Source organism: Humulus lupulus, chromosome 1 (assembly GCF_963169125.1).
Source record: "Humulus lupulus chromosome 1, drHumLupu1.1, whole genome shotgun sequence".
Taxonomy (NCBI): Eukaryota; Viridiplantae; Streptophyta; class Magnoliopsida; order Rosales; family Cannabaceae; genus Humulus; species Humulus lupulus.
The window spans coordinates 3,327,073-3,399,161 of record NC_084793.1 but is presented as its reverse complement, the minus strand read 5'-3'; the positions used below and the strand labels follow the sequence as shown (position 1 = coordinate 3,399,161).

At 31.2% G+C, this 72,089-nt stretch overlaps 5 protein-coding genes across 6 annotated transcripts; all 5 read right to left on the bottom strand.

The window, feature by feature from the left end:
* Positions 1 to 26,150: 26,150 nt before the first annotated feature.
* On the bottom strand, positions 26,151 to 28,899 carry LOC133782517 (U-box domain-containing protein 9). The gene is made up of 2 exons (XM_062221843.1): positions 28,330 to 28,899; positions 26,151 to 27,459 (listed from the first exon to the last, which is right to left on the bottom strand). The coding sequence occupies exons 1-2, from the start codon at positions 28,615 to 28,617 to the stop codon at positions 26,374 to 26,376; spliced, it is 1,374 nt and encodes a 457-aa protein (XP_062077827.1). The 5' UTR covers positions 28,618 to 28,899; the 3' UTR covers positions 26,151 to 26,373.
* Positions 28,900 to 37,900: 9,001 nt separating this feature from the next.
* On the bottom strand, positions 37,901 to 41,298 carry LOC133782507 (GEM-like protein 1). Its single transcript, XM_062221833.1, has 3 exons — positions 40,847 to 41,298; positions 39,132 to 39,385; positions 37,901 to 38,429 (listed from the first exon to the last, which is right to left on the bottom strand). The coding sequence occupies exons 1-3, from the start codon at positions 40,929 to 40,931 to the stop codon at positions 38,244 to 38,246; spliced, it is 525 nt and encodes a 174-aa protein (XP_062077817.1). The 5' UTR covers positions 40,932 to 41,298; the 3' UTR covers positions 37,901 to 38,243.
* A 2,891-nt stretch (positions 41,299 to 44,189) lies between these two features.
* LOC133782500 (GEM-like protein 2) lies at positions 44,190 to 47,329 on the bottom strand. The gene is made up of 4 exons (XM_062221822.1): positions 46,916 to 47,329; positions 46,708 to 46,809; positions 46,295 to 46,620; positions 44,190 to 45,089 (listed from the first exon to the last, which is right to left on the bottom strand). The coding sequence occupies exons 1-4, from the start codon at positions 46,992 to 46,994 to the stop codon at positions 44,904 to 44,906; spliced, it is 693 nt and encodes a 230-aa protein (XP_062077806.1). The 5' UTR covers positions 46,995 to 47,329; the 3' UTR covers positions 44,190 to 44,903.
* Positions 47,330 to 53,596: 6,267 nt separating this feature from the next.
* LOC133782487 (uncharacterized) lies at positions 53,597 to 55,094 on the bottom strand. 2 transcript variants are annotated; one of them, XM_062221805.1, is made up of 2 exons: positions 54,021 to 55,094; positions 53,597 to 53,878 (listed from the first exon to the last, which is right to left on the bottom strand). In XM_062221805.1, the coding sequence occupies exon 1, from the start codon at positions 54,951 to 54,953 to the stop codon at positions 54,024 to 54,026; it is 930 nt and encodes a 309-aa protein (XP_062077789.1). In that variant the 5' UTR covers positions 54,954 to 55,094; the 3' UTR covers positions 53,597 to 53,878; positions 54,021 to 54,023. The 2 variants fall into 2 exon arrangements, with proteins under 2 accessions (XP_062077789.1, XP_062077794.1); XM_062221810.1 differs by having other exon boundaries at positions 53,597 to 53,868.
* An 8,866-nt stretch (positions 55,095 to 63,960) lies between these two features.
* LOC133782476 (chlorophyll a-b binding protein 151, chloroplastic) lies at positions 63,961 to 65,207 on the bottom strand. Its single transcript, XM_062221796.1, has 2 exons — positions 64,969 to 65,207; positions 63,961 to 64,884 (listed from the first exon to the last, which is right to left on the bottom strand). Exons 1-2 carry the CDS (start codon positions 65,112 to 65,114, stop codon positions 64,233 to 64,235), a joined length of 798 nt encoding a protein of 265 aa, XP_062077780.1. The 5' UTR covers positions 65,115 to 65,207; the 3' UTR covers positions 63,961 to 64,232.
* Between the last annotated feature and the right edge of the window lie 6,882 nt (positions 65,208 to 72,089).

The window sequence follows — 72,089 nt, the reverse complement described above, 5'->3', positions numbered from 1 at the left end:
CACTAATTTCTCCGTAATGTATTACACTCGTGTTCTACTCGTACGATATTTTTCCCCATGATATCTCATGGGTAAATGCTTCTATTGGAGTTGAAACGGAGCGTTAAGTCCGCATTTGAAAATTTTTCATCTTTTCAATGGCAATTTTCGCAAGTTCTTCCCTTATATTTGTATATCTCTTACAATTTTGGCTGTATCACCTTCTACACACCTCGAAACTGCACGAAATTTTCCAAAGACAGAGGGCTACAACTTTTGTGCCCATTACTCAAGTAAATTCCTTATTATTCACTTCCAAAATATTGCTCGAATTCATATTATAGAAATCGATTTTTTTTAAAGTGGTACCCCTTTGGTAAATTGGCGATTTCACTAATTTCTCCGTAATGTATTACACTCTTGTTCTACTCATTCGATATTTTTCCCAATGAAATTTCATGGAAAAATGCTTCTAATTGAGTTGAAACGAAGCATTAAGTCCATGTTTGAAAAATTATCTACTTTTCGATGGCAATTTTCTCCCTCATATTCGTACATCTCTCAGTATTTTGGTCGTATCACCCTCAACACACATTGAAATTATACGTAATTTTATACATAGATTACTAAGACATAGGGCTTCAAATTTTGTGCCCATTACTCTAGTATATTCCTTAGCATTCACTTCCAAAATATTGCTCAAATTCATATTATAGAAATCGAATTTTGTTAAAGGGATACCCCTTTGGTAAATTGGAGAATTCACTAATTTCTCCGTAATGTATTACACTCGTGTTCTACTCGTTTGATATTTTTCCCCATGAAATCTCATGGGTAAATGCTACTTCTGGAGTTGAAATGGAGCGTTAAGTCCACATTTGAATAAATTACCACTTTTTTATGGTAATTTTCGCAAGTTCTTCCCTTATATTCGTACATCTCTCACTATTTTGGTCATATCACCCTCTACACACCTCCAAATGGCACGAAATTTTATACATAGATTCCTAAGTCATAGAGCTACAACTTTTGTGCCCATTACTCTCGTAGAATCTTTAGTATTTACTTTCAAAATATTGCTCAAATTCATATTATAGAAATAGAATTTTTATTAAAGGGGTACCCCTTTGGTAAAGTGGAGATTTCACTAATTTCTCCGTAATGTATTACACACTTGTTCTACTTGTTCGACATTTCTCACCATGACATCTCATGGAAAAATTCTTCTATTGGAATTGAAATGAAGTGTTAAGTACACATTTGAACAAAATTCTATTGTTTGATGGCAATTTTCGCAAGTTTCTCCCTTATATTCGTACATCTCTCAGTATTTTGGTCGTATTACCCTCTACAAACCTTGAAATTGCACAGAATTTTATACATAGATTACTAAGACATAGGGTTACAACTTTTGTGCCCATTACTCTAGTATATTCCTTATTATTCACTTCCAAAATATTGCTCAAATTCATATTATAGAAATCGAATTTTGTTAAAGGGGTACCCCTTTGGTAAATTGGAGATTTCACTAATTTCTCCGTAATGTATTACACTCGTGTTCTACTCGTTTGATACTTTTCCCCATGAAATCTCATGGGTAAATGCTTCTGTTGGAGTAGAAATGGAGCGTTAAGTCTACATTTGAACAAATTTCTACTTTTCGATGGTAATTTTCGGAAGTTCTTCCCTTATATTCGTATATCTCTCACTATTTTGGTCGTATCACCCTCTACACACCTCCAAATGGCACGAAATTTTATACATAGATTCCTAAGTCATAGAGCTACAACTTTTGTGCCCATTACTCTAGCAAAATATTTAGTATTCACTTTCAAAATATTGCTCGAATTCATATTATAGATATCGAATTTTTATGAAAGGGGTACCCCTTTGGTAAATTGGAGATTTCACTAATTTCTTCGTAATGTATTACACTCTTGTTCTACTCGTTCGATATTTATCACCATGACATGTCATGGGAAAATGCTTCTATAGGAATTGAAATGGAGTGTTAAGTCCACATTTGAAAAAAAAATTACTTTTCGATGGCAACTTTCACATGTTTTTCCCTTATATTCGTACATCTCTCACTATTTTTGTCGTATCACCCTCTACACACTTTGAAATTGCACGGAATTTTATACATAGATTCCTAAGACATAGGTCTACTACTTTCTTTCCCGTTAGACTAATAGAATCTTTAGTATTTACTTCCAAAATATTGCTCGAATTCATATTATAGATATTAAATTTTACTGAAAGGGGTACCCCTTTTGTAAATTGGAGATTTCACTAATTTCTCCGAAATTTATTACACTCATGTTCTACTCGTTTGAAATATTCCCCCATGAAATCTCATGGGTAAATGCTTCTATTGGAGTTGAAATGGAGCGTTAAGTCCACATTTGAACAAATTTCTACTTTTCGATGGCAATTTTCGCAAGTTCTCTCCTTATATTTGTACATCTCTCACTGTTTTGGTCGTATCACCATCTACACACCTCGAAATTGCACGACATTTAATACATAGATTCCAAAGACATAGGATTACAAATTTTGTGCCCATTACTCAGGTAGATTCCTTACTATTCACTTCCAAAATATTGCTCGAATTCATATTATAGAAATAAAAATTTTCTAAAAGGGGTACCCCTTCGGTAAATTGGAGATTTCACTAATTTCTCTGTAATGTATTACACTTGTGTTCTACTCATTCGATATTTTCCACCATGACATCTCATGGTTAAATGCTTCTATTGGAGTTGAAACGGTTCCTTAACTCCATATTTGAAAAAAAATTCCACAATTCGAAGGCAATTTTCACAAGTTTTCCCATTATATTTGTATATCTCTCAGTATTTTCGTCGTATCAACCTCTACAAACCTGAAAATTGCCCGAAATTTTATACACACGAGCCTATGACTTAGGGCTAAAACTTTCCTAGCCATTACCTTTGCAGATTCCCTAGTATTCCCTTTCAAAAGATTTCCTGAATTCATATTGTAGAAATAAAAAATTTCAGAAAGGGTTATCCCTTTGGTAAATTGGAGATTTCACGAATTTCTCCGTAATGTATTACACTTATGTTCTACTCATTCGATATTTTCCACCATGATATCTCACTGGTAAATGCTTCTATGGTAGTTGAAACAATGCCTTAACTCCACATTTGAAAAAAATTGCCACTTTTCAAAGGCAATTTTCGCAAGTTTTTCCCTTAAATTTGTATAACTCTCAGGATTTTGGTCGTATTAACCTCTACACACCACGAAATTGCTCGATATTTTATATATAGAAGCATAAGATAGAGGGCTACAACTTTCCTAGCCATTACCTTTGCAGATTCCCTAGTATTTACTTTCAAATTATTGCCTGAATTCAAATTCAAGAAATCGAATTGTTCTGAAAGGGGTACCCCTTTGGTAAATTGGCGATTTCACTACTTTCTCCTTAATGTTTTACACTCGTGTTCTAATCGATCGATATTATCCACCATGAAAACTCAAGGGTAAATTATTCTATTTGAGTTGATACGGAGCCTTAAGTTCACATTTGAAAAAAATTCACTTTTCGATGGCAATTTTCACAAGTTTTCCAACATATTTGTACATCTCTCAGTATTTTGGTCATATTAACCACTACACATTTCGAAAATTCACGAAATATTATTCTTTGAAGATTAAGACATAGGGCTACAACTTTCCTAGCCATTACCTTCGCAGATTCCCTAGTATTCTCATTCAAAAGATTTCCCGAATTTATATTGTAGAAATCAAATTTTTCTGAACGCGGTACCCCTTTGGTATGTTGGAGATTTCATTAATTTCTCCGTAATGTATTACACTTGTGTTCTACTCATTCGATATTTTCCACCATGACATCTCATTGTTAAATGCTTCTATTGGAGTTGAAACAGTGCCTTAAATCAACACTTGAAAAAAAAAAATCACCTTTCGAAAGCAATTTTCGCAAGTTTTTCCCTTATATTTTTATATCTCTCAGTATTTTCGTCGTATCAACCTCTACATACCTCAAAATTCCTCAAAATTTTATACATACTAGCCTATGACATAGGGCTACAACTTTTATAGCCATTACCTTCGCAGATTCCCTATTATTCTCTTTCACAAGATTTCCCGACTTCATATTGTAGAAATCGAATTTTTCTAAAAGGGGTACCACTTTGGTAAATTGGAGATTTCACTAATTTCTCCATAATGTATTTCACTTGTGTTCTACTCATTCGATATTTTCCAGCATGACATCTCATGGGTAAATTCTTCTATTGGAGTTGAAACGGTGCCTTAACTCCACATTTGAAAAAAAAATTCCACTTTTCGAAGGCAATTTTCCCAAGTTTTTCCATTATATTTGTATATCTCTCAGTATTTTGGTCATATCAACCTCTACACACCACGAAATTGCTCAATATTTTATATATAGAAGCCTAAGAAAAAGGGCTACAACTTTCCTAGCCATTACCTTCCCAGATTCCCTAGTATTCACTTTCAAATTATTGCCTGAATTCAAATTCAAGAAATCGAATTGTTCTGAAAGGGGTACCCCTTTGGTAAATTGGAGATTTCACTAATTTCTCCGTAATGTATTACACTCGTGTTCTAATCGATCGATATTATCCACCATGGCAACTCATGGGTAAATTCTTCTATTTGAGAAGAAACGGAGCCTTAAGTTCACATTTGAAAAAATTTCCACTTTTCGATGGCAATTTTCGCAAGTTTTCCAACATATTTGTACACCTCTCAGTATTTTGGTCGTATTAACCACGACACATTTCGAAATTGCACGAAATAATATACAGAGAAGACTAAGACATAGGGCTAAAAATTTCCTAACTATTACCTTCGCAGATTCCCTAGTATTCTCTTTCAAAAGATTTCTCGAATTCATATTGTAGAAATCGAATTTTTCTGAACACGGTACCCCTTCGGTATGTTGGAGATTTCATTAATTTCTCCGTAATGTATTACACTTGTGTTCTACTCATTCGATATTTTCCACCATGACATCTCATTGTTAAATGCTTCTATTGGAGTTGAAACGGTACCTTAAATCAACACTTGAAAAAAATTTCCAACTTTCGAAGGCAATTTTCGCAAGTTTTTCCCTTATATTTCTATATCTCTTAGTATTTTTGTCATATCAACCTCTACACACCTCAAAATGGCTCGAAATTTTATACATACTTGCCTATGACATAGGGCTACAACTTTCCTAGCCATTACCTTCGCAGATTCCCAAGTATTCTCTTGCAAAAGATTTCCTGAATTCATATTGTAGAAATCAAATTTTTCTTAAAGGGGTACCCCTTTGCTAAATTGGAGATTTCACGAATTTTTTCGGAATGTATTACACTTATTTTCTACTCATACGATATTTTCCACCATGATATATCATGGGTAAATGCTTCTATTGTAGTAGAAACGGTGTCTCAACTCCACATTTGAAAAAAATATCCACATTTCGAAGGCAATTTTTGCAAATTTTTCGCTTATATTTGTATGTCTCTCAGTATTTTGGTCGAATCAACATCTACACACCTCGAAATTGCTCGAAATATTATACATAGAAGCCTAAGACAAAGGGATACAACTTTCCTAGCCATTACCTTCGCAGATTCCCTAGTATTCTCTTTCAAAATATTTTCTGAATTCATATTGTAGAAATCGAATATTCTGAAAGGGGTATCTCTTTGGTAAATTGGAGATTTCACTAATTTCACCGTAATGTATTACACTTGTGTTATACTCATTTGATATTTTCCACCATGACATCTCATGGGTAAATGCTTCTATTTGAGTTGAAACGGAGCCTTAAGTCCACATTTGACAAAATTTCCTCATTGCAAAGGCAATTTTTGCAAGATTTTCCTAATATATTTGTATATCTCTCAGTATTTCGGTCGTATCAACCTCTACACACTTCGAAATTGCACGAAATATTATACATAGAAGCCTAAGACATAGGGCTACAACTTTTATAGCCATTACCTTCGCAGATTCCCTATTATTCTCTTTCACAAGATTTCCCGACTTCATATTGTAGAAATTGAATTTTTCTAAAAGGGGTACCACTTTGGTAAATTGGAGATTTCACTAATTTCTCCATAATGTATTACACTTGTGTTCTACTCATTCGATATTTTCCATCATGACATCTCATGGGTAAATTCTTCTATTGGAGTTGAAACGGTGCCTTAACTCCACATTTGAAAAAAAAATTCCACTTTTCGAAAGCAATTTTCCCAAGTTTTTCCCTTATATTTTTATATCTCTTAGTATTTTTGTCGTATCATCCTCTACACACCTCAAAATGGCTCAAAATTTTATACATACTAGCCTATGACATAGGGCTACAACTTTCCTAGCCATTACCTTCGCAGATTCCCAAGTATTCCCTTTCAAAAGATTTCCTGAATTCATATTGTAGAAATCAATTTTTTCTGAAAGGGGTACCCCTTTGGTAAATTGGAGATTTCACGAATTTTCTCGTAATGTATTACACTTATTTTCTACTCATTAGATATTTTCCACCATGATATCTCACGGGTAAAGGCTTCTATTGTAGTTGAAACGGTGCCTTAACTCCACATTTGAAAAAAAAATTCCACTTTTCGAAGGCAATTTTTGCAAATTTTTCCCTCATATTTGTATATCTCTGAGTATTTTGGTCGAATCAACATCTACACACCTCGAAATTGCTCGAAATATTATACATAGAAGCCTAAGACATAGGGCTACAACTTTCCTAGGCATTACCTTCGCAGATTCTCTAGTATTCTCTTTCAAAAATATTTTCTAAATTCATATTGTAGAAATCGAATATTCTGAAAGGGGTATCTCTTTGGTAAATTGGAGATTTTACTAATTTCTCCGTAATGTATTACACTCGTGTTATACTCATTCGATATTTTCTACCATGACATCTCATGGGTAAATGCTTCTATTTGAGTTGAAACGGAGCCTTCAGTCCACATTTGAAAATGTTTCCTCATTTCGAAGGCAATTTTCGCAAGTTTTTCCCATATATTTGTACATCTCTCAGTATTTTGGTCGTATCAACCTCTACACACTTCGAAATTGCACGAAATTATATACATAGAAGCCTAAGACATAGGGCTACAACTTTTATAGCCATTACCTTTTAAGATTCCCTATTCTCTTTCACAAGATTTCCCGACTTCATATTGTAGAGATCGAATTTTTTTGAAAGGGGTACCACTTTTGTAAATTGGAGATTTCTCTAATTTCTCCGTAATATATTACTCTTGTGTTCTTCTGATCCGATATTTTCCAGCATGACATCTCATGGGTAAATGCTTCTATTGGAGTTGAAATTTTTTTCCATTTTTCAAAGGCAATTTTCGCATGTTTTTCCCTTATATTTGTATATCTCTCAGTATTTTGGTCGTATCAACCTCTACACACCCTGAAATTGCTCGATATTTTATATAAAGAAGCCTAAGATAGAGGGCTACAACTTTCCTAGCCATTACCTTCGCAGATTCCCTAGTATTCACTTTCAAATTATTGCCAGAATTCTAATTCAAGAAATCGAAATGTTCTGAAAAGGGTACCCCTTTGGTAAATTGGAGATTTCACTAATTTCTCCATAATGTATTACACTTGTGTTCTAATCGATCGATATTATCCACCATGGAAATTCATGGGTAAATTCTTCATTTTGAGAAGAAACGGAGTCTTAAGTTCACATTTGAAAAAATTTCTACTTTTCGTTGGCAATTTTCGCAAGTTTTCCCACATATTTGTACATCTCTCAGTATTTTGGTCGTATTAACCACTACACATTTCGACATTGCATGAAATATAGTACATAGAAGACTAAGACATAGGGCTACAACTTTCCTAGCCATTACCTTTGCATATTCCTTAGTATTCTCTTTGAGAAGGTTTCCTGAATTCATATTGTAGAAATCGAATTTTCTGAAAGGGGTATCTTATTGGTAAATTGGAGATTTCACTAATTCCTCCGTAATGTATTACACTCGTGTTATACTCATTAGATATTTTCCACCATGACATCTCATGGGTAAATGCTTCTATTTGAGTTGAAACGGAGACTTAAGCCCACATTTGAAAAAATTTCCTCATTCCGAAGGCAATTTTCGAAAGTTTTTCCCATATATTTGTACAACTGTCAGTGTTTTGGTCGTATCAACCTCTACACACCTCGAAATTGCTCGAAATATTATACATAGAAGCCTAAGACATAGGGCTACAACTTTCCAACCCATTACCTTTGCAGATTCCCTAGTATTCTCTTTCAAAATATTTTCTGAATTCATATTGTAGAAATAGAATTTTCTGAAAACGGTATCTCTTAAGTAAATTGGAGTTTTCACTAATTTCTCTGTAATGTATTACACTCGTGTTATACTCATTTGATATTTTCCACCATGCATTCTCATGGGTAAATGCTTCTATTTGAGTTGAAACGAAGTCTTAAGTCCACATTTGATAAAATTTTCTCATTTCGAAGGCAATTTTTGCAACTTTTTCCCATATATTTGTACATCTCTCAGTATTTTGGTCGTATCAACCTCTACACACTTCGAAATTGCACAAAATTTTATACATAGAAGCCTAAGACATAGGGCTACCAATTTTATGGCCATTACCTTCGCAGATTCCCTATAATTCTCTTTCACAAGATTTCCCGACTTCATATTGTAGAGATCGAATTTTTCTGAAAGGGGTACCACTTTGGTAAATTGGAGATTTCACTAATTTCTTCGAAATGTATTACTCTTGTGTTCCACAGATTCGATATTTTCCAGCATGACATCTCAAGGGTAAATGCTTCTATTGGAGTTGAAACGGTGCCTTAACTCCACATTTGAAATTTGTTTCCCCTTTTCGAAGGCAATTTTCGCATGTTTTTCCCTTATATATGTATATCGCTCAGTATTTTGGTCGTATAAACCTCTACACACCACGAAATTGCTCGATATTTTATATAAAGAAGCCTAAGATAGAGGGCTACGACTTTCCTAGCCATTACCTTCACAGATTCCCTAGTATTCACTTTCAAATTATTTCCTGAATTAAAATTCAAGAAATCGAATTGTTCTGAAAGGGGTACCCCTTTGGTAAATTGGAGATTTCACTAATTTCTCCGTAATGTATTACACTCGTGTTCTAATCGATCGATATTATCCACCATGACAACTCATGGGTAAATTCTTCTATTTGAGAAGAAACGGAGCCTTAAGTTCACATTTGAAAGAATTTCCACTTTTCGTTGGCAATTTTCGCAAGTTTTCCCACATATTTGTACATCTCTCAGTATTTTGGTTGTATTAACCACTACACATTTCGAAATTGCACGAAATATTGTACATAGAAGACTAAGACATAGGGCTACAACTTTCCTAGCCATTACCTTCGCATATTCCCTAGTATTCTCTTTCAAAATATTTCCCGACTTCATATTGTAGAAATCGAATTTTTCAAAAAGGGGTACCACTTTGGTAAATTGAAGATTTCACTAATTTCTCCTTAATGTATTACACTTGTGTTCTACTCATTCGATATTTTCCAGGATGACATCTCATGGGTAAATGCTTCTATTGGAGTTGAAACGGTGCCTTAACTCCACATTTGAAAATTTTTTCCACTTTTCGAAGGCAATTTTCGCAAGTTTTTCCCTTATATTTGTATATCTCTCATTATTTTGGTCTTATCAACCTCTACACTCCACGAAATATCTCGATATTTTATACATAGAAGCCTAAGACATAGGGATACAACTTTCCTAGCCATTACCTTCGTATATTCCCAAGTATTCACTTTCAAATTATTGCCTGAATTGAAATTCAAGAAATCGAATTTTTCTGAAAGGGGTACCCCTTTGGTAAATTGGAGATTTCCCTAATTTCTCCATAATGTATTACAGTCATGTTCTAATCGATCGATATTATCCACCATGACAACTCATGGGTAAATTCTTCTATTGGAGTAGAAATGGAGCCATTAGTCGACATTTGAAAAAATTTCCACTTTTCGAAGGCAATTTTCGCATGTTTTTCCCTTATATTTGTACATCTCTCATAATTCTAGTCGTATGACCCTCCACACCTCAAAATTTTACGAAATTTTATACATAGAAGTCTAAGACATAGGGATACCACTTTCCTAGCCAATATCTTCGCAGATTCCCTAGTATTCACTATCAAATTATTGCCTGACTTCATATTGAAGAAATCGAATTTTAATGAAAGGGGTACCACTTTGGTAAATTAGAGATTTCACTAATTTCTCTATAATGTACTAAACTCGTGTTCTACTCGAACGATATTATCCACCATGACATCTCATGGGTAAATTCTTCTATTTGAGTAAAAACGGAGCCTTAAGTCCACATTTCAAAAAATTTCCACTTTTCGAAGGCCATTTTCACAAGTTTTTCCCTTATATTTGTACATCTCTCAGAATTTTTGTCGTATCACCCTCTACACACCTCAAAATTGCATGAAATTTTATACATATAAGCCTAAGACATAGTGCTACAACTTTTCTAGCCTTTACAATCGCAGATTCGCTAGTATTCTCTTTCAAATTATTGCGTGAATTCATATTGAAAAAATCGAATTTTTCTGAAAGGGGTACCCCTTTGGTTAATTGGAGATTTCACTAATTTCTCCGTAATGTATAATACTCATGTTCTACTCGTTCTATATTTTCCACCATGAAATCTGAAGGGTAAATGCTTCAATTGGAGTTGAAACGGAGCCTTCAGTCCACATTTGCGCAAGTTTTTCCTTTATATATGTACATCTCTCAGAATTGTGGTCGTATCACCCTCTACACACCTCGTAATTGAACTAAATTTTATACATAGAAGCTTAAGACATATGGCTACAAATTTTCTAGCCCATTACCTTCGTAGATTCCTTAGTATTATCTTTCAAAATATTTCCTGAATTCATATTGTAGAAATCGAATTTTCTGAAATGGGTACCCCTTTGGTTAATTGGAGATTTAACTAAATTCGTCGTAATGTATTACACTCATGTTCTACTCGTTCGATATTTTGCACCATGAAATAACATGGGTAAATGCTTCTATTGGAGTTGAAACGGTGCCTTAACTACACATTTGAAAAAAATTCTACTTTTCGAAGGCAATTTTCGCAAGTTTTTCCCTTATATGTGTACTTCTCTTAGTATTTTGCTCGTATCAACCTCTACACAACTCAAAATTGCACTAAAGTTTATCCATAGAAGCCTAATACATTGGGCTACAACTTTCCTATTCATTACCTTTGTAGATTCGCTAGTATTCACTTTCAAATTATTGCCCGCATTCATATTGAAGAAATCGAATTTTTCTGAAAGGGGTACCCCTTTGGTAAATTGGAGATTTCACCAATTTCTCCGTAATATATTACACTCGTGTTCTACTCGATCGATATTATCCACCATTACATCTCATGGGTAAATTCTTCTATTGGAGTAGAAACGGAGCCTTAAGTCCACATTTGAAAAAAAATTCCCCTTTTCGAAGGCAATTTTTGCAAGTTTTGGCCCTATCACCCTCTATACACCTTAAAATTGCACGAATTTTTATACATAGAATCCTAAGACATAGGGCTACAACTTTCCTAGCCATTACCTTTGCAGATTCCCTAGTATTGAATTTCAAATTATTGCTTGAATTCATATTGTAGAAATTAAATATTTCTGAAAGAGGTACCCCTCTGGTAAATTGGAGATTTCACTAATTTCTCCGTAATGTATTACACTCGTGTTCTACTCGATCGATATTATCCACCATGACATCTCATTGGTAAATTCTTCTATTGGAGTAGAAACGGAGCGTTAAGTCCACAGTTGAACAAATTTCCACTTTTAGAAGGCTATTTCGCAAGTTTTTCCCTTATATTTGTACATCTCTCAGAATTCTGGTCGTATGACCCTCTACACACCTCGAAATTTTACGAAATTTTATACAAAGAAGCCTAAAACATAGGGCTACAATTTTCCTAGCCATTTCCTTCGCAGATTCCCTAGTATTTCAAATTATTGCCTGAATTCATAATGAAGAAATCGAATTTTTCTGAAAGGCGTACCCCTTTGGTAAATTGGAGATTTCTCTAATTTCTCCGTAATGTATTACACTCGTGTTCTACTTAATCGATATTATCCACCATGACATCTCATGGGTAAATTCTTCTAATTGAGTAGAAACGGAGCCTTAAGTCCACATTTGGAAATATTTCAACTTTTCGAAGGCAATTTTCGCAAGTTTTTCCCTTATATTTGTGCATCTCTCAGAATTTTGGTCGTATCACCCTCTACACACCTCAAAATTGCCCAAAATATTATACATAGAAGCCTAATACATAGGGCTACAATGTTTCTAGCCATTACCTTCGTAGATTCCCTAGTATTATCTTTCAAAATATTTCCTGAATTCATATTGTAGAAATCAAATTTTTTTAAAGGGGTACCTCTTTGGTAAATTGGAGATTTCACTAATTTCTCCGTAATGTATTACACTCGTGTTATACTCCTTCGTTATTTTCCAGCATGACATCTCAAGGGTAAATACTTCTAATTGAGTTGAAACGGAACCATAATACCACATTTGAAAAAATTTCCTCATTTCGAAGGCCATTTTCGCATGTTTTTCCCATATATTTGTACATCTCTCAGTATTTTGGTCGTATCAACCTCTATACACCTCGAAATTGTACAAAATTTTATACATATAAGCGTAAGCCATAGGGCTACAACATTTCTAGCCATTACCTTCGCAGATTCATTAGTATTGACTTTCAAATTATTGCGTGAATTCATATTGAAAAAACAAATTTTTCTGAAAGGGGTACCCCTTTGGTATATTGGAGATTTCTCAAATTTCTGGGTAATGTATTACTCTCGTGTTCTACTCAATTGACATTATCCACCATTACATCTCATGGGTAAATTCTTCTATTGGAGTAGAAACAGAGCCTTAAGCCCACATTTGAAAAAATCTCCACTTAGGCAATTTTCGCATGTTTTTCCCTTATATTTGTACATCTCTCAGAATTTTGGTCGTATCACCCTCTACACACCTCGAAATTGCACGAAATTTTAAAAATAGAAGACTAAGACATAGGGCTACAACTTTCCTAGCCATTTCCTTCGCAAATTCCCTAGTATCACTATCAAATTATTGCCTGAATTCATATTGAAGAAATCGAATTTTTCTGAAAGCGGTACTCCTTTGGTAAATTGGAGATTTTACCAATTTCTCCGTAATGTATTACACTCGTGTTCTACTCGATCAATATTATCCACCATTACATCTCATGGGTAAATTCTTCTATTGGAGTAGAAACGGAGCCTTAAGTCCACATTTGAAAAAATTTCCACTTTTCGAAGGCAATTTTCGCAAATTTTTCCCTTATATTTGTACATCTCTCAGAATTTTGGTCGTATCACCCTCTACACACCTCGATATTGTCCAAAATATAATACATAGAAGCCTTAGACATAGGGCTACAATGTTTCTAGGCATTACCTTCACAAATTCCCTAGTATTATCTTTCAAAATATTTCCTGAATTCATATTGTAGAAATCAAATTTTCTGAAAGGGGTACCTCTTTGGTAAATTGGAGATTTCACTAATTTCTCCGTAAAGTATTACACTTGTGTTATACTCCTTCAATATTTTCCAGCATGTCATCTCATGGGTAAATACTTCTAATTAAGTTGAAACGGAGCCATATTTCCACATTTGAAAAAATTTCCTCATTTCGATGGTCATTTTCACAAGTTCTTCCCATATATTTGTACATCTCTCAGTATTTTTGTCGTATCAACCTCTACACACCTCGAAATTATACAACATTTTATACATATAAGCTTAAGACATTGGGCTACAGCTTTTCTAGCCATTACCTTCGAAGATTCCCTAGTATTCACTTTCAAATTATTGCCTGAATTCATATTGTAGAAATCGAATTTTTCTGAAAGGGGTACTCCTTTGGTAAATTGAAGATTTCACTAATTTCTCTGTAATGTATTACACTCGTGTTGTACTCGTTTTATATTTTCCACCATGAATTCTCATGGGTAAATGCTTCTATTGGAGTTCAAACGGTGCCTTAACTCCTCATTTAAAAAAAATTCCACTTTTCGAAGGAAATTTTTGCAAGTTTTTCCCATATATTTGTACATCTCTTAGTATTTTTGTCGTATCAACCTCTACAGACCTTGAAATTGCACAAAATTTTTTACATAGAAGCCTAAGACATAGGGCTACAACTTTCCTAGAAATTACCTTCGCAGATTCCCTAGTATCCATTTCAAATTATTGCTTGAATTCATATTGAAGAAATAAAATTTTTCTGAAAGAGGTACCCCTTTGGGAAATTGGAGATTTCACTAATTTCTTCGTAATGTATTACACTCGTGTTCTACTCGATCGATATTATCCACCATGACATCTCATTGGTAAATTCTTCTATTTGAGTAGAAACGGAGCCTTAAGTCCACATTTGAAAACATTTCCACTTTTCGAAGGCCATTTTTGCAAGTTTTTCCTTTATATTTGAACATCTCTCAGAATTTCGGTCCTATCAACCACTACACACCTCGAAATTGCACGAAATTCTATACATAGAAGCCTAAGACATAGGGCTACAACTTTCCTAGCCATTACCTTCGCAGATTCCCTAGTATTATCTTTCAAAATAATTCCTGAATTCATATGGTAGAAATCAAATTTTTCTGAAAAGGATACCCCTTAGGTAAATTGGAGATTTCACTAATTTCTCCGTATTGTATTACACTCGTGTTCTACTCGATCGATATTATCCACCATGAAATCTCATGGGTAAATTCTTCTATTTGAGTAGAAACGGAACCTTATGTCCACATTTGAAAAAATTTCAACTTTTCGAAGGCAATTTTCGCAAGTTTTTCCCTTATATTTGTACATCTCTCAGAATTTTGGTCGTATCACCTTCTACACACCTTGAAATTGATCGAAATTTTATACATAGAAGCCTAAGACATAGGGATACAACGTTTCTAGCCATTACCTTCGTAGATTCCCTAGTATTATCTTTCAATATATTTCCTGAATTCATATTGTAGAAATCAAATTTTTTGAAAGGGGTACCTCTTTGGTAAATTGGAGATTTCACTAATTTCTCCGAAATGTATTACACTCGTGTTATACTCATTAGATATTTTGCACCATGACATCTCATGGGTAAATGCTTCTTTTTGATTTGAAACGAAGCCTGAAGTCCACATTTGAATAAATTTCCACATATCAAAGGCAATTTTCCCTTATATGTGTACATCTCACAGTATTATGGTCGTATCAACCTCTACACACGTCGAAATGTCACAAAATTTTATACATAGAAGCCTAAGACATAGGGCTACAACTTTCCTAGCCTTGACCTTAGCAGATTTCCTAGTATTCTCTTTCACAATATTTCCTGAACTCACATTGTATAAATCGAATTTTCACGAAGGGGTACCCCTTTAGTAAATTTGAGATTTCACTAATTTCTCCGTAATGTTTTAAACTAATGTAATAATCATTCGATATTTTCCACCGTGACATATCAAGGGTAAATGCTTCAATTGGAGTTGAAAAGGAGACTTAAGTCCACATTTGAAAAAATTTCCACTATTCGAAGGCAATTTTAGCATGTTTTTCCCTTTTTTTTTACACACCTCGAAATTCCACGACAATTTTGACATAGAAGCCTAAGAAATAGGGCTATAAATTTCCTAGCAATTACCTTCGCAGAATCCTTAGTATTCACTTTCAACATATATCCTGAATTCATATTGTAGAAATCGAATTTTTCTTAAAGGGGTACCCCCTTGGTAAATTGGAGATTTCACTAATTTCTCCGTAATGTATTACACTCGTGTTCTACTCGTTCGATATTTTCCACCATGACATCTCATGGGTAAATGCTTCTATTTGATTTGAAATGGATCCTTAAGTCCACATTTGAAAAAATTTCCACATTTCTAAGGCAATTTTCGCAAGTTTTTCCCTTATATTTGTACGTCTCTCACTATTTTGGTCGTATCAACCTCTACACACCTCGAAAGAGCACGAAATTTTATACACAGAAGCCTAAAACATAGGGCTACAACTTTACTAGACATTTTCTTCACAGATTGCATAGTATTCTCTTTCAATATATTTCCTGAATTCATATTGTAGAAATCGAATTTTCTCGAAGGGGTACCCATTTAGTGAATTGGAGATTTCACTTATTTCTCCGTAATGTTTTACACTCGTGTTATAATCAATCGATATTTTCCACCATGACATCTCATGGGTAAATGTTTGTATATGAGTTGAAACGAAGCCTTAAGACCACATTTGAAAAAAAATTCCACAATTCGAAGACAATTTTCGCATGTTTTCCTTTATATTTGTAAATCTCTCAGTATTTTGGTCGTATCTACCTCTACACACCACGAGATTGCACGAACTATTATACATAGAAGACTAAGACATTGGGCTACAACTTTCGTAGCCTTTACTTTCAAAGATTCTCTGGTATTCTCTTTCAAAATATTTCATGAATTCATATTGTAGAAATCAAACTTTCTCGAAGGGGTTCCCCTTTAGTAAATTGGACATTTAACTAATTTCTCCGTAATGTATTACACTCGTGTTATAATCATTCGATATTTTCCACCATGAAATCTCATGTGTAAATGCTTCTATTTGAGTTGAAATGGAGCCTTCAGTCCACATTTCGAAGGCAATTTTCACAAGTTTTTCCCTTATATTTCTACATCTCTTAGTATTTTGGTCGTATCAACCTCTACACACCTCGAAATTGTACAAAATTTTATACATAGAAGCCAAAGACATAGGGCTACAACTTTCCTAGCCATAACCTTTGTAGATTCCTTAGTATTCACTTTCATAATATTGCCTGAATTCATGTTTTAGAAATCAAATTTTTCTGAAAGGGGTACCCCTTTGGTAAATTAGAGAGTTCATTAATTTCGCCGTAATGTAATACACTCGTGTTCTACTCGTTCGATAATTTCCACCATGAAATCTCAAGTGTAAATGCTTCAATTGGAGGTGAAACGGAGCCTTAAGTCCACATTTGACAAAATTTCTACTTTCTGAAGGCAATTTTCGCAAGTTTTTCCCTTATATTTGTACATCTCTCAGTATTATGGTCGTATGATCCTCTACACACCTTGAATTGCACGAAATTTTATACATAGAAGCCTAAGACATAGGGCTACAACTTTCTTAGCCATTACCTTTGCAGATTCCCTAGTATTCACTTTCAAAATATTTCCTAAATTCATATTGTAGAAATCGAATTTTCTGAAAAGGGTACCCCTTTGGTATATTGGAGATTTCACTAATTTCTACGTAATGTATTACACTCGTGATCTACTCGTTCGATATTATCCACCATGAAATCTCATGGGTAAATGCTTCTATTTGAGTTGAAACGGAGCCTTAAGTCCACAATTTAAAAAATTTCCACATTTCGAAGGCTACTTTCGCAAGTTTTTCCCTTATATTTGTACGTCTCACAGTATTTCGATGTATCAACCTCTACACACCTCGCAATTGCACGAAATTTTATACATAAAAGCCAAAAACATAGGGCTACACCTTTCCTAGCCATTACCTTCGTAGATTCCCTAGAATTCACTTTCAAAATATTTCCTGAATTCATATTGTAGAAATCGAATTTTCTGAAAGGGGTACCCCTATGGTAAATTGGAGATTTCACTAATTTCTACGTAATGTATTACTCTCGTGATCTACTCGTTCGATATTATCTACCATGAAATATCATGGGTAAATGCATCTATTTGAGTTGAAACGGAGCCTTAAGTCCACAATTTTCAAATTTTCCATATTTCCAAGGCAATTTTCCCTTATATTTCTAAGTCTATCAGTATTTTGGTCGTATCAATCTCTACACACCTCGTAATTGCACGAAATTTTATACATAGAAGCCAAAGACATAGGGCTACAACTTTCCTAGCCATTACCTTCGCAGATTCCCTAGTATTCACTTTCAAAATATTTCCTGAATTCATATTTTAGAAATCGAATTTTCTTATAGGGGTACCCCTTTGGTAAATTGGAGATTTCCCTAATTTCTACGAATGTATTACACTCGTGGTCTACTCGTTTGATATAAACCACCATGAAATACCATGGGTAAATGCTTCCATTTGAGTTGAAACGGAGCCTTAAGTCCACATTTAAAACAACTTCCACACTTCGAAGGCAATTTTTGCAAGTTTTTCCCTTATATTTCTACGTCTATCAGTATTTTGGTCGTATCAACCTCTACACACCTCGCAATTGCACAAATTTTATACATAGAAGCCAAAGACATAGGGCTACAACTTTCCTAGACATTACCTTCGCAGATTTCCTAGTATTCACTTTCAAATTATTTCAAGAATTCGTAAGGTAGAAATCGAATTTTCTGAATGGGATACCCCTTTGGTAAATTGGAGATTTCACCAATTTCAACGTAATATATTACACTCGTGATCTACTCGTTCGATATTATGTGCCATGAAATCTAATGGATAAATTCTTCTATTTGAGTTGAAACGGAGCCTTAAGTCCACATTTGAAAAACTTTCCACATTTTGAAGGCTATTTTTGCAATTTTTTCCCTTATATTTGTACGTCTCTCAGTATTTTAGTAGTATCAACCTCTACACACCTCGCAATTGCACAAAATTTTATACATAAAAGCCAAAAACATAGGGCTACAACTTTCCTAGCCATTACCTTCACAGATTCCCTAGTATTCACTTTCAAATAATTTCAAGAATTCATATTGTAGAAATCGAATTTTCTGAAACGGGTACCCCTTTGGTAAATTGGAGATTTCACTAATTTCTACGTAATGTATTACACTCGCGATCTACTCGTTCGATATTATCCACCATGAAATCTCATGGGTAAATGTTTCTATTTGAGTTGAAACAGAGCCTTAATTCCACAATTTAAAAATTTTCCACATTTCGAAGGCAATACTCGCAAGTTTTTCTCTTATATTTGTACGTCGCACAGTATTTTGTCGTATCAACCTCTACACACCTCGCAATTGCACGAAATTTTATACATAAAAGCCAAAAACATAGGGCTACAAATTTTGTGCCCATTACCCTATCAGATTCCTTAGTATTCACTTTCAAAATATTGTTCAAATTCATATTATAGAAATCGAATTTTTCTGAAAGGGGTACCCCTTTGTTAAATTGGAGATTTCACTAATTTCTCCGTAATGTATTACACTCATGTTCTACTCCTTCGATAATTTTTCCCATGACATATCATGGGTAAATGCTTCTATTGGAGTTGAAACGGAGCGTTAAGTCAACATTTGAACAAATTTCCACTTTTCGGTTACAATTTTCGCAAATTTTTCTCATATATTCGTACATCTCTCACTATTTTGAACGTTTGACCCTCTACACACCTCGAAATTGCACGAAATTTTATACATTGATTCCTAAGACATAGGGCTATAGCTTTTGTGCCCATTACCCTTGCAGATTCCTTAGTATTCACTTTCAAAATATTGCTCTAATTCATATTATAGAAATTGAATTTTTCTGAAAGGAGTACCCCTTTGGTAAATTGGAGATTTCACTAATTTCTCTGTAATGTATTACACTCGTGTTCTACTCGTTTGATATTTTCCCCATGAAATTTCATGGGTAAATGCTTCTAGTGGAGCTAAAACAGAGCGTTAAGTCCACACTTTAAAAAATTTCCACTTTTCGATGGTAATTTTCACAAGTTTTTCCCTTATATTCGTACATGTCTCATTATTTTGGTCGTATCACCCTCTACACACCTCGAAATTGTACATAATTTTTCTAAATAGATTCCTAAGACATAGGGCTACAACTTTTGTGCCTATTACCCTAGCAGATTCCTTAGTATTCACTTTCAAAATATTGTTCGAATACATATTATTGAAATCAAATTTTTCTAAAAGGGGTACTCATTTGGTAAATTGGCAATTTCACTAATTTCTCCGTAATGTATTACACTCGTGTTCTACTCGTTCGATATTTTTCCCCATGACATCTCATGGGTAAATGCTTCTATTGGAGTTGAAACAGAGCGTTAAGTCCACATTTGAACAAATTTCCACTTTTCGATTGCCATTTTCGTAAGTTTTTTCCTTATATTCTTACATCTCTCACTATTTTGGTCGTATGACCGTGTATACACCTCGAAATTGCACGAAGTTTTATACATAGATTTCGAAGACATAGGGCTACAACTTTTGTGCCCTTTACTCTAGCAGATATTTTAGTATTCACTTTCTAAATATTGCTCAAGTTCATATTAAAGAAATCAAAATTTTCTGAAAGGGGTACCCCTTTGGTAAATTGGAGATTCCTGTAATTTCTCCATAATGTATTACACTCCTGTTCTACTCGTTCGATATTTTTCCCCGTGAAATCTCATGGGTAAATGCTTCTATTGGAGTTGAAACGGAGCGTTAAGTCCACATTTGAAAAGATTTCCACTTTTCGATGGTAATTTTCGCATGTTTGTCCCTTATATTCATACATCTCTCGCTATTTTGGTCGTATCACCCTCTACAATACTTGAAATTGCCCAAAATTTGATACATAGATTCCTAAGACATAGGGCTACAACTTTTGTGCCCATTACTTTGGCATATTCCTTAGTATTCACTTTAAAAATATTAGTCGAATTCATATTATAGAAATCAAATTTTTCTGAAAGGGGTACCCCTTTGGTAAATTGGAGATTTCACTAATTTCTCTGTAATGTATTACACTCGTGTTCTACTCTTTCGATATTTTTCCCCATGACGTCTTATGGGTAAATGCTTCTATTTGAGTTGAAACGGAGCGTTAAGTCCACATTTGAAAAAATTTCTTCTTTTCGATGGCAATTTTCGCAAGTTTTTCCCTTATATTCATACACCTCTCATTATTTTTTTCGTATCACCCTCTACACACCTCGAAATTGCACGAAATTTTATACATTGATTACTAAGACATAGGGCTATAGCTTTTGTGCCCATTACCATAGCAGATTCCTTAGTATTCACTTTCAAAATATTGCTCTAATTCATATTATAGAAATCGAATTTTTCTGAAAGGAGTACTCCTTTGGTAAATTGGAGATTTCACTAATTTCTCCGTAATGTATTACACTCGTGTTCTACTCGTTCGATATTTTTCCCCATGACATCTCATGGTTAAATGTTCTATTGGAGTTGAAATGGAGCGTTATGTCCACATTTGAAATTTTTTCCACTTTTCGATGGCAATTTTCGCAAGTTTTTCCCTTATATTCGTACATCTCTCATTATTTTGGTCATATCACCCTCTACACACCTTTAAATTGCACGAAATTTGATACATAGATTCCTAAGACATAGGGCTACAACTTTCGTTCCATTACCCTAGCAGATTCCTTAGTATTCACTTTCAAAATATTGATCGAATAGATATTATTGAAATCAAATTTTTCTGAAAGAGGTACCCCTTTGGTAAATTTTAGATTTCACTAATTTCTCTGTAACGTACTACACTCGTGTTCTACTCGTTCGATATTTTTCACCATGAAATCTCATGGGTAAATGCTTCTATTGGAGTTGAAACGGAGCGTAAAGTCCTCATTTGAACAAATTTCCACTGTTCGATTGCAATTTTTGCAAGTTTTTCTCTTAAATTCGTACATCTCTCTCTAAAAAGCAAAATTATTAGGGTCGTATGTACTTCACTATATTTTTCATATCCGACTCTACATGTTCTGAAATGGTACATGCATGTACTATCTAAAGTAAGGCTTGGTTTTACAACTTTCATGCTCAGCGTCTCTTAAAAAAAAGTGTCCAGTTCTACAGTAGTTATATTATCGAAACACTTAAATTTGATGTAGTATTACTTTTCGTTCATTCTAAGAGCACTCACAGTAGCTACTTCTCTACAAATTTGAAGAAAGATGATTTAACATCCCTTCCACTACTTCTTTTGAACTCATTCTTCATTTTGGAGTTGCTCTATATTTTTTGTATTTTCCTCTACATTTATAGATGTTTTAGAGCTACTTTAAACATTTTTTCTATTTTTTTATTAACTTTTCTTTCTTTCTCTCTTCAAATTTATTAGTTTTTTTATTATTATTATTATTTCAATTAAATAAAAATGTTTAAATATATAATATTTAAATGATATAAAAATATATATATGGTACAATATTTTTGTTGTAAAATTAAAAAAAATGAGGTTTTATCTATGCATTTTGGAGCATAGAGTAGAAGAGCCAATGAGGGTGCTAGAGTTAAATTCTGCACAATACAACAAAAATCAAATTACCAAACCAAATTAAGTAGTTCTTTAAAATTAATTATAAAACGGTTAAAATATATTCTTTGGGTGATAAAGCTCTTTGGTTATGCTTATAAGTTATAACAATTGAGGCCTTTGATATTATAGGATAAACTGTTTGTACTTTGACCTTTGATGTGAATGATTGGTGTACTCAAATTGGCTGTGATGAATTATTGGCAATATAAATAGAAAATTTTCTTTCTATATTTAAGCTAACTTTTATATTTTAAAGTGAAGAAAAAAAAAAGGGGGGAGGGGTCCAAAAACTTTAATTCATCTTTGAAATTTATGGGTTAATTTGTTGTGAAAAACAATGATTGAGGTTAGTTTCTTGACCATTTTGAAGGCACGTGAGGAAAAGTTTCTTACCTACTAAATCACTTCAATGTTTACCGACACTTAAATTTGGTGTGTTTTGGCTAATGGATGACATTATATAAATATATAATACTATTCACTAGTTGTCTTTTTTTTTTTAGAAATTGGTAAAAATTACGTTTTTTTTTAATGGATCTCGTACTTTTTGTATTTTTTTTCAAAATTATATTTTTCTAAAATTCAACTATTTATTTAAATTTTCGATTAATTGTCTAAAAAATTTTATGAGCTGTTTGATTTTTGACTACCAGTCTAAATTTTCGACTAACTGTTTAAATTATGAGAAAACATTTTGTATAAAATTATTAAAATTAGATTAAAATGCTAAATGACTTTTAAAAATAAATTATTTTAAAGATAAAAAAATTACTTTAATCAGATTTTCACAAAATTTATCAAACAAACTTTCATAATAAACATGCAACATGCAAGGAATATCATCATGAGTTGTACAAGTAGTCTCGATTCAGAGTTTCTTTTTGATAAGAAGGATTAACTAATTAATTTAAAGTAAAACGTAGTACACTTATTAATATTGGAAAGTTATTTCAAATATTGGCAAATGGGGTATCTCATAAGAAGACCCTTTATAAGGTACACTTATATATAGTAGTGTGTTCTTAGTTTTGTTTTTTCATTTCATTTTAAAATCAATACAAATAAAAATAAATGTATAAAATTAAGTCTCTAAAAATAATGAGAATCGCTAATGCAATTCAATATCGGGTCTCACTTATTTGAATTTACTTAAAATTATATTTTATATGAGTTTTTTAATAAAGTTTTTAAAAATATAACTTTTTTTATACAAGTATTATTCTATGGCTTTTTAAAACTTGTATTCTCTTTTATAGAAATCTTTTTCTCATATTTTTGTAAAAAATCTATTATTATACAATATATTTTTGTAAAAAATCATTATTATGCCATATTTTTTTTCTCATAATCTGAATTTTTTTTAATTAAATTTGTTCATACAAACTAAGAAAATTTTAATTATCATATTTTTGCATATTAATAGGTAAAAAACCATATTTATAAAAAAAATTCTTGAATTTAATAAGTATTATAAATCATAAAGTAACATCTCGTGTTAAACAATTTAAAATATCATAAAACACCACTAAAAAAAAATCGAAGAATCTAATTTTGCACCACTCACTGACTCACTAGTCAATCCCTCTAAAACAATTAAAGAGAGGGTTGAATTGAATAGACCACCACCTTGATCGTGTCACTTCCAAAAGGCCAGCCAGCACATAAAACCAAGTCTCAGTTTACATCTCATCACATCAAAACCACAATAATTCACTAATAAGACACAGTCTACCTAGATTGCCTTTTTAATTTTCTTGTTCAATACACTCTTTCTCATCTTTTGGTAAAACATACAAATAAAAATAAAAGCTTTCCCAGGAAGTAGCTAGAGGTATAATGGTAGAAGTTGATGAAAAAAACATGGTCCATCCATGTCTGCCAATGCTGCTGGGTTAGAGGTTGGCAACAATAGTCGAGTGATAACTGTGATGAGTTAATTATAGTCCAACTGCCACATGGGGAGACCTGTTTGGTCCCTTTTAACTTTTTTTGGATTTGGACAAGAGTAGCATTAACCACCTCTTTAAGTAGTTTTTGTCTTTGTTGCTTTGATTTGTATATGATGGCTTTCCAATGCTTTGTTTACCTACTATTAACATGATGAGGATAAAAATTATGTTTTTCTGTATGAAATAGTTCTTTTAAGCTTTATCGGTGGGACTCTACGTGTTCTTGATCAGGGAATTTACTCATTTGGTATACTGTGTTTTTGCAAAGTATCATTTTAGTACTATTTGTATTAAATAATGCTCATATGGTACCATGTATTTTAAAATCATACATATTTGGTATCCTAGATTCAGATTTTATAGATAAGATTTTGTCAATATGACCAAACTGTCATCATTTATATGTAATTAAGTAATTAAATTTAAATTTGAAACTCATATAATTGATAACAGTTTGATTAAATTAGTAAATTTTACTAATTAAATTTGAGTTTAGAATACCAAATATATATGACTTTAAAATACAGGGTAACAAATGAGCATTATTGTAAACACAGGGTACCAAAATAATATTTTGCAAAAATACAGGATACCAAATAGTTACCTACTTTTTTTTATGACCGTGTATATTGTAGCTATTTAGAGCATCCTACAAATTTTCAAAAAATTTCAAATAATTTACAATACTGAAAACTAGGTTCAAACATGTTACCTTCTGCACGTATAAAAAAAATTAGTCAAGCGTGCAACAACATGTTTGAACTTAGTTTTCAGTACTGTAAACTATTCTGAATTTTATAAAAAATTACAGGATGCTCTAAATAGCTACAATATACATGGTCATAAAAAAAATCACACCGAAAACTATTCATAGATCGAGAATATTAAGAGCTCCACCAATATAACTTAGACCTATAAAAGAATTCTGATATATATATATATATATATTTATATAAATGTGCCAAACGTTCTAGTACACTTCTATTCCAATAATTTTTACAGAATTGTTTACTTCGCTGAACTATGACGAGGACAAAAGATAAGACTGAAGCATAGTAAAAAGTGGTTTTTTCTAATTCATTGCACAAAAGACAGAATATATAGAGAATAAGAATCGAGTATGACTTTTACGAAAGAGTAAGTTGGATATAGGCAAAGGGTTAAAAGCAAATCCACAGTGTCCACACAAAAGAAAGAAAGAAAAAAAGGAACGATGGAAAGAGGATATGGAGAAAGTGTTGAGGAGAAGAGAATCCACCCAAGGATAAGGTGTGTGTACATGCAAAATATATTGGTGTCAATGTCTACCCAAAACAAAAAGTGAAAATTCCAGTGAAGTAAATCTATACAATACAGATTTCTATGCCCCAAATAGTACGTACCTATTTCTTGCTTTGAATAATGTTTTCACAAGAAGGAAAGGCATCTTTAATGGACCACAACCAGCCTATAATGTCACACTAGTGCCATTGAAAATGGCCATATTCTTCTAGTTGGGTTTTTTTATTTTATGGTTCACTTTCGTTATTTAGAACCGTTGGTTCATTCATTTTGGAATCTTCCCTGGCCAGAGTGGCTTTCTTTTTAAATTATATGCATGTCTCTATTGCTATAAGCCAAAAGTAAGTAAAAGGAGCCACTTGGTTTCTTGTGAGATATATACTACTTGAGTACGACTGATACTGCTTAAGGAATTGTTTAGTGTGCTAGATATAGATAATCATGATTTTTAAATAGAGCATTGGGTGAAATCTCTTACCTAATATCGATTATATAATCCATGATACTTTCGTCCCCCTAATCTTTGTTTAAAGATCATATAAATAAATAAAATAAAAAATAAAAAGCTTGTATTGTATTTATTCACATTGACTAACTGACCATGAACCTGAAATTTAAACACTCACAAGAAACAAAGAATTTACAGAGGGATGGTTGAGAAAGACCATAGGAAGCCTGAGAGAGGCAAAAGTTGCATATAGGACAATGTTGCTTTGAAAAAAGATGCAGAATTTACAGCCACAGTGGAGTCTGTGGTGGCACCAAAATATCCAAATTATGCAGTGTGTGTCAAATTGACAGCCCTGTTAAGTCTCTCAAGAATGCCACTAGCTTTTCTCTTGGCTCTGGATGTGCCGGTCTGGGCGAGCTTAGATATTGTTCCATACATTTTCTCTTCTTCCCTCATTTCCTTCCACTTGGTTCGATCGTTATAACAGATAGCATGGAGAATAGCAATTGAATTCTCCTTGGTACGGTCGCAAGCATTTTCTCTGATAATGCCGAGCAAGCAAGGAACAGCTCCGAGCTCTCCCATTTCTTCCACAGCCTTTTGATGGGTTGCAAACATTGCAAGCAGAGTCAACAACTCGTCTACATGTGTTCTGTTTGTTATCTTATCGAGAATTACCCCGACCACACCATCACGCACCACTCTTGTCCTGTTCTCGTGGATGATACACAGATTGAAAATTGCTGAGGCAACATCCTTCATAGCTAAAGGATGCCCTTCTTCTAAGAGATCAACAAGTGGCTTTAGGGCCCCGGATTTCCCAATGAGCGCCTTATTGGAGTCAATAGCAGACAATGTGAAGAGGGCTGCAGCTGCATTGCTCCTTGTCTCGATGGTTCCTGATTTGAGTGCCTCCATGAGAACAGGAATTACCATAGGGGTCTCTGCAACAAGCTTCTTGTTGTTGTCGTGGATAGAAAGATTCAAGAGCGTTGTGATCACATCTTCTTGAACCTCAGGATGAATACCGGTCTGAGACTTGCCTTCCGAGAGTGGACGAAGCAATTGAGGAATGGACTCTAACGACTCTCCAAAAAGCGCCCGAAATGATGGCATCCTTTTAGTCAACATTCGGAGCTCCTTTGCAGCTACTTTCTGATCGGGTAGTGATAAAGACATCTTCCCCAGCAACGAAAGAAAATGGTCTCGATCGGCTTCTGTGATACCATCTTCATTTAAATAGAGATCGGGGTCTGACAATTCAATACCTCGACACTTACACCACTGTGATATCATTTCCCGAATCAAGTGATTAGGGGTGAGAATTGTGTGTGAGAGGACTTGTTGAGTAAGAGGGCATGTCCGGTTGCCTGCCTTTAGCCACTTCTGGATAAAGGGTCTATCATATGTCTAGCAAAACAAACAATGAAAATCAGAACCGATCAAAACATATCAAGATGGCTATTTAAGTATTATGTAGTACTAATCAGAAAAATCTACTATTCTTTTTCAAAGTCGAGATTTTTTTTTTTTCGTTCCAGAGTATTAATTCAAGGCAGCTCTAACATATCAATCACCAAGACTTGTTTGGTTCAGAGCTCATGAAAAATATGACAATTACATGCATGTCGATACATAGGGAAATCAAAAGCTTCAGAGTCCTGGCCCAATTGAAAAACTACTACTTCAGCACCCATTTTAACAACAGTACAAAACTTAGGCCAGCACGGTAAAAACCAACAACGACCCAGAACTAAAATTCCTAGAAATTGCAAACAATGCAAAACGAAAGAAATAATAAGCAGTAAAATGTGTTATAAAATATATTTTAAAAATCCTAGTAGCTATTATTATAATTATTTTTATGTTTTACATGAAAAAGAAAATAAAATAGACTCTGAGACGTTATCTTGTACAAAATCCTTCCACACAAATCTTAAACCAAGAACAGTTGAACTGCTGAAATTTAGAGCAGTCAATTCAATATCTCGACGATAATATTTTTCTCATTTTTCTATGTATATATATATATAAATATAAAAGTTTTTAACCCTCCGTTTGGTTAGGAAGAAAACAGCGGAAAAATGAGAGAAAACCAAAGAAAAGAAAAGACTTGATTGACATTCACTGCGTCAATGGCCGAATCCTCGAAAACCCACAAAAATTTATCAAGTTCAAATAAAAGCCGGACGACAATTCTGACACCCAGAACTCGAATTTCCTCTCTTATCAGTTTCTCGGAAACCGAACACCCAAATGAGAAGGAAAATTAGTACTAACCTGACCGGAGGCAACAATAACGGGATCTCTCATCAACTCCTTGGAGAGTGGGCAGCGAAACTCTTGAGGACACGAAAGTGTATCTTGGTGCTTCAAAGAGTGGGATCGCTTTCTAAGCTTGAATTCTCTGATAGCAAGAAGGGTGTTCTTAGCCTGATCGATGATTTCAGTGCTGTAATCCTCATCTCCGACTATGGCGTTCACGAGTCTCTGAAGCTCCCTCTTCAATTCAGACGTGGGTTTGTGCATCACCGTTGGATCAGAATCGAAAACACCCGTCTTGGCCATTTGATCGCCGGATCAAAACCCAAATAGGAAAACAAAACAGAAAAGAAACCCTTCTTGGGTCGGGTCCTATACCACTCGAACTTCAACTGCAATCAAAAATGGCGAAACAGAGAACGAAAATGAAGATGCTCTGTTTCATTGTGTTTTTGGTTTCTCTTTCCTTCTCTTCTAGTCCCTTCTTCAGTTTCAGGTTCTTCTATTCTCAGTAAAGTCTATGAATGAAAATTAACTCCACACACACACAAACCACACACGATTCTCTCTCTCTCTCTCTCACCCACCTCTGCTCTTTCATTCTCTCTCTCTCTCTTTATATATGTATAAATTATTTGAATTTATTTAGATTTTTACCGTGTGCGTTTATGTTTCAAACCTAATTATACTTTTTTTTTTCTCTTTTAAAAATTAAAAGTTAAATCAGAATTTGAGTAGAGAATTAAATGCCAACAAAAGACAAAAACCAGAATATTTTAATTATTTTTCAATATTTCCTTCATTTTTTTTCTAGTTTCTCCAACATTTCATTTGAATTATTGAGTTGCCACGTGGACAACATTAAGCAAATTGCAATCTATGGCTTAAAAAAAAAGAAAAAACTATTGTTTAAACTTTTTGAAGCGTAATAATCGTGTTCATTTTTTTTAAAGGTTTTTTTTTTTATGTGAGGATTATTTTTAATCAAGTTACCTTTTAGTTTAACTTATTTAAGAAAAACATATGTTTTTGGAATAGAGTTGCTGATCCGGTTACCAAAAAAAACCAATAATAATTCTTTTACAGAAAAAATGGAAATTTTGGGATATTCATATTCAGAAAGAAAGAATCGAGCATCTTTTAAATTTAATTTTATGTTAGGAAAATAATTTATATGTATTTATAAAGCAATTGTGTAAGAAAATAAAAAAGAAATAAAATGATAAAGTGGGGGAGTAGGAGTAGGACCCATGGTCCATCATGTATGCAATCACGGAATCCATGGCGAAACAGCTGGCATGAACGCGTGGGAGAAACTTGGTCAGTACTCAGTCACTCGAAACACAGCACATAATATATATATACACATGTACATACATCCATACACATATACATATATATATACAGTCAGAATATATATATATATATAACATATGTCACAGATCCATCAACTCCGTGATCTCTAATCTTCGTAGATTTTTATTTTCATGGAAATGATACTTTGGTTTTTAAAATATTCTAATTTGGTATGCAATTCCATTTTAGCTAAGGTGATCTCGAACTCACAACGACATATAAATACTAAAATTAAAGAATCTTAATATTAAATTTTTTTTATTCCAATCATAATACTACTAAAAAATATATTCTTTATATATAAAATAATATACATATATATATTTATTACTAAATATTAATATAATATAAAACGTAAAATAGTAAAGAATTTTTTTTTGCTGGTGTTATAGTACTTCACCATATTTGGTGGAGTGCGGCAGCTTAACAGCATAATAATAAGATAAATACAATTGGGATAGATTTTATTTTATTTTTTTAATACTATATTTATTGTTTTGTAGTCTCTTTGGAGCTGCCCTAAGCTCGTGATTTTGGAATCAAAACCAAAAAAAAAAAAAATATCAACCACAAAGTTGATACTATATTTAATTTAGGTATTTTTTTGAAAAGAAAAGAAAAAATGAATATAAAAAGGTGAGGAATTTTAATTATAAAATTATTTAAATTCAGTCATTCAAAAATATATAACTAAAATTACAACTTTTGAGCCTATGAAAATAAAATTAGGCCAATAATTCGATGGCAAAACAAGAAAATACTATATTTATTTTTAAAAAAAAGGGTAGCGTGACTATAGGATCAATCTATATCTAATGAAAGAAATGTTAATATTTGATTTAATTTAATTTAATGAAGATGGTCTAATCACAATGTGTAATGTATATAATTTCATTAATGCATTGACCTTGAGTGTATTTTACACTAAAGTTTCCGAAATTTGGCTAAAAATTTGGAAATATTGTCATCATAAAATTAGAAAACATGTTACATTTCCATGCACGTGAAAGCAGTTGGACTAGGCAACTATGTCTTAAATAAATATATATATTTATATATAATAGAAAATGTTTTAGGTCTATATATGTATGTGTGTGTATAATATAGGATGGTACTCCAAATATATGTATATAACTGTTGTACCTTTTCTCATGGTCTTTCTCTCTTAAAGAAATATATGCTCAAAACTCTTGTACCAAAAAAAAACCAAAAAGAAAAGAAATTAAATAAGGTAGCTAGCTACGTGGGAACAACTCTTACTATTATTACTTTTAATATTTGACATTTCTTAGGCTGTCAAGGAAGGACCACACCACATGACATGAATAAATACTCTCAATAATATATCCTACTAATAATAAGCCCTTAGGTATCTCATGAAAACAATTTTTTTTATTTATGAAAAAAATAAATAAAAACCAGGCCTATGGTTTTGTTTTGTTACTTTCGGCAAGAAAATTTTGTTGAAAATGTTTATACAAAAGTCAAAGAATTGAACTATTTACGAAACCCATATAAAGAAAGTGCTACTCCACCGCATATATTTCTTCTTCTTCTTCTTTTTGCTTGTAGTTTAAGTAATCATATTTTTAAAAAGCAATTAATAAACATTTTTTTTTTAATTAGAGGATCTTCAAGTTTGACTTTGAAAATATTACTATAGATATGCTTTTGGCAAATGAGATTTTTTTGTTGGGAAATTTATCATAAAGTGTCTATATATGTTTGTGTAATTATTTTTCTAATTTTTGCTTTATTAGTATGATTTTGGCTTTATTAGTTAAAACCTTTTTAAATATATAAATTTTTATTTTCTTCATTTATGTATATATATAAGAGATGATGATGGTGTATACGTATCTAGTGATTATATATGTATTGAAAATACTAGTCACGAGAGCGTTATGAATATCTCCATTTTTTTCTTTGGGTGCATGCATGTGATTACACTTAAAATTTTATGGGGCCATGTAATTCTAATAATTTCTCTTCTTCACTACTGTTCAATTTTCATCATTAAATAATGGATAAGTTCATATAGCTAGCTAGTCTTTCAAGTACTCTATCTGCTTGCCAAATTATTTTAAGTACGAATAATAATCATCTAAAGAGATGCATTTATATTTCATCAAATTATTATAACCTTACATATAATTAAATTTGTTAATGTGAGTTTTTAGATTCTGATTTTGTTCGGCAAAAATTATGCATCTTGTTCTGTCTGTGTTAGGATCTGTTTTATCTTAATATTATGAATTGTTAATATTGAATTGATAGATTAGTTGTTTAGTTTAACTAAAAGTGATTTCTCTAACTGACTGTTCACCCGTGACTGTGTGATATCACCTGGTCGTGTCATTCTTTCTATAAATAAAATATTGATTAGAACATAATCAACTAACTCTGATAGAAAAACCCTAGATCTCGTTTATTGGTCTTAGCTTTTTGTTGCAGGTGCAAGTGAAGAGGTTGAAGAAGAAGCTGAAGATTTCTGCTGGGTTTTTGAAGATCAAAAGGGAAGCAAAAGCTTGGATCAGACAACAACTGAAGGAATTTCAATCAGGTCTTTGAAGGGAGTTCAAAGAGTGTGCTCTGCCGAAGTTTTGCTTTTAGAATTGTTCTTTCACTGATTCTTTTACATTTCTTGATTTTGTTGTACAATCAGAATATATACTTTACTTTAGATTGTACAACGTTTTTGTTAACATTTTTTGTATATTTTTAGATTTATGATAAAAAAAAATTAAGATTTTGAAATTTATGTTACTTTGTTTTAATGCTTACATTCATAGAGATTAAGATTCTTTCATTTTGCACAAGTAATTTGAATTTGTCATTAGAATAGCAAATCCATCTTCAAAATTATCTAGCTATAGCTAATATATAGTTATGATGAAATCAGCCTGAACTAATTAAATTGGATTCAAATATCCACTATATCGAAAAAGGCTTTAATAATTAGTTAAAATAACAATATGATTTGAAATAGTTTAGCTATAGTTTAAATTGAAAAGGACATTTAATCTTTTTTCGGAATCATGTTAAAGAGCATTATTAGACTAAAATAGGGTCCCAAGATAGGGCCATTTTTGTAGTCTTTGTCCCTATATATGTGCTATAAAATAAAAGAAGCTATATATAATAGGAAAACGATACATTGATGTTGACAATTTAAATATATGAAGAAAAAACAGAAAATAAAGTACTAAAAGCCTTAGCTTGCTAGTTTCAAAGATAGAGAAAAATAAAAGTAAAATCAGTAGAGTGTTATTATGGACAACAATTAATGTTATTATAACTAGAAATAGATATAACAAGTAGGAATAAATTATTTTTTGTAGACAAATATATATAATGATTAAAGAAAAAAAATAGGGTACAAGTACAAAATTTAGATATATATATATTCTTTTCTAATTCTAATATATTGATTATAGCTAGGTTTATAGGTAAACCATATAATAATGATATTCTTGGCTCTTTTTTATGGTATATAGTTACGACATGCCTTATCCTCATTCATGTACTTCTTTATTTTGTTTGTTAAGAGATGAAACAAAGTAGTACTTAATTAACTTAACTAATTATTATTAATATAAATTAATTATTATTATACATTGAGAACAATTGTTGGTAGTAGATGAAGAAGGAGACATTTTATCAGATGGTGACAAAGATTTCATGAGAGAACATGGTTTTAATTAATGTATTATACACTAAAAACAACCCTATTATTAATAATAAATTAATAATTAGAACTGTTCCTTCAAGATCTGTAGTGCTTCTTAAAGAAGCCACTTTTCACATATTAATTTCAATTATAAACATTATTAAATATTTTCTCTCTTCTTATCTCTTTTCATGCAAATAATATTGTTAACTTATTTATATATTTGCTATATACAACACCACTTGTTTTATTATTTCTTAATTAAACCCTAGACAACCACAAGGTTGAATGTGATTTGGAGAACAAGATTTGGTTTGTCATGTATGTCACGTGTAACTAGTTCTCTCCAATAATAGGGTTCTTGTTTAACAAAAGACCCATTAATAATAATATGATAGTGTTATTTGGTACCTTAAGATGTCCAACACCACACGAGGTGACACCTCATAATTAGTTAGCAGTACTCCTTAATATACTTGTTAAATTTAAATCTGTGGGACTCGATATTGAATTGCACCAATAGTGATACGCCACCTCATTGTGGTGTTGGGCACCACTAATATCCCTTAGCAATTCTCGATATTTAAGGTGTCCAACACCACACGAGGTGACACTTCATAATTGGTTAGCAGTACTCTATAATACTTATTAAATTCAAATATGTGAGACTCAATATTGAATTGCACCAATAGCGACACGCCACCTCATTGTAATATTGTGCACCACTAATGTCCCTTAACAATTTTCTAATAATATAAACTCAAAATTGGTTTAAAAGGTTAAAAGAGTTTCAATACGAATATGTATAGCAACACCAACAACGTACACTCTTTGTATGGGAGAAAAATCAGTCAAAATTTAGTATCCAAAGAAATTTAATAATTTATCGTAAAATAAGTGATAACTATATAGACCAATTCATACATAAAAATAATATATATTATCATTAATTAATTCATTTATATGATTTGTGAAAATAACAATAACATGCAAGATATTAGATTACGTTATTGGGAGGGGTATTATGGTAATTAAATGTGGATCCGTGGTTCTCGTGGTTCCAGAAAATCGCAAGTGGGGAATAGGGAAGGTCCCACAGAGTACAGCAGGCCAGACATGCCAAACGCCAGCGAGGACTGCCTCGCTGGACTTGCTTACGTGGGACCCTCTTGTTCTGACGTGTCATGTTCCGATGTTTCCAGCATCTCCACACACTCCAACGCCTTCTTTGTCCTTCTCCTCTGCGACAATGTAGAACGAGCCGTCAATTATTCCTCTCCATCTCCACTCCTTTTTTTTTCTTTTATTATAAACACTAAAAGATAAAGGGAAGTTATCCGGTGCACTATCAAAAATGGGCACATCGGTACATCTTTTTTTAATTTTTAGCTCGAAAAGTATTTTTGTCACAATTTTTTTTATGATTGTGTATATTGTATTTATTTAGAGCATTCTGTAAATTTTCAGGAAATTCCGAATAATTTACAGTGTTGAAAATAAAGTTCAAATAGTTTTGTTGCAAGCGTGACTATTTTTTTTTATGTGCGTGAAAGGAAACATGTTTGAACCTTATTTTCAGCAATGTAAATTTATTCATAATTTTCTTAAAAAATTGCGGGAAGCTTTAAATAACTACAATGTACACAGTCATAAAAAAAATTCACTGAAAATACTTCTCGAGCTAAAATCACCAAGGGGGTGCACCAGGGTGCCTCTTTTTGGAAGAGCATATCGGAGAATCCTCCAAAGATAAAAAGGGTAATCAATTGTAAAAATATAGGGAAAATCTCGGGTACACCCCCTGAAAAAGAGCACACCGATACACCCCTCTCTAGTTTTTGGCTCGGGAAGTATTTTGGTGCAAAAAAATTTATGGTAGTGTATATTGTAGTTATTTAGAGTATCTCTAAATTTTTAGAAAATTCCGAATAATTTACAGTACCGAAAATCAAAGTTAAAATAGTTTGTTACACGTGTGACTGCTTTTTTTATGCGCATGAAAAGTAACTTATTTGAACATTATTTTTGGCACTGTAAATTATTCGAAATTTTCTAAAAATTTGCAGATACTCTATAAATGACTACAATATACACAGCTATACAAAAAATTGCGCTGAAAATACTTCCCAACTAAAAAAACAAGAGAAGAGGTGTACCGATATACCCTTTTTGAGAGGTGCCCCAAGCATTAATGTGTCTCTTTTTAGTGGGTGTACTAAAAAATTTCCCAAAGATATACATGAGATGAGGGAAATAATTTGTTCATCCATCATCTACATGCATTTACTATTTTTTTTCTTCATTTTATATATAAATTTGTATTACCATATCTCAAGCCCAACGCACAAATATAACAAACATAACATATCCTTCTCTTTTGAATCCCATGATTTCAATAAATATCACCCAAAAATAAATAATATTATTTTTATTTTAGTAATTATCTAAATGTATTGTAGAAGAAGATCATACCTCGTATATTGATTTTATTCACTTCAAAACAATAATTTCATTTAATGAAATAGACGCGGCAATATTGTAGCACCACACTAAATTATTAGGAACAATTATTCTATAGGGGCTTTACTTTAAGCCCTATTGATAGAGCTTTCAGTGTTTCTCGACCCGTGAACAGTTTTCGGCGCGACTTTTTTTTATGACCGTGTATATTGTAGCTATTTAGAGCATCCTGCAAATTTTCAGAAAATTCCGAATAGTTTACAGTACCGAAAACTAGATTCAAACATGTTGTTTTCTACGTGCATAAAAAAAATTAGTCACGCGTGCAACAATATGTTTAAATCTAGTTTTCGGTATTATAAACTATTTGGAATTTTCTTAAAATTTGTAAGATGCTCTAAATAACTACAATATACACAGTCATAAAAAAAAAATCGCACCAAAAACTGTTAACGGGTTGTAAATACTGAGAGTCATATTAGTAGGGTTTAAAGTGAAGTCTTATGGAAAAATTCTCATTAGTATATTATTATTTGACCTTCTATGCTTCCAATGTATTTGCTTCAATTTGTCACTGTTTCATATCTAGTTTCAGTAGTAACTTTTCTTGATAATTTGGTCAGTTTAAGTTGACCATGTATACAACTTGATTTGTAGGTATTTTGTTTGTATTTCTACTCTTCCCTAGATTTTTGTTTGGATATTAGATTTTATCACGGAAATTTTTTGTAAAAGAAAATATTAAAAAAAATTATACAAATATTTTTTCTTTTTTTTAAAAAAAATTCAATTTTTGTTTGAATTCAAATAAGAGAGAATAAAATTATTTGGACTGTTTTTTGTCATGAAATTTAAGATCTAGACAAACAGTACATTTGGACCTCACATATTTTGATGGTAGAAAGAAAAAAAAACTAAAACAAAGTCAACGATCGAAAAAAAAACTTTTTTTGTGTTTGGATTTTAAAAAATGTTCTGGAAAAATAACTAATGAGAAAATTGTAGAGGACTATTTTTGTATACAATACATGTCTAACTTTTAGATTTGAATGTGACCACACTAATCTTTGACAACTAAGTTCAAAATAATAATAATTATTATATAATATTGAGATCTAAAATCGAGGGAAACAAAATTAAAAATAGATTTTCGAATCCGAATCAAAGGTAAACAAAAACAATGCCTTGACATGCAAGTCTAACCTATTTGCATGGTACTATCTAAAAAATATATATTTATATATAGGTCTATTTTCTATTAAAGAAAATGATGAGTAAAGGCACACCAAATTAGAATTTAAATATTGGGCATACATGTATACATATATTGAAATTTTATTTGGTCAAATGGGACGATAGTATAGGTTTCGGATGTACTGAATATTTTATATGGACTGACATAATTATACGTTGTTCACGTAGTGTCGTGATTAGCATGTAATGATAACTATATAATCGGTATTGCATGTTATTACCATCGGGCCATAATGGGATGGACATAATATACTGACATGCTCGGGGCCCATGGACACACTTTCAATGTCTTTAGGCCAGCCCATTGGGCCAGGACAACTAATCCTCTCATTGGGTATCTAGGCCCAATAAGCCCATTATGTTTTATAAAAGGGGTTACACCTTTTATAATGTGAGAGTGGACAATGGGTGTTTGGAGGAAAATGAGAGAAAGAGAGTAGTGTTCATCTACACCCCAAGCACGCCTTTGATCTTTGATATGTAGGTGGGTGAAATGTGATGAGCATAATCATGAAGAATGATGGTTCATAGACTTAATCACAAATGTATGTAAAACTTATTTTTCTTATTATGTTTGATGCCTTAAATAAGATGATTTCATTGTACAATGTTGAGCATGACTATGTTTGATCAATTCTTGATTATTGTTTGATGCTCGATTAATTTCAACATGTATTTCATAAAAAAAATATTTGTTTTGAGTAGTTGAGTTGACTTAGAAAGTGTAGAGAGACTTAGGATGAATGTAATATTAAATTCTTGTATACAAAAGAGTTTACTTTACTTTTAAAATACATGTGGGGCCCACACAAATTATTAATTTTACCTACTTAAAATTTGAACTAAACATATGAAAAGTTTTATATTCTCATTCCTACATTTACTTTACTCCATACCAAACACCTCCTAAATAGCATTGCATTGATAATACTGAGTGTATTACTTCATAATGGAACATGATCGGTCTCGGAGTGAGACTACATCTGTATCATGATATTATATATGAGTAATGATATATGCACTCAAAATATGCACTCAAACATTACACACAGTGATGTGGCAGTTTAGCCTAGACAATCATATTTATTAAAATTAGGGTCCACTGTTTTAAAAAACAGTGATACATATAATATTAGGTGAATATTTTGGGTGCACCTATCATTACTCTATTATATATATATGAAATAATATATTAGGAGGAGACTGAATGGGTATAGGTAGCTTCAATTAGATTCTTGAGAGCCTTATCATATGATGTAAAACCCATGAACCAAAATTCATGGCCATTCCTACTCACTATATGTATACATTTTTCTGAATGGTTCCATTCGTCTGTGCAAGGATTCACTGTTCTTAGCTTCTCATTCCGTATCACAACCTACACATTCACCCAAAAAAAAAAGTTTAGAGACAAATTGTTAAGTGAGATTATTGGTCTCGTAATAAGGTCCATCAATGACTACTGGATTGGGCCATTAACCACAACCCAACCCAACCCAGCCCAAATTAAAATTCTCACTACCATTGGAGGAAATAAATATAAATGCAAACACATTTTTCCTGTAAAATTATATTTTTATTATACAATTTCACTCTTGATTTAATTGTTTTGAATAGTGAACATAGATTTTAAGCATTCCATTCCAAACTGAAAAAATAATTAACTCATAACCAGCAACAATAACAAAAATATAAGAACAAGTTTTGTTCCGCTTAATTTGTGACATATTTTTATTATCTTGAAAAAAAATTGTAAAACAAAACTTGTTTTTAGAATGGGTGGTGGAATGTAAGTTTAGTTTAATAAAATGATATTTGCGATGAAAGTACTTAATTTAAAAGATATTTACGACAAGTTATAAATTTAATGTCACATAAGCAGACTTAACAGCGGAATAAGCGATCGCACTAAACTACATCCAAACATGGACTGAATGTACTTTCTCCGTAAAAAATGTAACTTAAGTACTTATATGCTAAAATTGTAATAATTTGAATATTTTTGGCGCAAATATTTCATATTAGATTATTAAAGAGAAAAAATTATTTTAAAATAGGAGGTCGAGATTGAGACACTTACTTCGTAACATGCGAAGAGTGAATTGGGAGAAGATGATGATGAGTAATGGGTAGGGAAGTAGTCAGTGCAGAAGGCAAATCTTTTATTGGAAATATAGAGTGTTCCCATGATTGGTTCATAAGAAAATAAGTAACATGCATATGAGTGTAAGAGCTTCTCTCCTTTTACTTTTAGGCTCTCAAAAGCTGCTCTATAAGCCTTATCATATCTTCCATGTGTTGCAATTTGTGTTCCCTCTACAATCCTTCTCATTGCTACATCCAATTCCCACAAAACTTAGATTATAATTAACTTGTACTAAATTCAACTTATTTACATGACATGCTTATATGTATGTATGTATGTTTCAAACTATACAATATATAGTATTAGCTAAAAACCCTATCTAAGACACTTATACACAATCTATATCTTCTCCTACTAGTATTAGTATATTTGTTTAGGCTATATAAGACAACATGGAATACTACAAGTTTATTGTTTGGTTACTTTTTGAAATAAAAAAGTATATGTGTAAACCTTTTATACTTTTGTGTTTTGATTTTTAAAAGTAAAAACATATTTAGTGACTACATCTATATATTTATCTTTGAAAAAACCAAGTCATCAAATATTTCAAATGAATCCTGAGCCAAGTGTAGCATGCATGAAGGAGTCAAATACTTCTCTTAGCTATTGCATATTTAGCGATTCTTACTACTCTAAAAAACTGTAGTGTATTAGACTATTGTGTCCCACATGGAATAAGTGTAAGAATATTGAACCATTAATAAGAACATGTGTAACTCCACTAATTACCAATTGGTTTTTAGATGGAGCCTCATGATTCTTGTCATGGTATCAAGAGCCAATTCTCTAGCGGGCATTCGATCCACACCGATCCAAAAAGAGTGAGTCAAGCCGCAAGAGATCCGTGGAGCCTCATGATTCTTGTCATAGTGTATTAAGGAAAAAAACTGCGGAGAAAGCCCTATTTTGTAGTAGTGAAATTACATTTTTTTATTGTCATTTTGTAGTTTGACTTAGTTTTCCGATACTCATGTTGTAATTTCCAGACACCTTGTCGGAAATTTCAGACACTTTGTCTAGATCTTAGACATAAGTCATTTTGCAAAAAATTATCAAAATAAGGCTAAGATGCAAAATGAACTCAAAAAATGATCTATTTGAATTATTCCAATGTAAATTCTTACCATTATGCTTCCTCTATTTTTAATATAGTTTCTGTATTTTAGTACTTAGTTATATATTTGAAGTATAATATTATTTTTATATAAATACTATAATTAATATAATTATTTAATTTTCATCTTGGAGGAAAAAAAAATCTATCCTTATTTCTTTTAATTTTTAACATTATAGATTTTGTATATATAGTACTTAGTATCAAGCTCTTCTTCTTCAATATTCCAATCAATTTCAAAGGAAGACTTAATACAAAAATTGGTTCAACAAATAAAATCATATTACAAGATTTTGCTTTTTTTTCTTTCTTTGCAATACAAAATTATTTTAGCAGAATAAAAACCACAAAGCACAACGATAATTTAAGGGCCAACTTTTGAACTTAATTATTCTTAATATATTGTTGAACATCTATGAAGAATCATTATTCAAATTTCATGTTTATTATTACTCGATCTTCACTAATTAATTCTAAGAAAATCATCATTAAAAAAAAACATGATAAGAAATTTAAAGAGAAAAGGACTTACGTGCATAATTCCACTCATCATCGTCTGGAACAACCTGAGATTTTCTTTTGGCTTCTTCGAATCTCTTTACACAAGCCCCAAACATCTTCGAATCACCCTTTTAACTGAACACAATTTACAGCTAAATCAAATCAAAACACTTATTATTCTCACCCACAAGAAAAAAATAATAATAATGAAGAATTATTATATGTGTATTATGGGTTTTGCAAAATCAGAGAATTAATTGTTTATTAACAACAACTTGTTGTGTTTTATAAATTTATTTGATGAGGTGTGACTGTTTCAACTTATTCTTCTCCGATTGTGCCTCAAAAAACTTGGTGATCATGAGCTGTAAAAACGATACTTTGCTTAACTATAACACTTCACACTGCTTTAATAATTTGTTCTTAAGATATTCTCATATGTGCCAATAATTGATGAGCATCTTAGATAACTAAATCTATCCTTCGAATAATTGTATTTTAGAAAGTAAAATTAAATTACAGATTTATTTATCTTTTCTTTAAATTCAATAAAAATGAGATTTTTTGATAAAAATAATAAATTTATTGAAAAGTAATGAAATTAAAAAAATATGTATTTATTTTTTTATAATCCATCTTTTCTCTCTCAAGCAAAAATATTTCCTTGTAAAACTCAAATTTAATTTTTTTTTAAATAAAATAAAAAAGGATTTAGAAACTGAATAAAGAGACCATTTCAACCTTCTCTTCTCATGCTAACTAGTTATATTTTTATATTAGTTTAGGGGTTGTTCGACATTCTTTTTATTTTTTATTTTTAAATAAAAAATAAAATTTTTAATTTGTATTGTTGTGTTTTTATTTTTAAAAATAAAAACACGTTCGTAAAAGTTTTAATTGTTTGTCTTTAAGAAAAATAATAATGGTAAATACCGATGCCATTAATGGCACCATCATCACAAACTCTAGCTAGCTGTCTTTGGCGAGTTTAGTGATGGCGAACAACAAGATCGGAGTTGGGAAAGACGATGGGAGCAAGAAAGTTGTAGGGAGGAAGGAGGAAGAGGATATCTTTGGCAATCACTTAGGTTATGTTTTGTAGGATGGAGTGGGAGTAATCGATGAGATGAAAATTATGATGGATGAAGATAATAGTAGCTTTCTTTTATGTTGTTTGGTATGAAGGATGAAGAATAGAATAATTATTTAAATTATAATATTATCTTTTGTAACATAAATATTTGTTACTTTTTTAAAAGGATAATAATGATATTTTACATATTTTGATTATCTTTTTCTTCAGTCTTTCCAAAATATGGAGGATTGAATGTTAATAGTTTGGAAGGAGAGAGTCTCCCTCTCACTTCATCTTTCTCCCTCTACTCCTCTCAATCCATCCCTCTCCCCTCTTTACCAAACATAGTGTTAATTTCTTCAACGATGGGAGAGAAGATGACAACGATCTGGCCAACCATTAAGGACGCTATTATATCTTTTCAAAATATTTTTAATTAAATAAATTTAGTTTTATTTTCTTTAAGTTTTGTTAGTGTATGAATATTAATGATTAATTTGGTGCTTATAATGAAAAATTGCACGAAAACACATCAACTTTGGGGTTAAGCTAACACTTTGCATTCAAGTCTCTTTTATTGACTTGTTTTGTCACCAAGCAAGTTTGGAACTTCACACTTGATTCATATTAGGATCCCTTCATTTTCTCGCAGAACTCATAGATTTTTTTAAAAAACTTTCTATACCATTTTGAATCATCGCATTTGAAGTTCAGATGAAAGAGTTATGTGTGTTTTCCTGAGCAAGATCAAACCAAAGATATTGTAGTCACTAGCAACCTCATTAAGCTAGCGGGAATTTTTGTCGTAGGCTCAGCAAGGCAATTGACATACATACATTTTTCTTCTTATTTGCCAAGCCAACAAGGTATCATGATCCTTACCTATATAAAGCGATCTTATAGGGAAAATCAAAGGAGGAACTTATTAAATTAACTTGAGAAATCATAGAATAGATATTTTGAACATGGAGAGTAAGTTTTGGGGAGAAAAGCACAAGAAAATTTGTTTTTTGAAGGATTAAAGATGGATCTACAACTCAAATCTTTATCTTCTTCTTTTATTCTAATGCATCTTTCTCTTTTGTATTGCAACTCATGACTTGTGATTCTTGTTCGATTTTAGATGAGGTTGTCGATATTCGAGTGAAAAATGAACTATCAAACTGGAGTCGCCCCCACGAATGTGAGGACGTGGGTTTAACTGAGCCGTGAGAGTATGGTCGTCATTAGGGAAAGAGGTGGTCGTCGAAGTTGATGAGGTTGGTGATGATGATGAAAAGCTTTGAGAGAGTGGCAATGAAGGTTGGACAAAGGTCGCGAGGTTGATGAAGAAGATGAAGAGTTTTAATCGTGAGCGAGGAGATGGTAGTGGAGAGAACCAAAGAGTGAGAGAAAGAGATAAAGGTGTTGGTCAACGGCTAAGAGAGAAGAAAAGGGGGAGGGTTTAAATTAAACAATTATGAGCTTGTTTTTAGTTTAGTACATGGATTATAATTGGATTTAGGCATGTAGGGCGGGTCTGCCCCACCCTGCCATGCCCCATCCCAATTAGTTTCTTAGAGCAGGGCGGGTCGCCCTAACCCAGCTTAATCGGAGCGGTTCTGCCCCGCCTCATTTGCCTCATTTAACTTTTTTTTTAGAAATATTAAATTATAATTTTAGAATTTTCCCTAAGCCTAAATATTTTTTTTTATTGTAATCTTTATATTTTACAATTCATATCAACTACAGCATCAAATATTATATTTTATTTTTTTATTTTAAAATTTACAAAATAAATACAAGAATAAGGATGAATTATATAAAACATATTTTTCAATATTTATAATTCTTTCTAGTCTATATAGAATTAATGATATTTTAAATCACATATAAAATGTCAATTTTACTCACTATGTATATAAGTAGCATGAGAGAATTAGGTTAGAGTATTGAAAAAAAAAAGTTTTCGAGGAACCCTACCCCGAATTCCGCCCTAATTTTACTGGGGCAAAGATGCCCCGTCGGGTCGAGGCCCCGCCCCGCCCCGCCTCACTACCCCATTTTGCCATGTCTAATTGGATTAGATTGGATTATTAGTTAGGTTTTGATTATATTATCTTAGTATTAGTATTATATTGTGTTTGAATCAAATTGGCATATATTTATGCTTTCAATTTTTTATTTTTGTATTCTTGTGTAAGTTTTAATTAAAAATATGGAAGATCTTTTGTATATATAGGTCTAACTTTAAGATTAGAATAATCTTTGACAACAAACTTAAAATTAATAATAAGAACAATGAGATCGAAAACCGAGAGAAACAAAAGAAAAATAGATTTTGGAATCCGAATCAAATGTAAACAATGCCTTACATGCAAGTCTAAACTATATGCATGGAACGATCTAACCAATATATTTATATAGGTCTATTTTCTATAAATAAACAAAAAAGAAAGAAAAAGAAAATGATGAGAAAAGGCACACCAAATTGGAATTTAAATATGGGCATACATGTATATATATATATTAAATTTTTCTCGAGTGATCTGTGGATAAAATGATGATATATATACAGGGGAATTATTTTTTTTTTTGTTTTACTTTAAGCCCTATCGGTAGGGCTCTCAGTGTTTACAACCCATGAATAGTTTTCGGTGCGATTTTTTTTATGACCGTGTATATTGTAGCTATTTAGAGCATTCTGCAAATTTTCAAAAAATTCTGAATAGTTTACAGTACCAAAAACTGTGTTCAAATATATTGTTATACGCGTGACTAATTTTTGTTATGCGCGTGAAAAACATGTTTGAACCTAGTTTTCGGTACTTTAAACTATTCAAAATTTTCTAAAAATTTGCAGGATGCTCTAAATAGCTACAATATACACAGTCATAAAAAAAAGTCGTGCCAAAAACTATTTACAGATCGAAAAATACTGAAAGCCTTACCGGTAGGACTTAAAGTGAAGTCCCTATAAAAAAATTATCCTGTATATATACACGTGTACGTGTATAGATGAAATAATAATATATTAAGAGGGGGCTGAATGGGTATAGGTAGCTTCAATTAGATTCTTGAGAGCTTTATCATATGATATAAAACCCATGAACCAAAATTCATGGCCATCCCTAGTCACTATGTGTATATATTTTTCTGATGGGTTCCATCTGTTTGTGCAAGGATTCACTGTTCTTAACTGCTCATTCCTTATCACAACCTACACATTTAAAAAAAACAAAACAAAACAAAATTAGAGAAATTCTGTCCATATTTCCCTACTGGATTGGGCACTGACCACTCAATTTTTTTTTTTTTTTTGGGCTTCTATTTGATCTCCTAAATATATCAAACATTTAGTATCACGCATGTACCTTACATATAACAAAAAAACTTAAAATTAAAAACCGAAAAAATACATCTTCTTAAAAAAAACATTGATGGCATAATCAGCAACCGTAACAAAATTATTACTTTTTTGTTTGTTTAATAATATCATGAAGCAAATAGATAAACAAGTTGGATTAAAAAAAATAGACAAACAAATAGTCCGAATAAAGACTAAGAATGTACAATATCATAAGGTAAATAGACAGAGAAACAATCAAAGCTAAGATTTAATATTGTAAATTTTTAATACTAAAATTGATGTATTTATATTATTTGAAGATTAACTATATAGCTCTAGTTAAAATTCAGTAAAGCAAAATTAGATTTTTTCATATAGTTTCTCTTTCCATTTGAACTCAAGGACAGTTTCTAGAGTATAGATATTAAATTAAGTGTTTATATTTTTTTGGACCATGTATTTTGTCTCATTACCTGTTTAGATTATGTGTTTTGACAAATTACTTTTTAGACCTTATGTTTTGTAAAATAGTTAAAATAGAACCCCAAACTCAATTTTTGTCAATATTTTTTCAACTAAAATCACAAATAATTTACTAAGCTAACAATTCAGAACAAAAATAAAATTATTCTGCTTAAAAACTGTGTTATTATATTCAATTTTTTCTTCATCAAAATTGAGTTTAGGGTTCTGATTTAAAGTAAGGTCTAAAAAAAAATTTGTCAAAATACAGGGTCCAAACAGATAATTTGACAAAATACAGAGTCCAAAAATATATAATCTTTCAATTAAATTAAAGAAAGAAAAATAGAAATAGATCTTAAAAAAAGACACAAAAATAGAGAGAAAAGTGAGTGGTTAAGTTTTACAAGAGCAAGATAGAAATTTACCAAAATAACCATCAATTAAAACAAAATAAATTAGTATTGTGGGTAAAAATAACAAACAAAAAAATCTAAGTTTGTAACATTTTTTCACTTTGATTTTTGCAACTTGAATGAAAAAATCCTTGTTATTTGACTACTCATTGTGTACCAAACCAAAGCAAAGATAGTGTTAAGGTTTGAGATACTTACTTTGTAATGTAAGGAGTAAGAGTGTGAAGAAGAAGAAGAAGAAGATGAGTAATGGGTGAGAGGGAAATCACTGCAAAAGGCAATTCTTTTATTGGAAATAAAGAGTGTTCCAATGAGAGGTCCTGAAGGAGCAGTGGATAAGTAACATGCATATGTGTGTAAGAGCTTCTCTTCTACTCCTCCTCCTTGTCTGCCCTCAAAATCAAAATCAAAATCAAAACCAAATGCCTCTTTGTATGCCTTTTCATACCCTCCATCAACCACAATCTTGGTTCCCTGTACAATCCTCGCCATTGCTGCCTCTGACAAACTTGGACTCGTTTTCACTGTTTTAAACAATCAAATTCAATTCATGATCATATATAATAGATTAGATATTTGAAGAGAAAGGAAAGGAAAGGAAAGGGTGTTACGGTGATTCCATAGATTGTCTGCCATGACCTCTGCTTTTCTCGTAGCCTCTTCCAATCTTTTCCCACACCGACTCAAGGCCCCAAACACCTTCACTCTTTGACCTGAAATTAATCAATCAATCAAACACTTTTCGATTACATCTAAATCAATCAAATCAAACAACTTTATTCATCGTCATCGTCGTAATCTTAAATTGGTACTACTCACGGTTGCCGGAGGAGGAAGATGAAACACGAACTGGGGAACAATGAACATAGGGATTAGTACTGTTACTACTGTTATTCATCTTCGGCAATACTACTGGATTTTGGGTTTCGATTGTATATGAAAACAAACAATAATTAATGGGTTTTGTCTTAATTGTATGATCTAGTTTGAGTTTTTAGTAGAGATGGTTTGGTTGATTCCGAGGTTTTTGTAATACATGTGTGAACGAGAAACCTGGGAATCGAACTCCATTCGATTAAAAAAGGTGGGACAGGAGTAGTGGTCGAGAGAGAGAGAGAGAGAGAGACTCCATTAATCTAATCTGACGAACCCCAAACAGAATATAATCCGATTATGGCACCGCCCATCCATAGAGACACCCCCGTTTTGCTTTTGCAAAATCACCAACTTTTTTTTTTTTGAAAATTTATTAAATTCTTTTTAATACATTAGATTTATATATATATAGTCACGTACTTTTATTTATAAAATTTATTAATTATTTTTATTAAATTTATATTAATCTCAAATAAATATCATATTTTAATTAAATAATTTTTATTTAAGTGTATATTTGTTCTCATTTTTTAATTTAAGATTATATATTATATGTTTAATATAATATTAAATAATATATGTTGATTTTAAATTTAAGTTTCTGGCTAGTCTTCTTAAAAAAAAAATTGTTGTTAATTATAATACATGTTTAATATGATACTAGATACAATTAACTTGCAAGGCAAGTTTACTTAGTTTTATTTATAGAATTTATTAATTACTTTTATTAAATTTATATTAATGTCATATAAATTTAAATAAATATCTTATTTTAATTAAATAATTTATTTATTTTTGTTTAAGTTTATGTTTGTTCTAATTTTTGAATTTGGGAGTGAGAACCAAATTTTATATGTTGATTTTAAATTTAAATTTTTTGCTAGTTTTTTTTAAAAGTAATTTGTTGCTAATTGACAGCAAATTATATTATATATTTAATATGATATTATTATATTAAGTGAGTTCAAATTTAATTAAATTTTATTTAAATTATAAAACGTATGATTTTATTATTTTTAAATAATTATCATTGTAAAATATCTAAAAAAATATCTTATTTTAATTTATTTAATTATTTATTATTTTAAAATAATTATCATTGTAAAATATCTGAAAAATGTCATATTTTAATTTTTTTAATTATTTATTATTTTTAAATAATTATCATTGTAAAATATCTCAAAAATATCTTATTTTAATTTTTATAATTATTTATTTTATTTAAGTTTCAGTATTTACAAAATACCGTTAAGTATAAGAATATTCTGTTAAATATAAGAATATTCCGTTAAAGTTAACATTAAAAAAATAAAAAACTGTTAAAATCAAGAATTTTCGTTATCTACACACTTATTATATAGAAGAGATTATTCTAATAAGTGAGGTTTAGTTTAATTAAATTTTATTTGAATTATAAGACGCGTGATTTTATTATTTTTAAATATTTATCATTGTAAAATATCTTATTTTAATTTATTTAATTATTTATTATTTGTAAATAATTATCATAGTAAAATATCTCAAAAATATTATATTTTAATTTGTTTAATTATTTATTATTTAAGTTTAAATGTTTACAAACTCTCATTAAATATAAAAATATTCCGTTAAAGTTAACTTTAAAAAAATAAAAAACATTTAAAACTAAAAATTTCAGTTATTACACACTTATTATATAGGAGAGATATGATTTTTCATTATTTACTACCTAATTAACAACTTCTTGTGCTTTAAATTTGCTACAAATTTATTTGATGTGTACTTGTTTGAACTTATTCCACTCTCCGATTGTTAAAAATAAAATAAAAAAGATACTTTGCTTAAGTACCACACCTTACCACTTTAATTTGTTCCTAAAATATTCTCAAATTGTACGAATAATTGAGCTTCTTCAATAACTAAACCTACCTTTGGAACTTGTATTTTAGGAAGTAAAACAATTAAATCACTTAGTCATTTTGTTATATTTTTTATTAGATTAAACAAATGAGATGTATTCTACCAAAAAAAAAAAGGTTAAATATAATAGAATTTTATCAAAATTGATAATTCTTATAAATATACTAATAACGTTGTAAGTGATGCCTAAAGATTTTGGCCTCGGTTTACCACTATGCTTGTCTTTGGTATAGGATGGGTTTGAGAGGGTGAAACACTTAGAGAAAAAGTAGGCTTGTGGTGCAATATGAAAGAAATAATTCAACTTTGGATATGAGATTTTTTTTAATATAAAATAAAAAACTATAGAATTCCATGAAAAAATAAAAATTCTATTGTTTTAATAAGAGTAATTTCATGTAAAAAATTGCATTTTTCTTAAGTTATTTTGTATTCTCGTCTAGTTTTGATAATATTTTATAAAATGACATATCTAAAATTTCGACCAGTTGTCTGAAGTGTCGGAGACCATTTTACAAAAAATTATCAAAATTAGATTGCAAAATTACTTTAACAAAAACCCTTTTAATAATAACACCTCGAATCTCTTTATTTAAAAAGCGTCCATTAACACGTTTGATCGATTCTCATAAATTATGCTAATTTGTTTTTTCCTTTTTTTGTCACACTAGTGAATGTGTCATATCTGATCAAATTTGGTTATAATAGTGAAACTTGATGATACCTCTAAGTTATATTGTTGGAAATCTAAATTACACTGTGCGGTTTTGTCTAATTTGTTTTAGAAAAGTAGCATTGTATCCGTCTAGAATGGTTAAGAGAAAACTTTGTAACTCATGAAAGGGTTACTTGGTCAGCACTTTGAAAATTGAACTAATTATTGTTATTATTATTGGTCACAAGTGAATACAGTAACAAAGATTAATTAGCTAAATTCATTTGTAGAAGGGTTTATATGTTTTTGCAGTATTTTTCTCATTACTTATTTGGATTCTGTGTTTTAAAAAATTTATTTTTAGACCTTATATATTGTAAAATAATTCAAATAGACTCATAAACTCAATTTTAATAAAGACAAAATTGAATATAACAACACAGTTTTTAAACAAAATGATTTTATTTTTGTTCTGAAATGTTAATTTGGTAAATTATTTATAATTTCAATTGAAAAAACTTTGACAAAAATGGATTTAGGATTTTGTTTGAACTATTTTACAAAACATAAAATCTAAATAAATAATAGAACATAACACATTTAAACTATTTGTAAAATCTTCAATGATGCTACATCAATCAAACTATTTTGTAAAGATAAATCATACAATGCTTCTGTTTTTCTATAAGATGTATAACTAAATCTTTGACTGTGTAATACAACCATAAACCCCACCTATCATATCAAATGTTTATTTCAAATAATTAATGACAACTATTACAAATAAACCACTTTTTTTTAAATAGACCACTTTAATTAATTATTGAAAACTCATATATTGGTATTCAGAAAAGAAAAGATAACTATCATTAATTATTACTACTCACTACACAGTCACACAAGTGATAGCATCGGCTCATAATTAGTATTGATCACTCTTTTCAAGCTGACACATAATCAATAGTCTTATCATTTTCTAAAACAGTTTTATCTTTAAAATAATTTTTTTTTTGATATGTTGCAAAATAATAGTGGTTTAGATATCCTAATTAATTCAGTGGACTATTGTGTAATAGTTGATGCTAATTATTCAATGAAGTCCTCTTTTTATTAAAAAACACCATTGGATTAGAATAATAAAATACATGAATGATTGAAATTATGTTTTTAGAAATAATTAAATTAATTAAGGTGTGAACGGGTAATTAAATATTAAGAACTTGTGAGGATAGAAATTAAATATAATAAAAAATACAATAACTTTTTACAAAATTCACAAATTCTTTCGAATAACTTATATTTTGAGTAATAGTTAATTATTACGTAATAAAAATAATAATTAATTCAGTGGACTATTGTGTAATAGTTTATGCTAATTATTCAATGAAATCTTCTTTTTATTAAAAAAATACTCATGGATTATAATAATAAAATACATAAATTATTGAAATTATATTTTTAGTATTAAATAAATTAATTAAATCAGTTGAATTAATTAAGGTTCACCACAGAAACTAAATATAATAAAAAAATATAATGAATTTTTACAAGATTCCAACTTTTTTATTTGAATAATATGCTTATTGGGTAATAGTTGACTATTGTGTAATAAAAACAATAATTAATTCAGTGAACTATTGTGTAATAGTTGATACTAATTATTCAATGAAGTCCTCTTTTGATTAAAAACACACTCATGAATTAGAATAATAAAATACATAAATTATTGAAATTTTGTTTTTAGTAATGACTAAATTGATTAAAGCACTTGAATTAATTAAATTGCGGAATGGTAATCAAATATTAAAACAGATTTCAGATCTGTCGAGACAAAATATACAGAAACTGAACATAATAAAAACAGTACAAAAACAATAAAGAATACAACAAATTTTTACAAGGTTCATAAACTATTTTGAATAACCTACTCCTTGCAGTCACGCCCAAAGAATAAAATCAATTAATAAAAAATCACAAGTACAAAAATATTGACTTAAACAAAACAATACTCCCTCTTGAGATTTGCTGCAACTTTGTTGTATTTCTCTTCACTAATCTGATTTTGATTGAAATACCTAACCACTTGAACTCCCTTCAATGACCAGTGAGTGCTTGCATTCTCCCGAAGCAAGGCTTGTAAAAATATTCTCCCGAAGACTATAAGAATTGTGGTCAAATTACAACTTGTATTAACTCATGACTGTGGTATAGACTCACCGCAAAACTAAACACTCATTTTACTACAAGAACATGTGAATACAATGATTTTAAATACAAACTACGAGCCCTCACAAATATAACAATTCACTCACAAAACTATGCACCACAGAGTTCACTTTTTCTCAAGGCCGTAGAAGTCTGTTTATAGAAACAATTTTGTGCTCCGAAAGACTGAGAAAAAATCTTCAATAAAAGCAAAAATATTTGAAGATATTATTAACTAATGAAGATTTGCTAATTTAGTTGATTCTGATCCGACAGAGACGGATTTGCGGGGACAGTTAATACGTGAGTCATATCAAATTTCTCAATATAGAAATAATAATTAATTTCTCAAAAATTACATTTCCAATAAAAAGATATTTCTATAAAATTTGTCAATTTTAGAATTTATAATTATAATAGAAAGAAAAATATCTTCCAACAAAGTAAAATCATTTTTTATTGGTAGTGCCTATTTAGTGAAGCTATAAGTAGGCAAGAATAAGACATGCACCCAAGAAAAAAACAAATACCAAAAATTTAAAATTCCTAATAATAAAATTACATTGAGAAAGAGATTAAAATTAGCTATTTTTGTCAAATTCTCTACAAAATCTAAAAAAGAAAATATTTAAGTGCAAAAGAAAACTCCAACTTCTAGAACTTCACCATCAAAATAAACCATCTACAACCAATTCAACAAATTTGATATCATATTTAATACACTTCACCTTAATAAATAAAAAATCGACACACCATTTTAAAAAAAATCATCACAAAAATATAATTTTACAAAATAACGTTACCCAAAAAAAAAATATGTCTATTCTCACCTATCGTAGTTCATTCGAATTGCAAAATAATTTTTCAAACACATTTAACATCTTATCTAGTACACTTGAGATACGACACCTTATCAAAAATATCATTTTACTAAAATCTATTTTCACTTCTTTCTTTTCATTGTCGATGATCATTCAAGAAAGAAAAAACACGATTAGTATGTTAAAGGGGTGGACAATAAATCTTATTATTTGATACATTAATATATCCAAAACAATACATGAGATAACGATTAACGATACCTCATAATATTTATTAAATTCAAATAAATAAATGCTTGATTGGTTCGTGATTGGAAAATTGTATTTTTAAAAAGTGTGTTTCTAAAATAAAATCTGAATTTATAGTTTAAAAATATGTTTTTGAAAATGTGATTGATTCAGTATCTAAAAACTATTTTTGGGTTTTAAAAAACTGAATATGTAATTGATATAGAATCTAAAAATATAAAAAAGTGATAGAATTGTAAGATTTTATGATACAATGATTTGGAACCAAAGAAAACGTGATTTTCTTGTTTTTGATTTTATAACACAAAATTAGAATACTGATTTAAATTTTATTTTCAAAAACATTCTACGTCCCACTACTTTTAAGTTTTTAAAGTGATAAAATTAGATTTTGATACTCTACCAATCACATCCTAAACTCCATATTGAATTAGGGATAAAAGTATATCAACTAATTATGTTGTTGGACACTAATAGTGCCACCTAGCAATTCTCGGTGGACGAGGGACACCTTCTCAATTCTGATTGGTCAATTCTTGTTGCCATGAGCTTAATATCAAAGAAAAAGACCGAGGAAGAATATTTAGGGTTACTTTGCCTTTGTCCCCTCCTCCGATCAATTATTAAAAAACCTTATCCAAACAACCCTTTCTTGCCCCCTACCCTATAATCCCTTTTAATTTCTCTTTTTTTTTCTTTTTTTTTTTCTCTCTCTCCATTTATTGTCGTGTAGTCTCTACAATCACATAAATTTGGTGCACCCATTTCCATTCAAAATTTAATAAACAACACAACTCATCAAAACGTCAAATCTATTAGCTCGCGAAAACTACTACCGGTATACACAAAACGCTTCCGCCACGTCATCGCAATCACAATTTATATTTATATTTATATTATCCTATCCGGATAAATATTTGATTTATACGTACAATTAATTGACATTATATAAATTTCTCCGTCTCTTACAACCGCTCGATCGTCTGACCCTACAGTTTTTGGACAAATCAACGGTCACGATTCGATAAGTTACGACTCGTTTACATCATTCTTCTTCGCAATCACTACTGTACGCCGCTATGTACACAATGTGCATTTTCCGCGTTACATCTTTTTCTTAATTTGGATTTTTTAAAATAAATTAATTAAAAAAATAAAATAAATATTAATCTAATCTATTTTTTTAATATTAAAAAAAATATTATTGCGATTCGCATACTTATCATCTTATTCGGACAAAAGAACTGCCGTTGACGTGGCCGTCGGACACGACGTTATCGAAACCAACCCACCGGCATTTCACGACGGAAGTGGGTGCCGGGGAAGCCACCGGCGGAGACGTTATCTCCGGTGCTGGATTTACAGTCCGGCGGTACGGACCGAACCATTTGTTCTGCATGTACCGGTTCTTTCTCCATGGTGGTATTGAAAGCTCTGTGCTTTTCAACGATCTCTTGGCCGCCTCGCACATTGTTCTGACGATCCGCTTCAGCTCATCTCCTTTGCCGATGAATACTCTCGGAAGAGACTGTAACAGCCTCGAGTATTGAGCCGACGGCCGCGCGATCTCGAACTCGGCAGCGAAGTCGAGATCGATTAAGTAGCGGCGGGGTTCCCCGGCTGCTGTTCCTGACCAGGAGCTAGGTTTAAGCACGGCGTCGATGAACTCGTAGCTTCCGCCGGTGATTCCGCCGGAGGATTCCCATTTGGTCTTGCAGATCGCGGCATTGTGTCCCAAATCGCGTAATAACGACATGACGTTTCGCCTGAACATAGGCTTGTTAGATCTCATGCGCGAGAAAGCTTCAACACCTTGGGAAACATGAGCCTGAAGAAGCTTCCTGTACGAATCAGCATTGCTAGCTGCCGTGGACCTGAGAATGCACTCGGTCGCATCGACTCGATCGGATACCGATTCGACCTGCTCCGAGTCGGAATCGTAGTATTCAAAACCAGACGACCGGGTCTCGGACTCGTCATCCTCAAGAAAACAGTGAATGAGTACGGACAAACACGGAGAATCATCGGCGGAGTGCTCGCTCCCGCTGCTGGAATAGCCGTGGTCGGAGCCAGGATCTCTCCCGACGAGGCGATCCCTAACTCGCGCGTCGAGCGGGTCACTGAGTCGTTTTGTACGTACGAATCCAGCCATTTTTGAAAAACCTGAATAATTTGGTTATATATATATATAGCTTGGTTGTTTTCGGAAACGCTTGATCGTATTTATAATATTCGAAGTGGGTTTTTGGGTGCTTAAAAAAGTTTGAGACGAAAAAGCTTAGGAAATTAGGAATGTTGTTAGAGCTTAGAAGGCTTATAAAGGAATTTGTTTGAGAATATTCGTTAGAACTAGAAATGACTTTTATTTTTATTTTTGTTATTTAAAATTACTATTTCGTAATTGGTTATGAGAAAAGTTGACAAATAGAAGACTCTGGGATATGCGAGGTAAGATCCGACTAGGCTTGTTGCCACGTAGCGGCATATCCCAAGTCAGTAACAGAGTTTATTCGGACCGCCATGGGCTTGTGACGTGGCACCCTGGAAGCCTTAGTGGGCCTACACTTGCCACGATGTGGCACGTGGTTGGAGTGGGCCCTTTCATGGGCCCTTGGGCTGTGAGGGTGGGGTTGGTGCTGTCTCTTGGTGGATGGGAAGGGTAGTGGTGGTGACTCATGACCCGTGTGAGAGTGGACTTGTTTTAATATTTCAATTGGATTTAACTAAGAAATTTTCGTCCAAAAAAAAAAAATTGTCATCATCGTTATCATGAGAGTCGAATTAGATAAGGTAGATAGGGTTTGCTTTTTTGGGTTTTTAAGACAAGATCAAATGGTTTAAAAGGAAAAAAAATATATAATATATTTGAGATAATGGGGTAATATTCCAAGATTTCAACCTTTATTCCTTGTGTCTAGAAAAATAACATATTCTCTTAAGTTTTGGTAGTAGAAACATACATATTTTTTAAGTACATTTCACTATCTTAGAACGTGTAACTTATATCTTATAATAACGTGGTACTTACTCTACTCCTTTGAGATTTGGAACTACCCACGTAAAAAAAGGGAGTTTATTTTATATAGAAAAATTATATTAAAAAAAAAAAACAAAAAAAAAAGAGAAGCTTGTCCATCTAATGATCGGCAAAGCAAAGTTTGGAAAAAGGTTTTTCTTGTTCATACGTGCAAATTTTGATCACCCAAATTAGGGTTTTTTTTTTCATTATGAAAGATGGCATAGAGAAGAAGCTAATATAGTTTGGGGTCAAAATTTTGAGCAAATTGTATATACATATATATATATTCTAGGGTTGGTAGAAGGGTCGTCTTTTGGGGCATTAGAAGGGTGAGAGACAAATTCTTTGATATCTCAAATTGAACCATTTTTTATTTATAGAAAATCTTATTCGGCCATATATTGACTAGTTTGGTCATTTTATGGACTTAGGGTTGCCTTTTAATATTTTGTTGGGAAGAGACAATAGGTAGGTTCACTATTGAATACATGCACATAGTCTTTGGAAATATACGCACACTGTTTTAAAATAATCAAATCCAAATTATCTCAAATTTTTCCTTAAAATTTGATCAAAAATATATTTTTGAATTGTTGGAAAAAATTGAGTGAATGAAAAATCGATGCCTAAAATGGTAATGATTCAGCGGCTGAATATTGTGTGATTTATTCTGATTGATTTTGGCAAGTCACTTTGGTTAAAATTGAGATATCATAATATTGTGTGATTAATTCTGATTGACTGTCAGAAATTCACTTTAGGTAACAACTCATATTACCAGAATAAGTATGATTAATTCTGATTGATTATAAAAAAATTCATTTTGGGTAACTATTGTTATTACCAGAATAAGTGTTATTAATTCTGATTGATTTTCGGAAATTAAGATTCTAGATTTGTTGGATATTTGACATTAATGCAATTGATTCTCACACATTTTCAACTTTCCATGAAATCTATAAAAGGAGGCTTCTCCTTTCATTCTAGGACACACAGATATATATAGAGTATAACACACTTAGAGGGTGTTTGACACCTTAACTAAAAAACAGTTTTTTGTTTTTAAAAGCTAAAAGCTATTTTTTGAAAATAAATTGGGGTGTTTGGCGTTGTTTTCAGAAAACAACTTTTAAAAACAAAGTTACAAAAAACAGAAAATTTTGAGAACAACAAAAGTTGTTTTCTGTTGTTCTCAAAAAAAATTTGTCAATATTTTTTTTTCTCACATAATTTTCTCTCTTATTAATTTCTCTCTCTTCGGTTTCTCTCACATCACTTAATATATCATCATTTTCTCTCTCATCATTTTTTCTCTCTCGTCATTTCCTCTCTCATCACTTTCTCTCTACTCACTTCTCTCTCTTCCCTTTCTTTCTCATCACATTCTCTCTCATTTTTTCTTGGATCAATTTCTCTCTTCTCAATTTCTATCAAATTTTCTCTCATTACTTTCTCACTTCTTATTTTTCATCATTATTTTTAAAAATTATTTTATCTCATTATTCATTACAAACTTTTAAAATACTTTTGTCTTTGTAAATATAATTGTTAATATTTTATTTAAGATTTAAAAAAAATAAAACTAAAAAATTGTATTTTAGAAAACATTAAACAAACACCTCTTGTTTTTTGAAAACTACAAAAACAGTTTTCTGTTTTCATTTCTGAGAACACAACTTTGAAAACAAAAAACAGAAAACAATGACAAACAGGCCCTTAGTCTCTTTCTCTCTTCAGTGTGTTTTTCTTACCTCGATTTTGATTTATTCTTTATACTATTTTATTTTATTTCTATTCTTTAATAAAATATATTAATATATTTTTTTTTTTTTTTTGTTCATCTTTTCTCTATTATTTCTAACAAAATTTCCCAACTCGACATAATGTACACATTTATGTTTAAGATTCTATATCCAAGGACAAGACACAATTGGCATTGATTAATAATAAGTATATTAATTACAAAGCACATGTATGTAGATGTTGTGTGCACTCAAATTCAATTAATATGCCAACCCTACTCAACTCATACCAAATGGAAATAATTACTCATTAACAAATTTAGACCTACACATTCCTTTACACAATATGTGTTAGGTTTGCTTTGCATACAATATAGTTTTTTTTCTGATTTTAATTTTAATTATTTTTGATACAATGGTTTGGTATTGCCTAAGGGTTAAATCATTGTCGAAATGATGTCGACATCTTCGGCACACATATAAATATATAACAGATGGCTCCCACTGTGGGGCCATTAAAATTACTCTTCTTACTTTGAACAATTTTTTTTTAAAAAAAAAAAGAAAAGAAAAAATACAAGTAATGTTTGAATGGGAAACGTTGAACCTAGTGATAATAGTGTGGTGACAAAATTGCCATCATTATTAGAGCTGTTCTCAAAAGAATTTCCAAAATTTTATCCAAATCATTATTATAGCATAGTCGGTGTCATATATATATATATATATATATACAGGATAATTATTGTTGTGGGGGCTTTCTTCTAAGTTCAACAGATAGATTGGGTTTTCAGTATTCTCGATCCGTGAATAGTTTTTTTATGTATATTTTCTTATGACCATGTATACAGTACTGAAAACTAGATTCAAGCATTTTACTTTCTACGCATATAAAAAAAATTAGTCACGCGTGCAACATGTTGAACTTAGTTTTCGGTATTGTAAATTATTCAGAATTTTCTGAAAATTTATAGGATACTATAAATAGCTACAATATGCACAATCATAAAAAAAATCGCACAAAAAACTGCTCACAAATCAAGAATACTGAGAGCCCCACTGTTAGACTTAAAGTGAAGCTATAGTTGAATTCTCCATTTTTTTATATATATATATATATATATATATAGATATACATAGATATATAGACTTAGATATATCAGTATCATCACAGGTGTTACGATATGCATGAGTATGAGCATCAGAAACTATTTTGCACTCATATTATATATATATATAATATCATTTGAATTTAATGATATCTAGAAAATAATGTCACTATATAATATTTGTTTATAATCACAATCACATATAGTATAAAGCTATAAGCTATGAACATGATCTAAACATTTTGAAAAAGAAAAAAAAAAAAAAGAGGTATACATAACTTCTTTTAGTCTACCAATGATTCTTTCCTAATTTTTATTATTTTATTATCATAAGATGATCCCAAAATCTAAATGTAATATTAAATTTGACACAAAAATTATCAAATATTATATTTAGTGTAGCATTTATTATTGTGTTCTAATACATTATAGCATTCTAATATATAAATTAATATAAAAAAAATAAGAGGTGATTATTATTTTATTATTATTGATCATCAATATCTGATGAGAAATTCAAGAAAATAGTCAGAAAAAGAATATCATATATGAGAAAAAACAATGTGGAACATCTATGATTTGAGTAAAGGTATATAATATAAGTTAATCCCAAGAACTAAAACACTTGCCCAACCTAATCTAATTTATTAGGTTCCTGTGATATTTTTGGTACAAATTAATTGTGACAAAAATTAGTTATCTTGTTCTAAGTTTGAGAAAAATAATAATAATATTTTATCAACCAAACATAATATATAGCTTATCCAAATATCCAATCTGACTCAACAATCTTGTCCAATTCCCCAATGTATTGATTATGTGAGCCCTACCAAATATTTTTGTTTTTCTTTGGAGAAAATCCTAACAAACGTATGAGTCTTGTTAGAAATATGTTAGTATTTTTTTTCTTTTTTGTGGCAAAATATGTATAAGTATTGTAAATATTATATTTGATTATTTTTAATACACTTGAATTTAATAGAATTTTTCACAGTAAAATTTTGTATACAAATGTCTGTTAAAACATGATGTTAAAGATAAGAATTTTATTTAAAGATTAATACATTATTATTTTTAATATTTTTTCCAATTAATTAATATCACTATTGAAGCTAATACACTTAAAACATATTCTAATAAAATTTATTGTGTCAAGTTATATATAATTGATCTTCCATAGATAGTGCTAGTTTTATCAATAAATGGTCAACACCATTTAGCAAGTCAAGGAAGAAAATATCATAAAAGTTATTCCAAGTAAGAATAATATTACTAATAAAATTGCCTAAGTATAAGAACGAGCCAAGCTTCTATTTTGAAGAGTTTTTATGAAATGGAAACTTCAATAAATTGACCCCATTACTCCCATATTATATACTAATTCCATATACTAAAGATCCGCTCCGACCCGACCCAACTTGTCAAGGCATTTGATGCGGATCGGGTCAGACCCACCCCGGATGTGATGGAGCGAATCAGACCCGACCTGGTAAGGTTTTTTTTTTTTTTTTTCTTTAATAAAAGATAGACTATTTTTTTTAAATATGTTACAATGTAAAATAAATGGTAAAAAAATCTCTCATGCTAGATATAAATGAGCTGCCTAAATTTTTTTATAAATGGTCTTGCATACTAAAATTAAAAAAAAATTGATAAACTTCAAAGCAAAACATCAATTTTCTCCTCTATCTCTCTTAAATATACTTTATCTTATTTATATATATATATTTGGATCATGGATCACCCTAAATAGTGGTATTAATTAGTTTTTAAAAAAAATCTTTATTACAAAAAAAAAAAACAACAACAACAATAACCGGGTCAGGTCGTGATCCGTCCTGCTTCAATTGCTAGTGAGTCGGGTCGGATCTCGACCCGCCCCGTTATTGCCCTAGCTATATTCGGGGATCAGGGGTGCCCTGTCAGGTCAGGGCTCCGACCTGCCCTGATCCGCCGGGTTTTTTTTGCCATCCCTACCATGTACCATGATTATTGTTTCTCAAGAAAATAACCTTTTGAGACTAAAATGCACGTTATGACAAAACTTCTTCTTCCTCTAACTTCTCCATCTCATCTCACCAAAGCATATATTCGGTTTTAATTTTTTTATCCTATTATTATTGTATTTAGTTAGGTGAAAGATAGAGAAAATAAATTTATAATACTTTGTGGTTATGTGATTGAGATTTGATGTTTGAATGTTTAATTTAATTGATTGTGAAGTGATTGATAATAAGTAAGTTGTTATTAGTATATTTAAATTATGGGTGTGTTATGTAATAGTTTTTGTATGTGTTTTTTTAACTATTTTGGGCTGAAAAACTTGCCAAAAAATATTAATTTTTGGGTTGAAATGCTGAACTTTCGTGTAAACTGTGATTTAGGTTTTTTTTTTTAAAAAAAAAACTAATTTCTAACCTTTGACATTTTCCTAATCTTTTTATCATAACCTTTTTTTCTAACCCTTGTCTAGTCCATTTCTACTGCCTTTCCTTGACCTTTTTCTAACCCAAGTATAACCATTTTCTAACCTTTTCAATATGCAAAACACAGGAGAAAATTGTGATTAGTTAAATTAAAACTAGGCAGAAGAATTAAAAAAAATGTTAAAACTTAGTAAGTAAAAAGTTCGAATGAAACAAAAAAAAAACCTAAATCCTATATATTTATGGGATGGTTTTATTTTTTGAATTGTAATATATTACCTAATTTTGAGGAATAATTATTAGAGATTTTTGTAATAGTTGAGAGCATGACAAAAGTTGGAACTTAATTAACTAAGACCTAAAGCCTATCAATCGAAGCCCAATCACAGGTACCACACTTAACAAACTCTCAACTTTAACTCACCAAACCTATTTATTTTAAAGATGGTGGGCTTTTAGGGGTGTGTGATTTGTGTTCAAAAATATCAATTTAATAGTTTTAAATAAATTAAGTTTTAATTAATATTTTTATGAACTTATTGTAATATATTTTATAATTGAAAATATTAATTTTAATTTAATTTGTGTTTAATTTTCAAGAAATAAATTGCATTTGAACACTAACAAAAAGAAAGAAAAAGAAATAAGTAAAGCTGAAAAAAGAAGTGAAAAAGTGGTATTTTTGAAATCAAAAGGCTCAATTCAAAACCCAGGCCTACTACCTTCTCCCTCTCCCAGCGTGCCACGTGGTGTCCCTTTTTCCCCAACCATTTGCGCTTGCCACCTGACGTTTGCCAACCGCCTGCAGCAGTTGTGTGTGTGCCTCAATCTACGTGCAGCAACTCATCCTCCAGCAGCCAGCTCCGGCCCAAACCTTCTCCAACAGCCCGAGACCTGGCCCAATCCAAAGGCCCAACTTGCCTCAGTCCAGCTCCTGCCCTTCTCCTCTCCTAGCCAACCGCGCCACATGGCGCACTCCCACTGGCAGCAGTTGGGTCAAAGTTTCAGCCTGCCACCAACTCACTCTCTTATGCACTTTGGACCTTGGACCTTCCTTTTTAAGCTTTAAATCTCATATTTTGTGGTGTTTTAGAAAAATGACAAAATGACAATTCACCAAAATAGTTAGGTTAATATTAATAATAAGATTTTATTTTTCAAAATGATATTTTATTATTAATATTTCAAATTTATTTTGTAAACATCGTTTGTTGTTTAATTTCTTTTTAGTCATTTTCTCCCCTTATAAATAGGGACTCTTCTTTCACATTTAGTATATAATTTGGAGAGTAAAGAAACTATAGCAAAATTTCTACTCACTTTCTTTTTAGAATTTTGTAAGAATCATGAGCATAATGACTTAATTTTCCTAGGAAGATTAGGGATTATCCCATATGCTAGTGAAGTTATTTTATCACTTTGATTTACTATGTTCTTAATATAATACATTTGAGTTGTTTATGTTCTTTCATCCTCATCTTTATTTTTGTTATCTTTATTTTCTTGTGCTAATAGTATATAGGATTAGTCATGCTCTTTCTATGTGCTTCTAATTAGTAAAAATAATATTAATACATAATTTTATGTCCAATCTTCTATTGCATTATTGCCTTTGGGTATTTTGTCATTTTTAGATTTTTCATAAGATTAACATTGTGCTCCTAAAGTAAAGAACTTTATAACTCAAATGAACTTTTGTTAGAAAATAATATAGACTTTATTAAAGTTAGATTTTTCAAGTAAATGTTGGGATGTGAACTATTTACTTGTGTATTTTTGTAAATCAAGTAACTAAGTAACCAAACAAGCATATGTATGATTCTTAAAACCTTTCTATTTCTCAAACTCTTGATTACACCTTACTTTTATTTCACTTGTCTCATTTTATCATTTCATCAAAAAGACAACAACAAAATCTCAAATCTCTTTTCATTTCCACTTTTATTTATTTCATATTACTAACTTTTTGTGTTCTTTCTACTAATCTTTTGGTTTTAGGTTACCTCCTTGTGAATCGACCACCCAATTTTACTATAACTACCGCTTAGTGGTTGTCACATTATGGGCGTTAAACAGTGTGCAGAATATATCCAATTCAATTACAATCGACCGCCAAAAATTAGATATCCAATTACTATTAGATCGGATCGGATGTAATATTAAAAATCCAAATTGGATTGTTGGTTGTTGGATGGGGTCCAACATCCAATAAAAAACGACCGAACCGATCTAATAATCATCCAATTACATATATGGTTCTAATTTAGATAAATTTGTGTTGTATGCTTCTAAATTATTAGAACTAAATAGTGTTCTCATTTGGATGAGTAATTTGTGTATTTTATAATTAAAATATACATAAAAACTAGAGTTAAAAAAACTCTAAATGATTGAATGGATCCAATCCAATCCAATAAATAACCAGGAGATGTATCCAATAGATGAAACTGATCCAATCCAATTATCCATTGGATCGGATCGGTTGACTCAATTCAATTGGATTTGATCGGTTATAAAAATCCAACATCCAATAGATAATTAGTGTATATATATTAATGACCTCATATTTAACTATTAAATTTCTATATAAATAAACCCATTTCATTAAAATTGATATTTCTGCAATATCAACTCACTTGATACATTGTAGATTTAATCTACATTGCCTATTCTCTTATAAGTTATATATATATATATATATGTATATATATAAATACTTACACACACACAAAACAAACTTATTCATCCATTAGATAATATTTTAACTGTTTATGTATAGCTGTTGAAAGCAAAGAGAACATTTTGAGAACAATCTGAGGCAGTCTTCACAAGAACCGGTCAAGTCATAATTTGTGTGTCCCTATTATAAGAAACAAATCTTCTTAATTTGATTAATTACTCCTTAATTAGTACCAGCAATCATTTCGAGCACATAACAAACCATATACATACAACAATTATTCAAGGAGAAACAGTTTCTTTCTGCTAGTGAAAACTTAAATGATCAGTACAAATGGAGTAGCAGCAGAGAAAAAAGCTTCGACCAGAACACAAAAAGTTTTTAGGTAAATCTTACAACTAAAAGAAAAAAGAGCATATAACTAATTAAACATTATCTGGGTTGGATTTATTTTCTCACTTTCCAGGGACAAAGTTTGTGGCATAGGCCCAAGCATTGTTGGTTACTGGGTCAGCAAGATGGTCAACGAGGTTCTCAATTGGACCCTTGCCAGTAACAATGGCCTGAACAAAGAACCCAAACATGGAGAACATAGCCAACCTTCCATTCTTGAGCTCCTTCACCTTCAGCTCAGCAAATGCATCTGGGTCATCAGCCAGGCCCAGTGGGTCAAAGGCTCCACCAGGGTAGACTGGGTCCAAGCCCTCTCCAAGTGGGCCACCGCCAACTCTGTAGCCCTCCACAAAGCCCATTAGGACAACCTGGGTAGCCCAGATGGCTAGGATGCTCTGAGCATGGACAAGGTTTGGGTTGCCGAGGTAGTCGAGCCCACCCTCTGAGAAGATCTGTGAGCCGGCCTTGAACCATACTGCCTCGCCGAACTTGACACCATTCTTGGACAGAAGCTCAGGGAAGACACATCCAAGTGCCCCAAGCATGGCCCATCTACTGTGGATGACCTCAAGCTCACGGTTTCTGGCGAAAGTCTCCGGGTCAGCTGATAATCCAGCTGTGTCCCATCCATAGTCACCTGGGAATTCACCATTCAGGTATGATGGGATTTGTTCTGAGAATGGTCCCAAGTACTTGGGACGATCTGGGCCATACCTGTTAAAGGGTATATATATAAATATATATATGTTGTATTAGAATGAAACTACTATATATATATATATATGTAATACAACATACCAGATGCTCTGGGGAGCACTTTTAACAGTACGCCTCATAGTGGCACGGCCACCACTGCTGGCGCCGACCTTCCTGACGAGCTCGTTGGACTGCTTGAGAGCGGTCTGGCCGGCGAAGGCCGACTGTTGAATAGCAGAGGTGGCCATTGTAGCCGTGTATGTGAAGCTTAGTGACTCTCTGTAAGCTCTGTTTGTGTTGTGTTGTTTTGATGTGTTGGTTGGGCTCTGTGCTGAGTTTGCAATCGAACGTTATAACAGGAACGAGAAGATGTTGTGGATAAGGAAATCTACACGTCACCAACATCCTATTGGCTCTCCTGAACTAATGTGGATTTCCATGCAGATTTTCTGAGAGGTTGTTGGCTTGACACGTGGCAATGTGGGATCTGAATGGATGCTGACCACAGAACACAAGTTTTAGGAATTTTTTTGGGAGCAGACAGAGAGAGGCTCTTGGGTGGTTGCCCAATGCCAATGGTATTGCTTACGTGTCTTATATGTATATATATGTATATGGATTATGAAGAAAGAAATCTCATCTGGGTAACGATTTCCCTTGTTGGGCCACTGCCTGCTTATTCTGTGATTAAGTTCATTCATTCATTAATTAACATATTTTGTAATCTATTGTCTTAATATCTTATTTATGTATTTGTTTTTAGCAGTGCTGTAAATTTGGGCCGACCCAGCCCGATACGGCCTATATTTTCGTGGCTATAAATAATTCGGGTCGGGCTTGGACTATCCCATATTTGAAAGAGTAAACCCAAGACAACCCATTGGCACGACTTATGTCGTGCCTTGCTTTGTACTGTATTGGGCCAGCCCACTTTATTATTGCCAAAAAATGTGAGGACGAGGATTTGAAGTCTCACCTCCTCTTTAATAATCAATAGACTTACTACTAATTCAAATACATTTCTTTGTTTGAATTATAGTTTGAGATATTTGTGAAAATTGTGACTTCTTTCTTCAACTAATCAAAAGATTAGCAAAATGAAAGCTCACAGTAATCTGGTGTTTTCAGTTGCATCTACGTTGATTGTAATATCCAACATTTTCATTATACATTTTTATTATAAATCAGAGTTTTAATACATAAAATGTACAAGTTTACAAATTTAAGAAATAGAAATGGAAAAATAGTGTTTAAAATATCATGTTATGTTTTTAATGAGATTAAAGAGAGAGAAACTTGAGTAGTCAAGTATTGGACCCAAATGTCATATAATTTTAATTGAGGATTTTTATAAAATTAAGAAAGTTTTGCTAAAGGGCTTATTTGAAAAGAATTTTAGTATTTTGGGTCCAAGTGTAATTTTAAAAAATAAATAAAAAGAAAAGAAAAGGCTTCAGCCTTTCTTTTTACCCGAGCCCCTCTCTCGCTCCCTCTCTCTCCCTCTCTCTCTCTCTCTCTCTCCCTCTCTCTCTCTGCGTGCTACTGTTGCTGACGACGCAGGAGTACTTTCCGGCCACCACTTTTAGCCACGCGCTAGACCGTTGGATTCAGAGGCCTCCGAACTATCGTCCCACGCGGGAATCTAGAGCTTACTCGCCGATTAAACGCCTCAACCATTCGATTTAAGTTCGGCCACCCTGCGACTTCAAAGTTGCGATTCGGCCACCTCGGACATCCGTTTGCCGATCCGTCACCACCATCGTGCTCCTCGTGTTGTGGGCTTCAAAACCCAATAACTTGTTCCTACATCTACCATAGTTGGGTGGTGGGCCCACCACAAGCCACCGCGATCCACCGTAGACCGACGGTCGAAACTTAGTGTTCGAGGTTCCGAAGTACGTTTTGAGTTTCAGAAAATCATCGTTTGACTTGTTGTGGAACCCGATCATTGTGGTATAATTTCTTTGACCAATATATTGTGATTTAATTGTGATTGATTAGAGTAATTGTTATTATGTGTATTTATAGTATATAATTATATATTATTGATATATGGAATATTTTTCTGTAATTATACTGGCTGTCTGGGATTATATATATTTCTGATACAGGTTTGATTTTGGGTTTGTCCATTTTATAGCCGTTGTGCTGTCCAATTTTCTAGAAAATATTAGATATTAAATAAATTGTAAAAATACATATTTAATTGATTTTCTATTAATATGGAAATTATTATGATTAAGTAATTTTAATTATTATTGTTATTATTTTGTTAAGTAAATCAAGAATATAGTTTCATATATATATATGAAAAGTGTGATTTATAGTAAACCTATTATTTAACAATTATTTTTATATATTAATATTTTGTTAATATTTGAATATTTAAAATAATATCAAATATTAGTTTCTTACAGTTATTGATATTTGTAAGACCAGTGAATTTTGAAAAAAGTATATTTATTATATCACTGAATTGATGTTATGACTAATTAATAATAATATAAATATTTATAATTATATTATTATCACAATATCGATTATTACAATTTTATGTTAAATATATAATTTCTTTTATAAAATGACTATTTGAATATATACATTCTTGTACGTATTGCTATTTAAGTATTTTGTTATTAATATTGAAATAAGTTTATTTATAGACGATAATTATTATTGTTGTTGTGATTATTATTATTATTATTATTATTATTATCATAAGAGTACATTATCTTATGAGCAAGGTTTAAAGCATGGTTTTATATGAAGAGTTATTTGTATTACGTTGATAATAATAATTATTATCATTCATATAGTTTATGGTATTGTTAATATACACTATCAATAGTGTATATTTACGATTTTGATAGAATTTAATAAATGATGTGCCTTGAATAGGATTTGTATGGATTTGATTGATTGACTCTTGCTGAGCAATTTTAAAATAAGCTAAGGACCTAAGGTAAGTAAATCTCACATTTTGTGCTTAAGTGTAAGATGCATGACTACATTGATTGTGTACATCTGATGAGTTAAGTATAGTATGATGATGATGCATATGATAAGTATGTGAAGAATGGTTATATGAATATCATGATAGTGTTGTGTGATATGAATTTCATGAATTTCGTGATATGTGAAAGATGTCTTACTTGGTTAAAATTGATATGAATTATGTGCAAGTATGTGTTCTTATGTTGACGAATATGTGGATTACTGTTATGTTCATGATTTTGTTATATGTTATGATATATGAAGTGTTTAAGTTTTTAAGCTGGAAACCTTAGACCTGAGCCATAGCTCTACATTAAGGTATAACAACGCCACCAACCCAAAGCTTCATGTATTATGACTAAAGATGTTTTGAGTTATATGAGATGTGATACAATGCCTTGATTGAATACCATCAACATGAATCATGAACATGAACATTGGCATTTCAGCATCAGCATGTATACATGGCATGTACAGTTATGTGATACATTATTATGTGATATAAGACCATGCATATGAATATGAGAAAAGTTATGAAATGCCTTGAAAAGTCTTATGTAAAAGTGAACATTTTAATGACACAAGGCTTAAGCAAAGTGATGATAAAATGTTAAAAAAGGGTGCCACTGTTTTGATGAAGCAATCAAGTAAGTTCAGTAAAGAAGACGGAAGTCTATAAGACTTATAGTGGCTGCCCACTAGTGTGGGCTAAGTCAGAGTTGACCATTCAGATATGTTTGCCATGTTTCCGTCTTTCTCCTCCATATGTGTAATAAGTATGGCAACTATGGCAACGATGAAATGAGTGTTATGATAAGCCTAGCTGTGATGATGGCTAGCCGGAGGAGAACCCATGAGATTCTATATGATATGTGTAACAAGCCCTGCAGGCATTGGCCGAATCAAACAGTGTGCACAAGTGATATTGGGCCCATAAAAATGTGAAACTAAAAGAAAGAGCATAAAAGTAAAGTTTGAAAGTGCATGAGCAATAAATGAAATGCATAAGTATATAAGTCAGCATATTAGTATATGTGCATTACAAACTCACGACATTCATGTGTATGTGTATGCATAAGATTTGCTTACTGAGCGTTAGCTCATTATGTTATTTTCCAACATTTTTCTAGGTGTGGCTTTAGGTGTTGAGCAACTTGTGGAGCATGGACTCAGTAGCAATGCAATAATGGTTTAGAGTTTTCATATGGCTGCCTTAAATTTAAAGTATTCATACGTGTAATAATTTCTACTAATAAGTTTATATAAAAGTTTTAAATTTTTCTGTATTTCTTCGTATCATTTTATTTAATTCTTTTGGTCAAGTGCCTTACATACTCGTAAACCCTAGAATCACGAGTATGTGGCAGACGTACCCTACCTTAGGGACGTTACATTTTCTCTAGTTGCATCTGCGCGGACACCAGTAAGTTGTAACAGACTAACTAATTGTTGTTAGTTTCAATTTGTCTCTTTAGTTCTTGTATCTCGACCCTATATATAGTTTTAGGCCTGATCAACCTAAGTGTATTCAATTTCTGAGAGTTTTGGCTGAGAGCAAGAACTGTGTTGTAATACTCTAGTGAGAGAGTGTTTCAAGAGAAGTTGGATGAGTGTTGTTGTAATCTTGAGAGTTTGGAGGGTGTAATCTAGTTTCAGATATAGTGGATTTGACTTAGGCATTGCTGCCTAGCCTTGGATGTAGGATCAACCAAACTGGTTGTATCTGAACCAAGTATTCTTGGTGTTCTTTCTTTTGTGTTTTACTTTTGATTACTTTTGGGTTTGTTTAATTGTCTATTACTTGTTCTTCTTTGTTGCTATTCTTTGTGCACTGTATTGGCTGTGTTGTGCAAGTCCTAATCACCCCCAACAATATTTTTATATACTTTTCAACAATGCTTTAGACAAAATTATATCAAAAATAATTATAAAAATTTGAATGCCTACTAATAAATGCTGAAAATTTTAACTCACAAATCTTATAACAAATTAATATAATTATAAACATTGAGAAAAATAATAGACTTTTATTATCATTTTAATTTATATATAATTGACAAATAAAAAACTATTATCATTATTAATGTAAAAATATCAGGTTTTTTATTGTGTCGTACTATTTGGGCTAGTTTGTTCGTACTTTCGCGTCGTTTTTTTAGGCTTGTCGTGCCGTGGTGTGCTTAGGACCATATCGTGCCGTGCAAATTTTCAATTCGTATCATGCTTGGCCTAAGCCCATATTTTTTCGTATCGTGTCGTACTTGTGCCTCCCAGGCTCGTGCTGGTTTCGTGTCGAGCTAAAAAGATCGGCCCGTATTTACAGCTCTAGTTCAATTTAAGGAATAATTATGCTAAATTTTGTTGCATTTATAATGTAATTTTACATCATTTGTAAATAAATTATATAAAAATTATTGTATATTAATAATTAAATATAATAGTGCTAGCTCTCATGGAATGAGAATATGGGTTGGGTTGGTACTATTAACTACTAAAACGTGCCCCCAAATTTTGAATAGAATAGCACAATTTAATAGTGTTAATAGTTTTGGAGAAATTTTTAACAACACGCAAATTTTGGAAGACACTATTTGAAAATAATAATAATTTGAAAAAAAATATCATATTTATTATTTTTCATATATCTATTCAACTTAAGATATATATTAAAAAGATTAGTTACCATATTTTTTCATTACTTTTTCTTTTGCATTACTCTATCTCGTTATTCTTTTTACAAACTTTTTAAATATCTTTCTATTTCTAAGTGGATTTATTAATTTTTAATTTTAAAAAACTTAAAAGTTTGTTTTAAAAAAACATTAACCAAACACTTTTTGTTTTTTTAAAACAACAAAAATTATTTTCTATTCTCATTTCTAAAAATACAACATTAAAAACAAAAAACAATGCCATATTTTGTCATAACTAATTCTATTGACTTTAATCCTCACTTGGGACATTCTTATATGCCACATCATATTAAGTTAAAAATTAATTTATAATGAGTGAAGTTACAAGTGATTTTATAAATGTGTTAATATTCTAATATTTTCATATGTATTCAATATGAGACACTCATGTATATAACTATATATATTAAGAAAAAATATGATAAATAAAATGATTTAAAAAAATATGAGAGCTGATATTAACTTTTCTCTTTCATAATTCATATTAAAAAAAAGCTAAAACAAAAACAAAATTTTTTCTTTGGAAACCACACTTTTTTTTTTTTTAACTCCCATGTTTTTCAACATGTCTATATTCTAATAAAAAGTTGTAAAAATAACATATTTACTATTTATTTCTCTTTCAATTATCCACAATCTACTATCTTAATCTGATAAGGAGGCAGAAAGATTGGCCCAAAAGCAATTCACAGTTAGAATTATATGGCCTCCTTGGAGCAACTGAAGTTAGAAATTAAGGCCCAATGACTTCTCTTTTTAAAATTATCAACTATTTTTCATTAGTTACATTATTAGTTACTTCTATTAGTAAAGAAGATAAATTTACAAAAATACTTGAGACTTTAAAAAAATCCTAAAAATACAAAATTTGAACGAAATTATAAAAATACAAAGGGGCATAATTATAAATACGAAGTTTTTTTTTAAGTTAAATATACCAATTTGTAACAACACACTTTTTTGTAACAAAATTTTACAATTTAGAACTAAAGTTTACAAGTTTGTAACTATATGTTACAATTTTGTAAACAACATTTACAAACTATAGAAAATTGTAACAAGCAATAATAAAACTGTTTTACACTGTTATCCGTATTTTTTGTAAAATTATGTATTTTAAAAAAAAAATGAAATTTACAATGCTACATGCAATTTTTTTCTTTAAACAATTATTCTTCCTAAAAAATAGTCCATAATCACTAGTTTAAAAACTCAATTTTGACATGCAAGGGGTCCATTGTTAACAAAAATTGAAGAGTAATTGTATCAAGCAACTAATTGTTAATATGAAAAATATTATAGAGTTGGTTAATATGAAATTTTGTTGTTTTAGAAGTACACTTATTTTTCGAAACATTTCCCCTCAAAAAAAGAAAAAGAAAATAGAGCACATTATTATCGTTGTTTTTTATGAACTCATCGTATCGCTAACGATATAAGAATTAATTTTATAATTGAAAATATTTTTACTAAAATTGAGTCTAGAGTATAATTCTGATCAATTTTGTAAGACACAAAGTTTCGAAGTATCATTTA

What these genes read in the sequence shown, in the direction of transcription:
- LOC133782500 (XM_062221822.1), bottom strand. Translation starts at nt 46,994, where the DNA reads ATGAATAACAGTAGTAACAGTACTAATCCCTATGTTCATTGTTCCCCA. An exon ending in ATCTTCCTCCTCCGGCAACC is followed by an intron (nt 46,810 to 46,915) that starts GTGAGTAGTACC and finishes GATTAATTTCAG; the next exon opens with GTCAAAGAGTGAAGGTGTTT. An exon ending in CTTACTCCTTACATTACAAA is followed by an intron (nt 45,090 to 46,294) that starts GTAAGTATCTCA and finishes TTAAATGTGTAG; the next exon opens with GTTGTGATAAGGAATGAGCA.
- LOC133782517 (XM_062221843.1), bottom strand. Translation starts at nt 28,617, where the DNA reads ATGGCCAAGACGGGTGTTTTCGATTCTGATCCAACGGTGATGCACAAA. An exon ending in TTATTGTTGCCTCCGGTCAG is followed by an intron (nt 27,460 to 28,329) that starts GTTAGTACTAAT and finishes TTGTTTTGCTAG; the next exon opens with ACATATGATAGACCCTTTAT.
- LOC133782507 (XM_062221833.1), bottom strand. Translation starts at nt 40,931, where the DNA reads ATGTTTGGGGCTTGTGTAAAGAGATTCGAAGAAGCCAAAAGAAAATCT. An exon ending in TGATGAGTGGAATTATGCAC is followed by an intron (nt 39,386 to 40,846) that starts GTAAGTCCTTTT and finishes AATTGGATGTAG; the next exon opens with CAATGAGAAGGATTGTAGAG. An exon ending in CACTCTTCGCATGTTACGAA is followed by an intron (nt 38,430 to 39,131) that starts GTAAGTGTCTCA and finishes GTGAATGTGTAG; the next exon opens with GTTGTGATACGGAATGAGAA.
- LOC133782487 (XM_062221805.1), bottom strand. Translation starts at nt 54,953, where the DNA reads ATGGCTGGATTCGTACGTACAAAACGACTCAGTGACCCGCTCGACGCG.
- LOC133782476 (XM_062221796.1), bottom strand. Translation starts at nt 65,114, where the DNA reads ATGGCCACCTCTGCTATTCAACAGTCGGCCTTCGCCGGCCAGACCGCT. An exon ending in AGTGCTCCCCAGAGCATCTG is followed by an intron (nt 64,885 to 64,968) that starts GTATGTTGTATT and finishes ACCCTTTAACAG; the next exon opens with GTATGGCCCAGATCGTCCCA.